The sequence below is a fragment of the Eleutherodactylus coqui genome, chromosome 8, assembly GCF_035609145.1.
Source record: "Eleutherodactylus coqui strain aEleCoq1 chromosome 8, aEleCoq1.hap1, whole genome shotgun sequence".
Taxonomy (NCBI): Eukaryota; Metazoa; Chordata; class Amphibia; order Anura; family Eleutherodactylidae; genus Eleutherodactylus; species Eleutherodactylus coqui.
In genome coordinates, this window is record NC_089844.1 from 160,106,050 (window position 1) to 160,166,997 (window position 60,948).

Consider the following 60,948-nt stretch of genomic DNA (forward strand, 5'->3'; position numbering starts at 1 on the left):
GTCCAATTGAGAGTTTAATCCAAGAGAGAGAGACATCCAACAGATAACTGAGACTGTGGATGTAATACCTTGGGAAACCCGAACTGTACAAGTGAGAGGAAACAGGTGAGGAATGTAAGCCTACTTCTACTAATAATTCAATGCGTACAAGTTACTCTTCTGTTGATTTACAAAATGTGGGAGTAAAGGAACAGGACAGAACGTTCCCGATTCTTGATTGAAAAGTACTCTGTGTGTGTGGACTACTTTATTCCAGTTGGGTGATCTGCCGTAGAAGAAGGAACATTGGCGTCATGGAGACAAAAACAGGACTTAAGGCTTCTACCCACTTACATTTTTTAACGCTGTGATATCGCTGCGATTTTTTTTTAATGCAAATGTCAATGGGACTTTCTAATTTTAAAATTGCATCGCACAAAAAAATTGCAAGTTTGTGCTTTGCGATTTTTGTGCAATGTGATTTTAACATTAGAAAGTCCCATTGAAAAAAATGCAGTGATATCGCAGCGTTAAAAAAACCGCTAGTGGGTAGAAGCCCTTAGGGCTCCTACCCCCTTGCGTTATTTTAACACTGAAATATTGCTGCGTTTTTTTAACGCAATTGTCAATGGGACTTTCTAATGTTAAAAACGCATCGCACAAAAATCGCAAAGCACAAACTTGCAATGCGTCTTTAACATTAGAACGTCCCATTGACAAATCGCATAGAAAAAACGCAAGTGGGTGTTCACGCTTAATGTAAGCTATGTTACTATACATGATTTCCCCTGGTTGGTAACAATGTTAGGATCTTAGCCACCCTTAGGGAGGAGATGGTATAGCCCCATGACAAAGTTATTTTTCTACCCCACTGTCTCCTCGGACGAGGGTCAGCTCCTCAAATGGTGCATAACCACCCTCTGCTTTCTATAACTGACCAGTTACTTACCCACTTACATACATTCTCACCCGGACCAAGCATTCTCATTTTATATACCAACCTTTTATGCGGCACAGTAGCAAACGCTTTGTAAAAGTCCAGATACACAAGATCCCATGACTCTCTCAGGTCCAGTCTAAAACTTACCTCCTCGTAGAAGCTGATCAGGTTGGTTTGACAGGAGTGACCCCTCATAAACGCATGCTGATACAGAGTATTTTAGGATAGCATCTCCTAGAAACCCTTCAACCATTTTACCCACAGTAGAAGTAAGACTTACTGGCCGGTAGTTTCCAGGTTCTCTTTTTGACCTATTTTTGAATATCAGCACCACATTTTCCTTGCGCCTATAGACCCTGCCACTATAGCGTCTTTAAATTTAAAAAAATATGGGTTGTCGAGGGTGTATGCCAGCAGGACCAGACGATTTGTCTATTTTAATCTTTTTAAGGTGGATCAGCACTTCTTTCTGGGTTAGACTGGTGACATTTCATGGAGAGTTTACTTTATTTAATAATGGAGGACACTATGCTGGTGCTAATTAGCAATGGGGAACACTTGGCTGGTAATCTGTCTTCTCGTTATGAGGCACAATTGCCCCTCTGACCCATCGGATATCTAACTTTATGCCTAAAAATGAGCGCTTTCTCTTACCACAGAGGAAAGTGCAAATTGGTTGCCAGCTCCTTACACCCAGATATAACCTGTAGTACCGTCCATGTACCCCAATATATTTAGTATTGGCCTATAAATTTTTGGATAGCATTCTCCTATCTAGCAAACTCATACCACTGCTCATCGTACCAAGGAAATGTGTGGGATGGCTTCCTTTATATCTTATTATATTTATGTGTCATAAATGGTGACTGAGAACGCCTCGATGATTTCAGATGACTTGTGCGATCACTTTCACATTCCTTCTCAGTCTTTTTACAGGTTTCCTCGGCTTCAAAATGCCTCACATAGGCATAATTCCTCGATTATCTGGCCCTTAATTTCCTGAGTGCTTCCTGATATCTGCCCAGTTTTCCCACCCTCCGTATACAGCAGCTCCCAAATTTATAGTTTATTTTTCACTCAATCTCATAATCGGTGTACCCCCTCCTGGCCTGAACAAGATGGATCGATTGCATCCTCACTATTACTGATGATTGGGATCACATGCTATTCTCCTGTCTGCAGGTCTCCCTGGGGGTCACTAACAGGTTAACTTTACATCAGTCAGCAGATGTATCTCCCCCCTATTCTGTGTTGGTGTATTGTTCCCTGTATGCCAAAAATGTATGTCTGATGGGGCTGACTTTAAGCCCCTTGTTTGGCTTTGCCCCCCCCCCCCCCCAGTCTTGGCTATGCACTTGGTCCTCCTACCCTTCCAGCCCATGCTTTGTTTGGCTCTATTGATAGTGATGAAATTTTATCTCATTGTCAAATGATCTTCCTTTGAGAGTCCCTTTTCATGGCCCATAATGCTATTGCCCAGCGTTGTATGGTGTCCTCCGCCAAGACCTTTTGGGTTAAACTTATTAATGCTATGCTTACTTACATTGAATAGTCTATTACCACTACAAGTATACACATGTGCCTCGGCAGCCTGAGAATTAGTCTTTAGCCATTTTTTGTTTTCACCCCCCTTGTTATTATTGTACCTCATTGCCGCCTCCAGTCTTGCTGGCTGCCTGCTGATGGTCACTTCAAATGCTTGTCTAACCTCCACTATATCCATATTCATGCCTCTCACTTGAACTGGATCATATTTTCCTCCAGCAGGTTTCAGGGTATTCTGTAGCTTCCTAATTGTATAGTGTGCACACATAATGAAAGAAACCAATCAGACACAAGTCATCAGCCTTGAATCTCAACAAGCTCTTCTGAGTTATAATCCTCAGAGCCCTAATTTATTGAAACACATAATACCTGCCCTTTATGGGCGTGCAACAGATTACATCAGTAACATATACATATTCTTATTCGCTGGGTCATATAGAATTCTCTGCCTTCCTCCCCACCTTCTCTCAAGTCCAGTGTACATGTGGACTTTGTCCTCTTAGCATGCAGTCAATCTAAAGGAATTCCTGTGTACGTGGCAGTCTTTGTTTAAAAAGTTTCAGTGTTGTTTAAGAAGTTTCAGTGTGGGGGCAGGGCTGGTGAAACATCCAAGATGAATACAAGCAATACATATAGTATTGTGATTTAACTCTTTCCTTATGCAGTAGAGCTTTATATTAGGCTGAAGTTATAAAACACACATCTTTCACCATGCCATTGTCCAGCAATTACCATAATGAAATTATGCAGCCATTAGCCTCTATAGAATTAAATCACTACAGCTGCGTAATACTTCTAGTTTATTACAAATCAATACACATTTTACGCTAACTAATCATCATGTCTACTACAATCCCCCCTTAAAATGTCTATCCTCTAACCCTTCCCGTCAAATTTTCCCAGTTCTCTGCACGTGAGCCTATAACCGGAGCGCATTGAAGGTTCGATTTAGGGTCTTTAAGGGGGTTTAGGACTTGTCCACTCCTTCTGGGGATGCATCCAGCAAACTCATTGTGGGAGCAGCTTATCCAGCATCAGTTTCACAGGTCTCTCTGACACGGGATAACACAGCAGACTAGAACGGAAAAGATAATCAGTGCACATACAACAGCGACGCCCATCTGAGCCAGGATCCTTTGCCACCGCTCATCCATGGAAAGTACTGGTCCCAAACGTTAGCTCTTTTTAGTTAGTGCGGTCAGCTTCTTAATGGCAACTGTGTCTTGGGATGTAGGTACAAGTCTCCCCTATCATCTTACAGACACCCCCCTTTTTAGCTAAAATCGTATCTAAGGCCATTCTATTTTGAAAAGTCATAGTCGAGGTAGGTCCTATTGGTCGACTAGTCCCTCTAAGGCATCTCTAGTATAATTTATAAACCGCTGCTAATTATAATAAACATAATTAATCCAGTCAACATTTTATTTACCATAATGATCAGAAAAATGGACTCGAATCTAGCTTTAACTTGGTCCCTAATTTTTAAAACTCGTCAGGTACCCCCCTTGGCTGTCCTATGACGTCAATGTACACGTGTAGGTCAAAACTACCACCAGGAGTCTCTCTTCTCACTCTAGTGTAATGTTACAATACTAGTAGTGTGCACAGGTATGCACGGCGTGGGACTCCCTGATCTTCACCCACACCAATATCCCTCCTGGGGATAGCCCTGAAGGTGGACAGGTCCAGGCCGCCAACTCTGACCCTACACTACCTAGTGACAAGACTGGAAGGAACCGCCGTACCTGTGCAGAAAACAAGGATAGACCAACATGACAAGAAAACCACAGAACACAGCAGAGTTGGATCGAGATAAAGTAACTATTGGTGGTAACCTCATTATCCTCAATGCTGTCTGACAGGATGTGGAGGAGCATAAGGGCTTTACTAAGGCACACTCCCCTGTCCAATTACCTTCCATGCGGGTCCTCCACCTCATGTCTCTACAAAGCCAGTAAACGTCTCCTAAGGACTAGACCTGATTCTGCATCTATTCCCCTCCTATCGTACCGTAGGAGGAGAAATACCCGTTAGTGAGTTCCCCAAAAATCTCCCTCCACCCTGCCCGTTTGCATGGCAGGTGTAGTTTCCAGGGTAGTCAGTAATACTCTCTCCGGTGCAAAACACTTAAGTAGTTATAGAGTACTCCTTTTTCCACTTCTCACAAGCAGTGTAATTAGCGGAAATGTTCACGAAGAAACTAAGGAAACACTCTTCAGCATCTACAGGGAGATTTAAGTGGACCATCCCCGAGTGTGGCCGGGCACTACCGCACACACAACAGTTAGACTTGTTGCTCTTATTATCATTGTAGCTCATCAACTCCAACCAGAGATTCTGGTCAGAGTTGCCAGTCTCTAATGTCAAGTGGTCCTCAAAGGTAGGGTCGGCTATGATCATCATGTTTGTCAAGGTCTTTATCTTACGGCGGAGGGGGTTAATTATGGGCACAGGACTAAGTGAAGGCCTCCATTCGGGAGCATCTACCATATTCCTTTTTTTAAACTTCCCTAAGGGATCTGTCCTCCCGTACCGGTATGTCCCCAAACTGTAAGTCCCCCCGTTCCCCGGGCTTGGATTTTCCATGGTTAGTGTAAGAACCATATTAAAACCAAGCAACATACTAAGTTCAGCCTTCCTATACCTGCTGTCCTTATTATTCTCAAGGAGGGTTATACGACTAATTAGGGATTTCCCGCTCTTATCTTTCTTATTTAAGGCACTTTGCGGTTTATAGGACCAGTCTGTTCCTGCGTTCCATCCCACTAATCCCCAATAACGGCAGTCTTCTCCCCAGACATTATCAGTGGCGCAAACATATTGTATTCCCCGGATATATAAGTCATATAACCAGCTGGACTGAGCTAAATCTGGTCCGTGGTGGGATTTTACGCCTAGACACGGGACCACAGTACAATAGTCGAAGGAATATGCAGCTACTTGAGTGTTGGACGAGTTATACCAGAAGGTAACCATACCCTCATATTCTTCCGACTAAGGATTCCAGTTGCCATCCTCCTGTCTCACTAGCCCTAACCAGAGTAATGTCCACAGCATAACTAAGACTGGTCTCCCGGATCTGAGGCTTTCTTACAGTATGAAGCGTGGATCCATGTAAGTCTTTCGGCTAGTTTCACAGCTGTGGCAGTAGTCAGAAGCACCTGGTAGGGACCATCAAATCGGGGCTCAAGAGGGTGCTTCCTCAGGAAAATCTTGACACACACCCAATCCCCAGGCTGCAAGATATGTGTCCCAGTGTCTGCCTCTGAGTCTGGAAGAGAACACCTGTGCATAGGCTTTGGTTAGTGCTTTAACAACGGAAATCACATACTTAGTCAACACATCAGATTGTAATTGTAACTACTGAGGATAGTAGCAACCTAGCCTTGGGGCTAGCCCAAACAATCTTGTAGGGAGATAATGCATGATCCCCCCTGGGTTCATATCTAACACTGAATAGGGCTATTGGAAGACAGTCTTTTCAAAGTAGCCCCATTTTTGGCGTCATTTTAAATATCTTACTTTTTAGCGTGCCACTAAGTCTCTCCACCTTTCCACTACTCTAAAGGTGGTAGAGTGTGTAAAAGGCCTGGGATACACCCAGAGCAGACATGACATGTTACATTCACCTGCAAAGTTTGTACCTCTGTCTGACTCTGAATCATTTCTGGTACTCCATATTCACAGTTTATCTCGTTCATGAGCTTCTTTGCGGTTACCTACTTGTTTGGCTTGGTAACAGGGTAGGCCTCCAACCTGCGAAGACATCATCATCAACAAGCACATATTCATACTTCCCAACAAGTGGGAGCTGAATGTAGTCAATTTGCAATCCCTGAAATGGGTAGAATGGTCCCGGCAAGTGTGATGTGGCAAATTTACTTCTGCCCTGTCTCACCTATGGCATAGATCATGCTAAACTGGACAAATGATGAAGCAGCTACAGAAAAATCAAAATCAAATCATTGTATTTGTATAGCGCCAACTTATTCCACAGCACTTTCAGGTAATTATTACTTATTACCCCCCACCAAGCTGGGATCTGATTTTATCGACCTCAGAAGGATGGAAGGCCGCTGCCTTTTCAGCCTTGAGCCAGCTACCTGAATCACACGGGGATCGAACTTGCAACCTTCAGGTCGTAGGCAAGGGCTTACACTCTGCGCCACACGAGGCTCATAGAACCCAGGAGTCGCCCGTCCTCTTTCAAGCGTCAACGTCATTGCTGCTTTACTAGGTGGGTCTTTCCGTGCATCAGCTGGGCCATCATGGGATACAGGAACTGTGGTAGGCAAGTGCTGTTGACTGTTCGCCATACGCTGTCCTGTTTCTGCTGCTCCCATATTAGTCCATTTATCCTTTCCTTCCTTGCTGGCTTGTAACTGTAACGTCTTTAGCATATCAAAGTCCAAATTTTGTCAATGTCCAAAGTTTTTGCCTCTGACTCATGCTGTCAGTATCTTTCTTCTTTCTTCCATGGCTTGAGGGCCGCTGCCTTTGCTGTGCTGTCGGCGAGGGTGTCATCTCTCCCTTCACCAGTGTAGGAATCGGTGTGAGCACTCAACTTTGTCAGGTAGAAGTCGGGCCTCCATGAGACTCTGCACGGCTGCACCATTCTCAATTGGTTGTCCTGCTAAGGTAAAAAACTGTCTGGCCTTCCATATTGGGCCGTAATCATGAGCTATGCCAAATGCATACCAGGAGTCAGTGTAAATGGTTGCCGTCTTACCTTTCGCCACTCTACACGCCTTAGTGAGGGCCTTCAGTTCCACTTCTTGTGCTGAGACATGCGGAGGCAGAGCTTCTGCTTCTAGGACATCTTGTTGTGTGACCACTGCATATCCGATGTGCAGTCGTCAATCCTCACCCTGGTACCATCTGCAAAAAGCTCAACATATGCATTATCAACAGGGGTTCCAGTAACTGTTTGCATACCTGCAGTTTCTTACTGTATCAGTACTAAATAATCATGTTGATGTTCTATTTCACATGGATCAGAATCTTATAGCAAAAAATCATTTACTTCCTTTTTATTTTATTTCATTTATTTATTTTTTTTTAAAAACCCAATAGCTGATCTACAGCACCTAGATCACCTATGCCTCCCCCCTTTTGAACCGGAATACTCAATGGAAAAAAGAGTAGTCACGTTCAAACTAGTACAACGTTGAAAAAGGAAACCAAGAGGCACAAAAACAAACACTTTGTAGGTCAAGGTGACATTGTATGCAGCAAAATCTGAGCGAAAATATCCTTTTAGATTTTTTTTTTCTCTTTTTTTTAGGTCGCAGTTAGCATTTCTAACACAAGGGGGCACAACACAAGCAAAATTTACAGTCACCCAGTGAAATAGCATTCAGGGAATTTCACCGTTTAACTTTCACTCTCCTGTCGGAATATAATTATAGCTTCAGTGTAGACTGACACTAGAATATGCAAGGACATAAGGAAAAAAACTAAAGAATGCGGATGAATTGACATCCTACTCTGAGCAATTCAGTCCCTCTTTCTCACATAAAAACCAAAATTACTTCATCAAATTGCGTGAAAAAGTTTGCTGGGTGACTGTAGGGAAATTATTCCATTTGTAGGAGCCTTCCTTAACATCATCTGTCTGAACATCCATTGGAGAAGCAGGCAGTGGAAAACAGTCCCTGGGAACACACCATGAGAGGGCGTCCCCTGCTCATGGGTCCCTGGCCTCTGTCCCCCATGCATCAACTCCAATCTTCCATACACTATAAACCAGCTTAGTCATCTACTATGTCCTAAGCTGCATCTTCATTAAGAACAAAGGTTTTTTTCCCTGAACTTATCTCACATCCAAGGTGACCACATTTTGGAGTGTAACAAAGTCTGGTCAAACAAGATCTTACATCAGACAATCATGATGTTAGCACTGGATACAGTGGCATTGGGGAATGCAGGCCTCCCAAATGCAGCAAGATGGCTGCCAGAGGCAGAAGGGGTGGGGCTACAAATCTCCCAGGTGAGGCAAGATGGCTGCTGGAGGAGGAAGGGTCGGGGCTTAGTCCTGTCCCGGATTGGAATGGCCGGAAGTAACGTCACACACCCTGAAAGTGAGCACATGGGGGAAGTAATTTCAGGATGGGGGCAGGGCTCACCACACTTGCTGCAGAGTCACACTATGTCGGGTTTTAAACATTGCATGTGCGGCCGCCATTATAGGGATGGGCTATAGTCAACACAAAGGCATTACATTGTTCATGATACAGGCAATACACATCCCCCACTACACTCTCTTCTCTTGAATCCCTTTCCTACATTATACCACCTCCTAGCAATCTAAAGCACCTTTTCTGTCTGCTGGGCCTCCTGCTTATCTTCTGAAAACTTTCTGCAGTTTGTCTACAACATTCCTTTCTTTCAACAACTTTCCTGATCCTTTTCTTTGTAAAACGTTTCTACATGTTTTGCATATTCCAAAACATCCTGCACTGATCCCGTCCTAAGGGTAACCATGTACCTCATTATATAACCTCCTGTTTCCTTCTTTACTCCACTTACAAACACATTATTTAATGACTGATTATATGCAGCGCTAGGATCATCTCTCTCTCCCTGATTATCCTATGGAAGGGGTCTACCATCTCCTCCCTTCCCATTCTAATTTCCTTCTACAGAACTCCAATCTGGCCCTAGAATTTTTCTATCTGCCTTCTTCAAATCACAATGCACATTAACACTATAAACACAAAACAAAGGGAACAGATGGGTTAACTGGGAAATGCTCTCAGTGGCTTAACATCAGCCCACTTTCTTCTCAGTTAACCCCCCCAATAACAAACACTGCACATTCTTTAAACAAGACCTTTGACTATACACAAAGACTGACGATTATATTTAGTGATAAAGACCTCAACAATATTTGGAGTATCCAGCCGACACACAATACGGCTATAATTCCCTGCGTATCCCTTTTCACATATGAGAACATAACATGCTCGATCATACAGGTAAAGACGCCTATTTTAAACCCTGCGTATCCCTCCTTACGTATGAGAGCATATACCACGCTCGATCATACAAGTGCATACGCCTATTTTAAATTTACCTGGCCTCTCTCTCCAAGTGTAGTAGCGCAAACCGTGCACTATTACATAGAAGAGTGCGCCCCGGGCGCGCTCCCTCAGGCTTAAACAGCCAAGTCCGCCCTTCTTACACATTAACCCTCACAGAATCTGTCTCTTGGTCTTGAATACACAATCTTAAACCGTCTCAGACACAACATACACAACATACCGAATACCCCTAGACAGGTTACACGGTGATATTTTCGAGTAGACAGAACTATATTACCTGCCTTTCAGTGATTTATCACTCTGGATTAGATATGGGCAGATTAACAGTTAGAAGTCAGCTCACATCGGTAGATTAACATAAAGCAATCTTACCGTGTTCTGTAGATTTTTCGGGCCCCTGAGTTCTGCATGTTATCTGCCGATCTCTGTATCGTTCCAGAATGAAGAAATCACAATCTACTCGGCTCACGCAGGAACGCCAATTGAACTGGATCATATTTTCCTCCAGCAGGTTTCAGGGTATTCTGTAGCTTCCTAATTGTATAGTGTGCACACATAATGAAAGAAACCAATCGGACACAAGTCATCAGCCTTGAATCTCAACAAGCTCTTCTGAGTTATAATCCTCAGAGCCCTAATTTATTGAAACACATAATACCTGCCCTTTATGGGCGTGCAACAGATTACATTAGTAACATATACATATTCTTATTCGCTGGGTCCTATAGAATTCCCCGCCTTCCTCCCCACCTTCTCTCAAGTCCAGTGTACGTGTGGACTTTGTCCTCTTAGCATGCAGTCAAGCTAAAGGAATTCCTGTGTACGTGGCAGTCTTTGTTTAAAAAGTTTCAGTGTTGTTTAAGAAGTTTCAGTGTGGGGGCAGGGTTGGGGAAACATCCAAGATGAATACAAGCAATACATATAGTATTGTGATTTAACTCTTTCCTTATGCAGTAGAGCTTTATATTAGGCTGAAGTTATAAAACACACATCTTTCACCGTGCCATTGTCCAGCAATTACCATAATGAAATTATGCACCCATTAGCCTCTATAGAGTTAAATCACTACAGCTGCGTAATACTTCTAGTTTATTACAAATCAATAGACATTTTACGCTAACTAATCATCATGTCTACTACACACTATGTGTAAGCACTGCTTCTATGTCACCTGTGATGTAGTATGCACAGTCTTCTGTAGAGCAATTGTTTCTTCTTTATTATTATTATGTACATTCTTGCATGTATAAAAACCTTTTGAAATAAACCAAATTACAAAAAAAAGATATTGGCCCATGTCTAGCACTGAAAAACTGTCCTGTAATGAGAAAGATGAGGCTACTGTCACACAGGAGCTTTTTTAAAGTGTTTAATGGGCGTTTGAAACTTCCACTCAAAATGCTGTAGTGATTTTTAATGGGGCTTCTCAAATGAATGTTTTAGCATAGTTTTTCTAACATGCGCTAAATCGAACGCTGTATGTTCTATTTTTCGGCAAATGTATGTTCTATGTGAGAGTGGCCTAAATCTACTAGTAATGAAGTGGTTAATTGGCTTACTGCTTGTTCAATATTGTATTGTTTAGTGGCTTAGTTTCATCATCATCTTCTTCTTCAGATAGCTGATTGGCTACGCACAAACCATCACTACTCTTTATCTCCATCTCATGAGGAGAACGCTCCCTCAGTCCAGCTCTACGTTTCTCCTCATTGCTCAGCAGTGAAGTCTCTTCATTGTCTTCCTGCGGTGATTCCCCGGCCGGACATAAACCTCCACTATTCTCTCTCCTAACCTCCTCAGAGGTTTCTTTTTGTTCAGCTAGTTTTTCATTCAATGGTTTATTGATGACTTGTGAAGTTTCTTCATTCTCTTCTTCCTTCTCATTAATTTCTTCCCCGGTAGAAGTTTCCTTTGATTCATCAGTCTCTTGTTCAATAAGTGTGTTATTAATGACTTGTGAAGTTTCTTTGTTCTCTTTCTTCTCCTCCTTCAGTTCTTCATCTTCCCTGGTAGAACTTTCCTCTAAGTGATCAGTCTCTTCTTCATCACATGGTTTATTGGTGGGTAATGGACGTTCTTCATCCCATTCTTCCCCAGACAGTTCCTTAGCCGGACACAATCCTTTGCTCTTTCCATTCTTCGGCACTGGTGTACAGTCCTGGTTATCATGTTCTCCCAGTAGATCGGTTTCTAGTTCAGCAGATGTTTTCTGCTTCTCTTCATGAATTGATTCATTTACCAGTAATGGACGTTCGCCGCCCTCTGTCCTCCGCTCTTCTGTAGTTCTTTTTTTTGGAGTCTCTGGTAATAGTAATAGTTAGATTTTAATATTGAAGATGTGATGAAACAATGACAAACATCAGGCTATAAGGGCTTATGTAAGAGATCTATGGCCAGTGTCACGTATATGATATCTGGTATATATAGACATGTGTTCTTTATTTCAGGACAGTTACCTGCATATAATTATGTTTCTCATTTTTAACAAGTTGGAAATAGCAGGATCAGGCAAAGACTAAGGGCTCCTGCACACTTGCGTTTTTCTTGCGCGTTTTTTTTTCACGCGATATTGCTGCTTTTGTTCTATGCGATTGTCAATGGGACTTTCTAATGTTGAAAAAGTATCGCGCAAAAATTGCAAAGCACCAACCTTCGATGCGTTTTTAACATTAGAAAGTCCCATTTGCAATTGCATGAATAAAATGCAGCGATATCGCGTAAAAAAACGTGCAAGAAAAACGCCAGTATGCAGGAGCCCTTAAGGTGAGGGCTTCACTTAGACTTTTGTGAAATGAAACAGTATCGGTAAATGGCAAAATTACATGTAAATAGTAGTATTCTTGTCTATGCCTAGATTGGGAGGATGACTTAGCCACCACCCATGCAGTCCGCTTTATGCATTCAGCGGCCAGTTTGAGCGCTGATACCAGGGGAACAGCTGGAAAGCTAAGTATGAAACATCTCCCGGACTCAGCAGGTCAGCTACTCTTTAAAGAAGGCACCAGTATAGTAGCATGCGTCTGGGGATGGGTTTGACTAGAGGGTCCTTTGTTAGGCCTTAGTCAGACGGACGTTTTTTCGCGCGATTTGCGGATCGCATGACGGATGCGCATCCGCAAATCGCGTGACCGGTGCGCGCAAATCGCCCGAAAATCTGCTCCTAGCCGCGTTTCATTAGAAACGGGCCGGAGCTGTCCAGCGCATTGCATTCAATGGAGACGGCAATAGAGCCGCCTCCATTTAAAGCAATGCGCTGTGGGCGAGCCCGGATGAATTGTCGGTAAGGGCTTAAATATATAAGCCCTTCCCTGCAATTCATCCTAAAATGTGTTAAAATAAAAAAAAATTGTATACTCACCTTCTTCCGGCAGCCGGAGCTCCGTGCGGCCGTCCTGCAGTGGGTGTGAAGGGGGTGTGAGTCAGACCTGCCCCCTGATTGGCTCAGCGCTGAGCCAATCAGAGGCATGCTTCACTCACACCCATTCATGAATTCATGAATGGATGTGAGTCAGACCTGCCCCTGATTGGCTCAGCGCTGAGAGGCAGCAGTCACTCACCCATTCATGAATTCATGAATGGGTGTGTGAGTGAAACCGGCCTCTAATTGGTCAGGGCTGTGACCAATCAGAGGCAGATCATTCAGCAGGCGGGGATTTTAAAGCCCCGCCGGCTGAATAGTGCCGAGAAGCAGTTCAGGAGAACTGACAGCGGCCGCGGCTGGACTCCGGCTGCAGCGGAAAGGTGAGTATACAATTTTTTTTTATTTTAACACATTTTAGGATGAATTGCAGGGAAGGGCTTATATATTTAACCCCTTCCCGACAATTCACCCCGCAAACGCCGGCAGCCCATTGCTTTCAATGGAGCGGCTGTATTGCCGCTCCATTGAATTCAATGGGCAAACATCGTTCTTCTCTGCCACAGCTGTTACAGCTGTGGCAGAGAAGAATGATTTGTCTTCTATATGTTCTCAATGGGGTCGGCGCTGCTGCCGCCGGCCCCATTGAGCGCATATACAGAAGAGAACAGGAATCGCAGATCGCAGATAGGTGCGATCTGCGATTTTTTGTTCTATAATTTATCGGACGAGCGCATAAAAAGCGCTCATGTGTCCGATACCATTGCAAAGCAATGGTTTTATAAAATCGCCGGACACATGCGCATGTGCAAATCGCGGCTAAAAATGCCCGTCTGACTAAGGCCTAAGGCTCAAGGCGGGCGTGGAGGGGTCTGAATAAGACAGCAGAGAGGAAGAAAGGTGTAAAAGAGGGCAGGGATCCTATACATAAAAAGAATAACCCAGATAGGGGAGGCTGAGGTACCTTTATATGCAGCAACTATTGTTCAGGTAAACACTCAGAAAAGTTGCTGAAGAGTACGAATGACAGTCGTTCATTTGCTTTTACACAAAGCGATGATTGTTTATTAGCTGTTTGCCAAGATATCATTCATAGAGGGATCTCCATGCAAACTCATTTGCAAGTCATTCAAATATGAATAACTAACTTTACACCAGATGACATTCGACCAGCCAGCGACTATTTTTTTGGTAAGCTAAAACAAAATGGCTAGTGACCTATCAGTTGTCACCCTGATGGTGGCCATGTTTACACTGAGCGACTATCATTTGATTTTGCGATTATTTGGCTGATATTTGCCCCGTCAAAAGATATCTTTAGTCAGACTCTTGTTGTACATATTCTCAGTAACCCAGTCCCACTGCCCGGATCCTCTTGTACGCGGGCGGCAGAGTGATTCCTGAAATTGTGCAGCCAGATAATAAGACTCAATGCACTACAAGCGTCTTCTTCTCATCATCACTGGACACATTAGATGGACGCTCGGAGAAGGAATAAAAAGATCAGCAGGGAGTGCGTTAACATATATGTGACAGCAGAGGGCCCTGTAACATGTATGTAGCAGCAGAGGGCCCTGCAACATGTATGTGACAGCAGAGAGCCCTGTAACATGTATGTGATAGCAGAGGGCCCTGTAACATGTATGTGACAGCAGAGGGCCCCGTAACATGTATGTGACAGCAGAGGGCCCCGTAACATGTATGTGACAGCAAAGGCAGTGTAACATGTATGTAACAGCAGAGGGCCCTGTAACATGTACATAACAGCAGAGGGCCCTGTAACATGTATGTAACAGCAGAGGCAGTGTAACATGTAAGGAACAGCAGGATCTACGCTTGGAGAATTGTTAAATGTAATATTTCGCAGTAGAGCCCATTCAACCTCTTAATGCTGCAGGGCACACAGTCACATCCTGCAGCTCCGAGGTATGTATAAAGGGAGATCATGGGCGATCTCACTCCAGACAACATGGATGCCGGCTGTTTCTTACAGCTGACGGCTGCCTGCAGCAGCTCCGATAAGCCGATACCCTCATCGGAGTTGTTAACTCTTTAAATGCCGCCATCGATTCTGAAAACGACATTTAAGTGTCCCGACCGATGCTTGATTTTTTTCCATTTCACTCCACTCCAAGTTTTTCAGTACATTATATGGTACATTAAATAATCCATAGGGGGTTAAATGAACTGAGTCTGGTAGTGATTGTTTTGCTTTTCTAGCATTATACCAGCTGTATGAGTGATATCATAAGTAAATAGCGTCATATTGGTTCTATCCTGTAATTTCCATTACTACTCACCCTTCACATGTAGCCGCTCTGTTCTTTTCTCTATTGTTTTCTGAGCGTTGGAAGTTTTCACCCTGCAGATATATGTTATTTCATTATCCGCCCTTGTTACTGGGGTGAGAGTTAGGTTGGCTCTGTAGATGCGCTCGTCCTCTGATTGTTCATCTATGGTTCTGAGTCTTCGTGAATCATTTACAGCTCTCTGTTCACCTCTTTCCGGACCCTCTTCAAACCACTCCACAGTGTGTACGCCCAATATATAATTATATAGTCTACACGTCAGCGTGGCCGTCTTATCCTTGATCAGCTCTGGTACATTTATTTCTCCAATCTCCAGATCAGGCAGCGTTCCTATATAATACAGTATACGAATACAGAGACAGTCAGCGAATATGACACAATATAACTACAACTCACACTTATATATTGTGTACCTGCATCTTATAGAGACTCGGTCACCTCTGACCACCCAAGAAAAATAAAAAAAACTACTCTGCACCCACAAACCACATCTTCTCAGCATGACAATACATGAGAGGACTACTCTCCATTATGTGTGCACAGTGGTGTAGCTATAGGGGGTTGCAATGGTCATAATCATAACCAGGATTCTTAGCCTAGTGAACCCAAAGGCTCCCCTCACCACAATTATTAGGCCCTCAAAGCCAGGAGTTGAAGCTACAGCAGCAATACTCATGTAGCTTCCACAGCCAGTCATGGTGGCATGCCTAAATCTATCAATCATTATACATAGCCAATCACAATGCCAGCACTGCCACTCATACATCAGTCACATAGCTTATCACAGCTGCGCAGAGCATAGCCCAGCTTGACTTCCCACTCCAGCGCGTGTGTAGGGGGCTACCTTGCTTGAATGTGTGAAATTGTACAAATAATAGTTGTAGTTGGCAACTTGATCTTACAGTGGTCTCTATTGGCCAGTTTTGGAGTGTTTTAGTCTGGAAGACTTACTGATTGGTAGTTTTCTCGAGCTCTGAAAGAACTAGTGAGCAGTTTGTTTTAGAGTAGCTCAGGAGCAGCGAGCGCGGGTCCTCCTAGTCTACCCTGCTGGTAGTAGGAGAAGCTACCTGAACTGACAGGAAGCTGCTGAGAGCGGGAAAGAAACACTCAGTACGAGAGCTGAGAGCAGCAGGTGATCAGTGTTTTTGCAGAGGATGGATTGGTGCTGATGGGAAGAAAAGAAGCAGCGATGCCATACATCACTCACAGGGGCCTGCAAACACTACAGAGAAAGCTTGTGGTGATTATGTGGTGGCTGAACTTACACAACAAGTGTTAGTAGAGACCGGTCTCTAGGGTAGGACTATTGTGTACACACCTAAGAACTAAAAAAAACTATGATGGAACTTAACTTTCAAGAGGTCGACTATCGCCATTTTGAGGTTGGAACCGCTATTGCATTTGTTCTGATGCATTGTAGAGGGGTAATGGGGATGTTATTGTATAGTTCCTGTTTATGTACACTGTTTGTGACTCATTTATGATAGTACTTACCATTTGTAATTTTATGGATTTTTTGGAATAATAGAAGTGTTTTTAAGGTGCCAGCTTTTCTTCTTTGTTGTAGTAATGCTCGGACACCATCTAGTGGTTATGATAATTGCTGCATTTTGTTCTATTATGCTTAATTACCTGTTTAGCAGTGAGGGTCACATGGTACGCTGGAGCACTAAGGAGGAAGTGATGATGTAGAGAATTAGGGCCGTGGAAAGGGCCTGACTGGATGCATTAGGTGACTGACCAGTACCTGTATCAGGGCCTCCAGATGGGCCTTCGGGCAGCACATGGCCGATGGAGTGTCCTGACCCTGGATAATGCTTCTGGCACAGAAAGTACCCAGAGTAACTGTGGACTCAGAAAAGATACTGGGATGCAGCGCCATTGCAAAAGGAAGACATATTACTATTCTCAGAGCTGGACTTGCCATGTGCCCTTTACTGCTGCAGGGATACAGCTTTAGGCTAATAGAGTGGCTTTGCGTGGCATTGCTTGCTGATGAATCCTGGATACTTATGTGAAGGAGTCTGGTACTTCTCTCTATTGAACACTCACCTATGTGAAGGGGTCCGGTCCTTCTCTCTATCAGACAATCACCTATGTGTAGGAGTCCGGTACCTCTCTCTACGAGACACTCACTTATGTGGAGGGGTCCGGAACTTCTCTCTTTATGGGACACTCACCTATGTGGAGGGGTCCGGAACTTCTCTCTATGGGACACTCACCTATGTGGAGGGGTCCGGAACTTCTCTCTATGGGACACTCACCTATTTGGAGGGGTCCAGTACTTCTCTCTATTGGACATTCACTTGTGTGGAGGGGTCTGGTTCTTCTCTCTATGGGACACTCACCTATGTGGAGGGATCTGGAACTCCTCTCTATTGGACAACAGATAATTCCATGCAGGAAAAAGTGTAATCCACGCTTGCTTGCAGAATAAAATTTGTAATCTTCCTTTATTTAGACATATTTAAAATTGCCAGGTGTACACATCTGTAACCAGACACGTATCGGCTGCACAGAGCCTTCGTCAGTGGTACCTTCTCTCCATAGGACACTCACCTATGTGAAGGGGTCTGATACTTTTCTCTGCGGGACACTCACCTATGTGAATGGGTCGGTACCTCTCTCTATTGGATGCTCACATATGTGCAGGGGTGCGGTACTACTTTCTATATGACACTCACCTATGTGAAGGGGTCTGGTGCTTCTCCCTATTGGATGATCACCTATGTGGAGGGGTCCGATCCTTTTCTCCATAGGACACTCACCTATGTGAAGGGGTCTGATACTTTTTCTCTGCGGGACACTCACCTATGTGAATGGGTCGGTACCTCTCTCTATTGGATGTTCACCTATGTGGAGGGGTCCAATCCTTCTCTCTATAGGACACTCACCTATGTGGAGGGGTCTGCTACTTGTCTCTATGGGACACTCACCTATGTGAAAGTTCACCGTCCTCTCTGTGGAACACTCAGTTTTGTGTATGGATGTGGTCCTTCACTCTATTGGGCACTCATCTATGTACAGGGTTCAGTACCTCTCTCTATGCAAAGGAGTCTGGAGCTTCTTCCTATGGGACGATCACCTATGTGGAGGGGTCTGATCCTATTTTCAATTGGACACTCACCTATGTGGAGGGGTCCAGTACTTCTCTCTATGGGACACTCACCTATGTGGAGGGTTCTGGTACTTCTCTCTATTGGACATTCACCTATGGGGAGGGGTCTTGTTCTTCTCTCTATTGGACACTGACTGATGTGAAGCAGTTTGGTGCTTCTCTTTATGGGATGAACATCGGTGTGGAGGGCTCTATTGGACACTTACCTATGTGTAAGGTAAGGTCCTTCTCTTTATTGAAAACTCACCTATGGGGTGTGGTCTGGTGCTTTCCTCTATGGGAGGATCACCTATGTGGAGGGGTCTTGTGCTTCTCCCTATAGGACACTCACCTACGTAAAGGGGTCGGATACTTCTCTCTATAGGACACTCACCTATGTGGAGGGTCCAGTACTTCTCTCTATGAGACATTCACCTATGTGGATGGTCCGGTACTTCTCTCTATAGGACACTCACCTATGTGAAAGGGTCCAGTCTTCTCTGTGCAACACTCACTTTTCAGTGATCAGTACGTGCAGCTGTACCCACAAATAACAGAGCAGAGGAGAAAGGGGTACAGCAAGAAATGACTCGACCCACAAAGAACAGAGCAGATGAGAAAGAGGTACAGCAAGAAATAACTCTACCCACACAGAACAGAGCAGAGGAGAAAGAGGTACAGCAAGAAATGACTCTACCCACAAAGAACAGAGCAGAGGAGAAAGAGGTAAATATTCAGAAGGCAAGTAGAGGAGCAAGAGTCAACGATCACAAACTAAAATGTTTCTACACAAATGCCCAGAGCACGGGAAACAAGGAGAATTGGAGCTCCTAACACAAAAAGAGAAATATAATGTCATAGGCATCACGGAAACTTAGTGGAATGATAAACATGATTGGAATACAAGGCTTGAAGGATACACCTTGTTTATAAGTAACGGAGCTAAAAAAGGGGAGGAGATATTGTATTGCATGTTAGGAAAACATTAATCTCCACAGAGATTCAAGCTTCAGATCAGGTAGTTCTATAGAAACTGTTTGGGTAAGAATACAAGGAGAGAACAACAGAAAGGGCAGTATTGTAGGCATTTACTATAGGCCGCCTGGACAAGCAGAAGATATGGACGAACTCTTTCTACACTAGATAGCCAAGGACTCAAAGAAGCATGACATAGTGATTATGGGAGATTTTTACTGTCAAGACATTTGTTGGGTATCTCTCTCAGGTGAAAGTAATGGATCAAACAAATTCTTATCTGCTCTTGCTGACAACTTCCAAAAGGTAGAAGAGAAAACAAGGGGATCTGCTATCTTGGACGTACTTCTTACCAACAGGGAGCAAAAGGTTGAGGAGGTAAGGGTATCGGGGACCTTAGGAGGCAGGGATCATGGATAAAAAGGGGAGGAAGACCTGAGAAAACTCAGACCTCAAGGTTGGATTTCAGAAAGGCAGATTTCAATGAACTCAGAGGGTAGTAAGAATCCAATGGCTGGATGTACTTAAGGACAGGAATATCCAAGAAGGTTGAGAAATATTGCAAAATGAGATTCTCAAAGCACAATCGTTAACAATCCATAAAGAAGAAAGAATGGAAAGCATTTAAAGAGACCAGGATGGATGAACACAGAACTTGCACACATGTTAAAAACAAAGAAAAATATGTTTATCAAATGGAAAGAGGGGAGAACATATAAAGAAGAATATAATGTGGTTTGCAGAAACTGTAAGGCAAGTGTCAGAAAAGCTAAAGCTAATAATTAATTAAGGCTTGCAACAGAGGCCAAAAGCAATCAAAAAGAATTTTGGGGTTATATCAAAAGCAAAAGGAAAGTCAAATATGCTATTGGATGCTTACAAGATGAAAATGGTGAATTGGTTAAGAATGATGTTAAGAAGGCCAAACTTTTAAATTCCTATTTTGTATCTGTTTTCTCTCAGAAAGTAGATGGAAAATCAATTGATCTTTCCTGTGCTATTGGGGGAATAAAAGAATGCAAGCTATCTATAAGCTGAGAGATGGTGAGGGTACACTTAGCTAACTTAAATGAATTTAAGTCTCAAGGTCCAGATGAATTACATCCTAGGATACTTAAGGAAGCAGCAGAGGTAATTGCAGAGCCACTCGCTGTAATCTTTGAAAATTCCTGGAGAACAGGAGAAGTCCCAGAAGATTGGAAAAGGGCAAATGTTATCCCTATCTTCAAAAAAGGGAAGAAGGACGATCCAGGAAACTACAGGCCTGTGAGCCTAACTTCTATACCGGAAAAGATCTTTGAACAAATTATTAAACAGCATGTATGCAAGTACTTGGGTTAAAATGGAGTAATTAACCAGAGCCAGCATGGGTTTGTAACAAACAAGTCATGCCAGACAAATCTAATTTCCTTCTATGACAGAATCTCCGACTGGGTTGATCAGAGAAATGCGGTAGATATAGTATATCTTGACTTTAGTAAAGCATTTGACAAATATCTCATACCATACTTATTGAAAAAATGACCACATATGGAATTGACAAGGCAACTGTTAGGTGGATTCACAACTGGCTGAGTGATCGTACTCAAAGAGTGGTCATAAATGGCTGTCCATCCAAATGTAAGAATGTATCAAGTGGGGTACCACAAGGCTCTGTCCTAGGAGCAGTGTTGTTCAACATTTTTATAAATGATCTGAAGGAGGGAATTGATGGTAAACGGATCAAATTTGCTGATGACACAAAGCTAGGAGGATTAGCTAACACTAAGGAAGAGAGAGAGAGTATTCAAAAAGATCTAGAATAACTTGAACAGTGGGCGGCGACTAACAGAATGATATTTAACAAGGAGAAATGCAAAGTCCTACATCTGGGCAAGAAAATGATAAAAGCACATACAGAATGGGAGGAATTGGGCTAAGCAGCAGCGCTTGTGAGAAAGACTTGGGTAAACTAATAGATCATAGACTGAACATGAGTGAACAATGTGATGTAGCAGCCAAAAAGGCAAACACAATTCTGAGTTGTATTAAGAGACGCATAGAGTCTAGATCACATGAGGTAATAATTCCCCTCTACTCTTCCTTAGTCAGACTTCATCTGTAATACTCTGCCCAGTTCTGGGCATGCCACTTTAACCCCTTCCCGCTCCAGGACGTATATTTATGTCCTGGAGCGTCGTGCTGTGTATGAAGAGAGGTCACGGGGCAACCTCTCTGCACACAGCGTGGCCGTCAGCTGTTTACTACAGCTGACACCCACGGGCAACTTGCAGCTCTCCAAAGACCAGTGATCCCAGCTTCAGAATGTCATGCTCCCCTTCATTTCCACCTTCACATGACAACCAGGGAGGACCCACTGGATCGTTCACCATGTGAACACTGGGGACCACTCCCTATCATGCAGCTCACCCACCGAGTTTCCCTGGAGGTGCAGATGAATATGAAGCAGGAAATTGAAGAGATGTTGCATCTGGGCATTATCCAGAAGTCCCAGAGTGCATGGGTCTCCCCTGTAGTCCTGGTACCAGGGAACAACTGGACAACCCGGTTCTGTGTGGAGTACAGGAGGTTGAATACCATGACAGTGCCTGATGCTTATCCGATGCCCTGCATCGATGAGCTATTGGACCGGCTGACCAAGACCCAGTACATAACTATTATAGATCTGATTCGGGGGTATTGACAGATTCCCAAAACCCTAGAAGCATAGGAGAGGTCTGTCTTCCTAACCCTATTTGGACTATGAGTGTAAAGTGATGCTGTTTGGCATAGAGAATGCTCCGGTCACTTTGCAATGTTTGGTCACTCATCTGCTTGAGGGACTTGAAGAGTGTGTGGTTGCATACTTGGATGATATTGCTGTCTTCAGCCCCACTTGGGCAGAACACCTACCGTGGGTGCTCAGGCACATCCAGGACACAGGCTTGACCATCAAGCCTGGTAAGTGCCAGATCGTCATGGTGGAGGTGCAGTACTTAGAGAACACTAAAGCCAGAGCCTGGGAAGGTGGATGCCATCCTGGCCTGGCCCACCCCCAAAACCAAGAAATAGGTTATGTCCTTCTTGGGTACTGCTGGGTACTACCACAAGTTCGTTCACCACTACAGTGCCCTGGCCTAGCCTCTGACTGCCCTGATCAAGAAGAAACTGTCTCAGGTAGTCAGCCGGACCACTGATTATGAACATTTCTTTGCAGCCCTGAAGACTGCTCTGTCCAGCACTCTGGTTCTGCAGGCACCAGACTTTACCAGGAGGTTTGTAGTGCAAACCGACGTGAGTGCATATGGCCTGGCTGCTGTCCTAAGTCAAGTAAACTCTGGTGAGGAAGAGCACCAGGTGTTATATCTAAGTCGCAAACTTCTGCCCAGGGAGGTGGCATACGCCACCATAGAAAAAGAGTGCTTAGCCATCGTGTGGCACTGCAGAAGCTGCAACTGTATCTCCATGGGTGGAATTTCACCATAGTGATGGATCACAACCCGTTCAGTTGGCTGCATAGTGCTGCAGGCACCAATGGTAAACTGCTTTGCTTGAGCTTGGCACTGCAGCAGTATAATTTCACAATCCAGCACAAAATCGGACAGTGCCGCCCTTTTTGTGCTGGATAACACCGATGGGTTATCCCATCAAGAGGGAGCAGCTGAGATGGGCTTGGTAGGTGATCTGGGGGATCAACCTACTAGACCCACTCTAAAAGGGAGAGGTGTGGTATAAGGGTTGATGCAGTATCAACCAACTGCCCATGAGCTGCCGTTCAGGATATTGGGAAAGTTGAATTGATATCCTCTCCCCTTGTCTCCCCCCTTCCTCACAACTGCAAGGCCTTTGATGACCATGTGGCCTGAGGAAGTGTTTTGTTTGGATGGCAATAAAGTTAAGGCAGTGACAAGGGGATGTTACTGACCCCCCTGACAGTGGGTTGTGACACCTTGGATGGTTCCCAGAGACATCCTGGCTCCAAAATGTTTAATTAAGGCAAAATCTCTTAATAAGGGTTATTAGTCATTTGGAGGTCCTAGCCCGATATGAATTATATTGTTGAAATCGGGTTGGTCAGCTGAATGAAACGCATCTATATACATTAAGGTACAGGCTCCAGAACACCCCCAAATGGCATATCCACACACTTGGTTATAATTTACGTGTCATGCTTGATATCACTAAATAGATAAAATCATGACCAGAAATATGCCGGGCATATATTCCTGATCGGAGTACCTCCTGCAGACACATTGCCAAAATGGAGAATTATGTTTTTTTCAGAGATCATCCGCATCTAACCACCCCTCTCCAAATGACCTCAGAGAGGGCGGGGGAGAGGGGAATCCTTTATAACTCGGGGCTCAAAAACCCCCTATCGTTGGACTTCGGAGTTACGCTACGGCGTAAGGCTTTCCCGTTTAGTCCAGTGACTCCACACAAATCAGAACCTTGGTGAATATCCCAAATTTGGTACCTTTCTTATTACCTGTCTTATTTTAAATTACTGTCTGTGTGCATGCCTGTAAACCTTATCTCCATTGTAACATCTTTTTCTGTATAATTTTGTAAACTTATAAATATTTAGCACTGCTAGTCTTTTTTAGAATTAATTTATAATTTATTAATCAAGACTTGTACGTGTTAAAACAAACTGTTAGGTTCCATCGCAGTGCAGTCCCCCACAGGTGGTGGTTGCTTGAGCTAGCTGGGTTTGGATTTCTCCAGCCAGCCAGTCCCCCGGGTCTCAGACCCTAAGTGTTGGGTGCCTGTGTCTCCGGAGGCCCCTCTTTAACAGGGATTTAATGTTAGGGTGTGCTGCTAGGATCTCTTGTTCTACATGCGTTGTCAGCAATGCAGCCCCACAGGTCAGGTTTGATTGAGCTGGCTGGGTGTGGATTTCTCCAGCCAACCAATCACCACCCGTCTGCTGATCTTATATACCAGCTCCTCTGCTAGAGGCTGCTGGGCTTTCCTTTGTTTGTTTAATGTGTTCAGTGGAACACTGTCATGTTCTTGTATGTCTGTGCAGGGTGCCGGATATGTGGTTTGAATATTCCTGTTCAAGGTATATAGTGTCCTGTGTTGTATGCAAATCCCTGGCGTGTTGGTGTCAGCTGTTTGCCATCTAGGTCTATGTAGGTCCCTAGGTTGTAGCAGGTTTCATGTGGAAGTTGTCTCATTAGAGTAGGGACCCACGAGACAACGAGGACCCTTGAAGTGGGCTCGTGGGCTTAAGTATCTTGGCCAAAATATGAGCCAATACCTCGCATTGTACCTATTTTCGCGTACAAGTATGCTTGGTCGTGTTTCGGGCATTTGTCAGTCAGTTTTTTATGTCTGTTCGTTAGTTATGTCTGCTGTTTCCGAGTTCTGCCAGAGTTTCGCCAGTTCGTGAGTGTGAATCATAACTCGTATTCATAATATATAGTCCAGGTTCCAGCTTACCGGTGGAACAAGCTGGTCATGGCAGTGAGTGTGTGTGGGTATTATAGAATGCTGGATACTTTAGTGCAACAAGGGGGTGATTTGAGCTTCTGTTCTGCATGCATGCAGGAGCCTGGAAAAGCTGGGTACAAATGCATCTGTATTCTAACGACTCTGCGCTTACAACCCCGCTAGAGTGATCAATCGAGGTTCTGCCGTGACTAGCGGTCATAGTGGCCTTGAATGCCTCTCCAATACGCATCAACACTGTTGAGTCCAAGGTAAGTGTCCCCCAGGCAGGTAGTTATTCTTTGTTTGGCCCTATATTAATAAAAATGGCCCAAAAGTCAGACTGCAGGATGATTGTATCCTGTAACAGAGAAACAGGCAGGTGAAAGAAAAGAGAAAAAGTGGGGACCACAATTTGGAACATGCCGGGCCTGGGGTCAGAAAAATGTATAATGGCTTACGTCGCTAATACATTAATAAATGTGGATGACTATACCGTCTAAAACAGTCAGAACACCATCTGCCGAGCTTTTGACATGATGTTCGGATATCCTGGCAGTATCCACTACTGTGAGTGACCTGATTCTAAAGGAATGGGTGCTGAATTCCTTTAGGTATATAATTAGCGCTCTGCAAGTATTAATTTAACATGGAATTAAACTAGAAATGTGTTAAAGGGGAATCATCTATATAACATAGAAGAAACACAATGCATATTACTGAATAATCCTTAAAGGGGTTGTCCCGCGAAAGCAAGTGGGGTTAAGCACTTCTGTATGGCCATATAAATGCACTTTGTAATATACATCTTGCATTAAATATTGGCCATACAGAAGTTATATACTTACCCCTCCGGTGTTGGCATCCCCATCTCCATGGCGCCGACCAAAGCCTTCTTCTGCCTGGATTAGACGCGCTTGCGCTGTCTGCTTCTTCTGTCCCGCTGAAGGGGCTGCTCCGGCGTGCTCGCGCCGCACAGGTCTTCTGCGCATGCGCAGAAGACCTCTGCGGCGCGAGCACGCCGGAGCGGGACAGAAGAGGGCAGACAGCGCCAGCACGTCTAATCCAGGCAGAAGAAGGCTTTGGTCGGCGCCATGGAGACGGGGGCGCCAACACCGGAGGGGGTAAGTATATAACTTCTGTATGGCCAATATTTAATGCACGATGTATATTACAAAGTGCATTTATATGGCCATACAGAAGTGCTTAACCCCACTTGCTTTCGCGGGACAACCCCTTTAACTATCTGGACCGGACAAAAGCTGGCAGCCATCGAACACATCAACAATAAGAGGTCAATAAACTAATGAAACATTTTAATAATAAAAGAAAATACGGCGTCTGCTACCCAACGAGGGGCCTTCTTTTCTCCACCCTTTAAGGATCTGTGTTCTTATAAAAGCTTTTGTCACTTCATTCACTCTCTCAATGCTAGCATTAAGGACAGCGGGTTACTGGGTCTCCTGGTTTATCCTCAGCCACCAGATCTCTGAAATACTGCATCCTGCAACGGAACATGTTCAAACGATGCAGGCATGTGGCGGACCCCGATGGACCTACGGATAGGAAGTTGTCCGGTATCGCTGGGTTGCCAGATACTACTTTAACTGTCCATTCCAAAAAATGAAGAGAACATCTCAAACCAGCGACAAGAGATCAAGCAACCCATCAGCAGGCACATAACTAAGTAAATTACACCATTCAGCTGGCAAACTAAATAATGAAAACAATCCAGATGTATGGGGAGGGGGCGGAAGGCTGATTCAGTATCAGATTTGGCAAGCAAGGTACTTTGCCTGGCCTTATACAAGATGTGGATTGCTTTGTTTAAAAAGATATAAGTGACCATCGCCTCCCCTTTGGATACACCGTCATTATCAGATGCACCTGGAGGGAATGACAAATGATGTATGATTCTAAAGTTTCCCAGCTCCTTTTTGAGTATCAGGCCTAGCAGAGAATTTTTTTTTAATTTAGAAGAGTAGGTCCTTTGAAGGGGTCCGCCATGAGGCCTATGGCTACTTCCTTTCAAGTCTATTTTAGTTCCATACACAGAGACATGATAACTCACCCTGCAATGCTTGCGTCTGTGGAGTTCTGACGTTTGCATGTAAAGTCAATGTGGAAGTAGGTGTCACTCTTGCAGCAGTGGTTGATGATGCTTGCTCTGCACCCATATCATGATCGTCCCGGCTTTGCTCATCTGCCGGATGTTGATTACAAATTCTCTTCTCTGAGGAGGAAGCAGACAAAATAGAACTAGACCTTCAGCTATGGCAGGACTAAGGGGGGTTTCAGACCTGTGTCTGGGATTTTGCTTTTCTGCTCCGTTCAGGAAGTAGGAAAGGGGAATTCCTGTGGCCGAATGGTTCCTTCTCTGGATATAGGCAATGTGGTCTGCCCTCTTTCCGCCCTGCTGCCCAGCTTTCGGACGGAAGAAAAAGCACTGCATGCAGTGCTTTTTCTTCCAGTTTTTACAACCGGATCTGCAATGGAATCTCCGGTAGGAGATTCTGTCATAGATGTAACACCGCCCCTTTTGCTTTTTCCTGTGACTATGGGACCTATGGAATCTCTGACAGTGGATGAACACCAGCTTTGAAGTGTATGATGCCTGAACCTATATTTATCAACTTAGGAGTCAGCAGAGTTGGAAGGGGAGTATGCCTTTCACTCTTCATGGTGAACAAGCTATGGGATCTAACTGATGAGGCACGTGAAGTGGCAGGCTTTATAAACTGCTGAGGAGTCAGAGGGATCCCGGGGGTAAAATCAACATAAAAAAATTCAGCCTCAGATCCACTGTCATCAGAAGGTGGCAAGTCAACTGAGCTCTGAGGCAGGCATGCGTGGCTTGAGGGGTAGGGAAGGCAGATGCCTGTATCTCTTCTAAAGGAAAAAGGGGTGCTTTCCTACCAAGCCACCAGGTCAGCTGTCTGGGTGTTTATAAGAAGGGGGTGGTGGCATCGCTAGCACTGCTACAGCCGCTGCTGAAGAGCTGTATGCTGGAGATATGTGGGAAACAATAACAGCCACTGAGAAGGCCATGGGCTGCTCTGTGCCGCCGGCCACTGTAGCCCCACCACCCACTGCTTGTTTCGGTCTAGAGGAAGCAAAGCAAGCTTTTTCATTGTGAGCAACAGCGGTCCAGAGAGTGATCCTCCCTTGTTGCCGCTCTGTTTCTTCTTCTAGGAAACGGAGAGGGGCTAATTCTACTAGGAGATACAAGATCCACTGTGGGTGGGACAGGAGTTGTGGGGCAATTCTTTTAAGAGGGGGAATGCCAGGATGTGCCCTCTTTGAGCACTTTCTCCTTTAACAAAGCAAGGAGTGCTGCATTTTCTGACATTAGGATTCAAGGATCTATTAAAGGAAATACCTCGCCTCGGGCTGGGAGTATTACAGATTTCTTAAATTCTGCCCTGGGAAACTTTGCTGACCAATGAAAAGGGAAAATAGGGGAGGAGGATATAAGCCAACATAATGCTGATGCATGTCAACTTACTCATGCTTAAACTCCTTAAAGTTGATCAGCAGTCAAGTGCCCACTAGCTTATACACACAGGATGAACACATCTGTACATGGCATATCACACAGAGATCTAAGACTATGGCATTAGTGCAATACTCAGCTGCAGTGTATCACTATGAAGGCTGGTCTATGAAGTTCTTTACTGCATTTGTACCTAAAAATATGCTTTAACTTCAAGACATCTTCTGTCAGCTACAATGAGTAGTGAGGATTTTCTTTGTTGGACAATCACTTATAGAAGATTCTGATGACTTACGGCTTTTTTTACTAAAGTTTGCACATGTGAGAAATAAAGATCTGCAATACGAAGACAGAAGAGGTACTCACGTTTATTGCAATATAAGGCTGTTGCCAGTATAATGACCAGAATCCCCACAGCTGCAGCGGTAATACCACTAACAACAGCAATAAGAAGGCTCTGATAATCCAGCATCACATTATCTGTAAAAATACGAAACTATAGATTAATTAGAACAATATTAATTACACAACATGTTTGGTAAAACTGCAGTGAAAATAATTAGGTAATCCATCGTTGCACCCCATACAGAGGGACTGGGGGGGGGGGGGGGGGGGGATAAAATGTATTCTTCTGTAGAAGACCACAAGGGTGTAGGGAATCTTATAGGTCATGCAATGCTCCCTGGGAAAAAGCTATGCAACTAAGGAATGGAATAATCCTCCATTTTGCACTGATGAGAAGCAAGAAACAGCTGTACATACATGAGTACTTTGGTTTGGATTACATCCAAAGTCATAATGCAAGGCTTGTAAAAATATCAGATATTGACTCATAAGGTACCGGCCTTCCAATAGGTGGTGCTGTAGAGGAGTATTACAACACTTATTAGCACATTGTTTTTTCGCAGGGAGCATTGCATGGTGTTTGAGACTCAACGCATCCTCACAATGATCTCCATAAGGGGGAGCATTAGCCCCCTGAACTTTAATATACAGGGTGATAGAAAAGTCAATGACTTTAATTGCAGGTGATTGAACCTTTTTTGTTAAGGGCATAATCACCTCTGTATACTCTGTATAGTAGCTGGAAGTCTTCCTGGAGAGGCTTCTTTAGAGACTCATGTTGGACCCTACATGAGAAGTTCTGCTCTCTGTCCTCCTCGGTGGGGGTTATGGTCGCGGTGCTGTTCACACTGTAGCTTCCATCCGAGTTCCTCCGGGGTTCATCCACAGTGACATCTCCCAGCATCTCTCTGCCCCTGAACCATTTAATACCAATGTCCATGGGGTAGAATCCAGTGACGGAGCAGCGCAGGACGCTCTCTTCATTCAGCACAACTGTCTTATTTGTGATGGTCACCTGCGGGGGAGCTGATAATTTAAAAAAAAGTTAGTTAAATATATTGTGTTATTCTTATGCTTATATGGAGATGATGGCTGATGGCAAAAACGACAGAAACCGCTATCTTTTGTTAATGGTGGATTTACAATTTATGGCATGAAATGTTAAATCTACAGCACTTTGCCGTATAATACATGTGGATGGGATTTTCTAAATGTTTTGGGGAAAGTTAGGGAATTGTGAGCTGAATCTGAGCATACAGATGTCACCCTTCAATGTACAATATAGGGCAGAATCTGCTGCACAATCTGTATGTAATGCATTTGTAGGGGCCCAGTACATCATCCTAGTCCCCTCCTTAAATGTTATACATGTTTGTCCTTTGTTGATGCACTGTGCAAAGCCTGTCTTGTCATTTCTAGTTTGTGTGTTGCACAGCTGCAGTACTGGAAGGGTTAAATGTTCAATAAAATCCAAGCCTCAATGTAAATATATCAAGTCTGTTATTTATTCGCAAAATTAGATGGAAGAAGTTTTTCGCCGTGCAAAATAGGGGAAAATTGAAAGAATTGGGTTTGGACTCTGATGACTTACCTGGTCTGGAAGCTCTTGAAGCCCTTGAGAGAGAAAATACTAGAAAAGAAGGGGATGGCCCGTTCACCGAGCTTAAAAATAAGAGCTCAAAAAATCCACCAGCTAACACCTCCACGCACATTGACATTTTTGAGAAAATTGTCTTCAATGAGATAAGGGACATTGAAGTTCCACAGAGAATCAAAAACAATCTTACACCTGATGAATTAAGAGCTCTGGAACTAATTGAAAAAAATGAAACCCTCATAATCAAACCATCAGACAAAGGGGGTAACATCGTTGCTTTAGACAGATCCCAATATATCACAATGTGCAAACGAATTCTGGAAGACCGGGATACTTACCGTAAATTAACATCGGATCCAACCGATACATTTCTAATAGAGATGAGCGAACACCAAAATGTTCGGGTGTTCGTTATTCGTAACGAACTTCCCGTGATGCTCGAGGGTTCGTTTCGAACAACGAACCCCATTGAAGTCAATGGGCGACCAGAACATTTTTGTATTTCGCCGATGCTCGCTAAGGTTTTCATGTGTGAAAATCTGGGCAATTCAGGAAAGTGATGGGAATGACACAGTGACGGATAGGGCAGGCGAGGGGCTACATGTTGGGCTGCATCTCAAGTTCACAGGTCCCACTATTAAGCCACAATAGCGGCAAGAGTGGGCCCCCCCCCCCCCAACAACTTTTACTTCTGAAAAGCCCTCATTAGCATGGCATACCTTTGCTAAGCACCACACTACCTCCAACAAAGCACAATCACTGCCTGCATGACACTCCACTGCCACTTCTCCTGTGTTACATGCTGCCCAACCGCACCCCCTCCCCCCCACAGCGCACACCAAACTGTCCCTGCGCAGCCTTCAGCTGCCCTCATGCCACACCACCCTCATGTCTATTTAGAAGTGCGTCTGCCACGACGAGGGACCGCAGGCACACACTGCACAGGGTTGGCACGGCTAGGTAGCGACCCTCTTTAATAGGGGCGGGGCGATAGCCCACAATGCTGTACAGAAGCAATGAGAAATATAATCCTGTGCCACCGCCATCAGGAGCTGCACACGTGGGCATAGCAATGGGGAACCTATGTGCCACACACTATTCATTCTGTCAAGGTGTCTGCATGCCCCAGTCAGACTGGTTATATGCACCTTAACAGTAACCGCGTTGGTGGTAATGTGGTGGTGACTGCGGACCTAGTACCACGGTTGTATTTTGTTGGTTTTCGGAATGTGGCCAGGATTAAGTGGGCCGTGGCGGGGGGATGGTGGGGGGGCTCTCTTGTAGTGTCGGTAAAGGTGAAATTCTTGGACTGCCACCAGACGAACCAATGCAAAGGCATTTGCCAACAATGTTTTCCCTGTTGGAGGAGGAGGGGGATGTTTTTGAGGCACTACGTGTCCTCTCCACGTGTCCGTGGTTATATGCACCTTAACAGTAACCGCGTTGGTGGTAATGTGGTGGTGACTGCGGACCTAGTACCACGGTTGTATTTTGTTGGTTTTCGGAATGTGGCCAGGATTAAGTGGGCCGTGGCGGGGGGATGGTGGGGGGGCTCTCTTGTAGTGTCGGTAAAGGTGAAATTCTTGGACTGCCACCAGACGAACCAATGCAAAGGCATTTGCCAACAATGTTTTCCCTGTTGGAGGAGGAGGGGGATGTTTTTGAGGCACTACGTGTCCTCTCCACGTGTCCGTGGTTATATGCACCTTAACAGTAACCGCGTTGGTGGTAATGTGGTGGTGACTGCGGACCTAGTACCACGGTTGTATTTTGTTGGTTTTCGGAATGTGGCCAGGATTAAGTGGGCCGTGGCGGGGGGATGGTGGGGGGGCTCTCTTGTAGTGTCGGTAAAGGTGAAATTCTTGGACTGCCACCAGACGAACCAATGCAAAGGCATTTGCCAACAATGTTTTCCCTGTTGGAGGAGGAGGGGGATGTTTTTGAGGCACTACGTGTCCTCTCCACGTGTCCGTTCCATGTCAGCAATAGTAGCACTCAAGACAGGCCCCAGTAACAATTCTGAAGCAGCAGTATAGCGGGAGCGCAGTCTTCGTTCCATGTCAGCAATAGTAGCACTCAAGACAGGCCCCAGTAACAATTCTGAAGCAGCAGTATAGCGGGAGCGCAGTCTTCGTTCCATGTAAGCAATAGTAGCACTCAAGACAGGCCCCAGTAACAATTCTGAAGCAGCAGTATAGCGGGAGCGCAGTCTTCGTTCCATGTAAGCAATAGTAGCACTCAAGACAGGCCCCAGTAACAATTCTGAAGCAGCAGTATAGCGGGAGCGCAGTCTTCGTTCCATGTAAGCAATAGTAGCACTCAAGACAGGCCCCAGTAACAATTCTGAAGCAGCAGTATAGCGGGAGCGCAGTCTTCGTTCCATGTAAGCAATAGTAGCACTCAAGACAGGCCCCAGTAACAATTCTGAAGCAGCAGTATAGCGGGAGCGCAGTCTTCGTTCCATGTAAGCAATGGTTAATGTGGCTTAAGTGGTAACTAGGCCTGTAGGCAGCCCAGTGTAACGAAAAATTGGTTCAAGTTAAAGTTCCAACGCTTTTAAGCGCATTGAAACTTATAAAAATTGTTAAGAAAAATTATTTGAGTGAGCCTTGTGGCCCTAAGAAAAATTGCCCGTTCAGCGTGATTACGTGAGGTTTCAGGAGGAGGAGCAGGAGGAGGAGGAGGAATATTAGACACAGATTGATGAAGCAGAAATGTCCCCGTTTTGGATGGTGAGAGAGAACGTAGCTTCCATCCGCGGGTGCAGCCTACGTATTGCTTACGTATCGCTGCTGTCCGCTGGTGGAGAACAGAAGTCTGGGGAAATCCAGCCTTTGTTCATCTTGATGAGTGTTAGCCTGTCGGCACTGTCGGTTGACAAGCGGCTACGCTTATCTGTGATGATTCCCCCAGCCGCACTAAACACCCTTTCCGACAAGACGCTAGCCGCAGGACAAGCAAGCACCTCCAGGGCATACAGCGCGAGTTCAGGCCACGTGTCCAGCTTCGACACCCAGTAGTTGTAGGGGGCAGAGGCGTCACCAAGGATGGTCGTGCGATCCGCTACGTACTCCCTCACCATCCTTTTACAGTGCTCCCGCCGACTCAGGCGTGACTGGGCAGCGGTGACATAGTCTTGGTGGGGAGCCGTAAAGCTGGCCAGGCCCTTAAAGACTGTTGCACTGCCTGGGATGTACATGCTGCTAGATCTCCGCACCTCCCCTGCTACCTTGCCCTCGGTACTGCGCCTTCTGCCACTAGCGCTGTCGGCTGGGAATTTTACCATCAGCTTGTCCGCAAGGGTCCTGTGGTATAGCAACACTCTCGAACCCCTTTCCTCTTCGGGAATCAGAGTGGGCAGGTTCTCCTTATACCGTGGATCGAGCAGTGTGTACACCCAGTAATCCGTCGTGGCCAGAATGCGTGCAACGCGAGGGTCACGAGAAAGGCATCCTAACATGAAGTCAGCCATGTGTGCCAGGGTACCTGTACGCAACACATGGCTGTCTTCACTAGGAAGATCACTTTCAGGATCCTCCTCCTCCTCCTCCTCCTCAGGCCATACACGCTGAAAGGATGACAGGCAATCAGCCGGTGTACCGTCAGCAGCGGCCCAAGCTGTCTCTTCCCCCTCCTCCTCATCCTCCTCATGCTCCTCCTCCTCCTCCTGTACGCGCTGAGAAATAGACAGGAGGGTGCCCTGACTATCCAGCGGCATACTGTCTTCCCCCGCCCCCGTTTCCGAGCGCAAAGCAGCTGCCTTTATGGTTTGCAGGGAATTTCTCAAGATGCATAGCAGAGGAATGGTGACGCTAATGATTGTAGCATCGCCGCTCACCACCTGGGTAGACTCCTCAAAATTACCAAGGACATGGCAGATGTCTGCCAACCAGGCCCACTCTTCTGAAAGGAATTGAGGAGGCTGACTCCCACTGCGCCGCCCATGTTGGAGTTGGTATTCGACTATAGCTCTACGCTGTTCATAGAGCCTGGCCAACATGTGGAGCGTAGAGTTCCACCGTGTGGGCACGTCGCACAGCAGTCGGTGCACTGGCAGCTTAAAGTGATGTTGCAGGGTGCGCAGGGTGGCAGCGTCCGTGTGGGACTTGCGGAAATGTGCGCAGAGCCGGCGCGCCTTTACGAGCAGGTCTGACAAGCGTGGGTAGCTTTTCAGAAAGCGCTGAACCACCAAATTAAAGACGTGGGCCAGGCATGGCACGTGCGTGAGGCTGCCGAGCTGCAGAGCCGCCACCAGGTTACGGCCGTTGTCACACACGACCATGCCCGGTTGGAGGCTCAGCGGCGCAAGCCAGCGGTCGGTCTGCTGTGTCAGACCCTGCAGCAGTTCGTGGGCCGTGTGCCTCTTATCGCCTAAGCTGAGTAGTTTCAGCACGGCCTGCTGACGCTTGCCCACCGCTGTGCTGCCACACCGCGCGACACCGACTGCTGGCGACATGCTGCTGCTAACACATCTTGATTGTGAGACAGAGGAGGAGGAGGAGGAGGAGGGTGCTTTAGTGGAGGAAGCATACACCTCCGCAGATACCACCACCGAGCTGGGGCCCGCAATTCTGGGGGTGGGTAGGACGTGAGCGGTCCCAGGCTCTGACTCTGTCCCAGCCTCCACTAAATTCACCCAATGTGCCGTCAGGGAGATGTAGTGGCCCTGCCCGCCTGTGCTTGTCCACGTGTCCGTAGTTAAGTGGACCGTGGCAGTAACCGCGTTGGTGAGGGCGCGCACAATGTTGCGGGAGACGTGGTCGTGCAGGGCTGGGACGGCACATCGGGAAAAGTAGTGGCGACTGGGAACTGAGTAGCGCGGGGCCGCCGCCTCCATGATACTTTTGAAGGACTCCGTTTCCACAACCCTATACGGCAGCATCTCAAGGCTGATGAATTTTGCGATGCGGACGGTTAACGTTTGAGCGTGCGGGTGCGTGGCGGCGTACTTGCGCTTGCGCTCGAACACTTGCGCAAGCGACGGCTGAACGGTGCGCTGAACTACACTGCTGGATGGGGCCGAGGACAGCGGAGATGAGGGTGTGGGTGCAGGCCATGAGGCGGTAGTGCCTGTGTCCTGAGAGGGGGGTTGCATCTCAGTGGCAGGTTGGGGCACAGGGGGAGAGGCAGGGGTGCAAACCGGAGGCGGTGAACGGCCTTTGTCCCACCTTGCGGGGTGCTTGGCCATCATATGTCTGCGCATGGTGGTGGTGGTGAGGCTGTTGGTGTTGGCTCCCCGGCTGAGCTTTGCGCGACAAAGGTTGCACACCACTGTTCGTCGGTCGTCAGGCGTCTCTGTGAAAAACTGCCAGACCTTAGAGCACCTCGGCCTCCGCAGGGTGGCATGGCGCGAGGGGGCGCTTTGGGAAACACTTGGTGGATTATTCGGTCTGGCCCTGCCTCTACCCCTGGCCCTGGCCACCGCACTGCCTCTTGCAACCTGCCCTGCTGATGCCCTTGACTCCCCCTCTGAAGACCTGTCCTCCTGAGTAAGCGTTGCACACCAGGTGGGGTCAGTCACCTCATCGTCCTGCTGCTCTTCCTCCGAATCCTCTGTGCGCTGCTCCCTCGGACTTACTGCCCTTACTACTACCTCACTGCAAGACAACTGTGTATGATCGTCATCGTCCTCCTCACCCACAGAAAGTTGTTGAGACAGTTGGCGGAAGTCCCCAGCCTCATCCCCCGGACCCCGGGAACTTTCGAATGGTTGGGCATCAGTGACTATAAACTCCTCTGGTGGGAGAGGAACCGCTGCTGCCCAATCTGAGCAGGGGCCCGAGAACAGTTCCTGGGAGTGTTCCCGCTCCTGAGCAGGTGTCATTGTAGTGGAGTGAGGAGGCTGGGAGGAAGGAGGAGCAGCAGACAGAGGATTCGGATTGGCAGCAGTGGACGGCGCAGAACTGCGGGTAGACGATAGGTTGCTCGAAGCACTTTCTGCCATCCAGGACAGGACCTGCTCACACTGCTCATTTTCTAATAACCGTCTCCCGCGTGGACCCATTAATTGGGCGATGAATGTGGGGACGCCAGAAACGTGCCTCTCTCCTAATCGCGCAGCAGACAGCTGCGACACACCTGGATCAGGAGCTTGGCCTGTGCCCACACCCTCACTTGGCCCTCCGCGTCCTCGGCCACGTCCACGTCCTCTAGGCTTACCCCTACCCCTCAGCATGCTGTATTACCAGTGATTAGATTTCCCAGGCAGGAAATAAATTGGCGCAAGACTGCAGGCCAAATATAATTTTTGCCCTTTTTGGAAAACGAAAGGCCCCACTGCCTCTAGTGAATGAATTATCTAAGTTTAATAACTGTGCTGTGTCCCTGCTTATGTGTCACAGAACGTGAGGGTAGCAGAGTTATTATAACTCTTGGAGAGCAGGTATTTTTTTTCCCAATTAAGGAAAGCAAATGGCGAAGCCAGCAGTAAAGCGTAGCTGGGTGCGTATGATTTAGCAATGTATTTCACGCAGCTCACACGTCTCCACAGGCGTTAGTACGGACAGAGGCTGGACAAATAGATTTCTTTTCAGTTTTTTCCCACCAACAGGCAGCACTGCGTATATTCAATGAACCTGCGAAGTTTAATAACTGTGCTGTGTCCCTGCTTATGTGTCACAGAACGTGAGGGTAGCAGAGTTATTATAACTCTTGGAGAGCAGGTATTTTTTTTCCCAATTAAGGAAAGCAAATGGCGAAGCCAGCAGTAAAGCGTAGCTGGGTGCGTATGATTTAGCAATGTATTTCACGCAGCTCACACGTCTCCACAGGCGTTAGTACGGACAGAGGCTGGACAAATAGATTTCTTTTCAGTTTTTTCCCACCAACAGGCAGCACTGCGTATATTCAATGAACCTGCGAAGTTTAATAACTGTGCTGTGTCCCTGCTTATGTGTCACAGAACGTGAGGGTAGCAGAGTTATTATAACTCTTGGAGAGCAGGTATTTTTTTTCCCAATTAAGGAAAGCAAATGGCGAAGCCAGCAGTAAAGCGTAGCTGGGTGCGTATGATTTAGCAATGTATTTCACGCAGCTCACACGTCTCCACAGGCGTTAGTACGGACAGAGGCTGGACAAATAGATTTCTTTTCAGTTTTTTCCCACCAACAGGCAGCACTGCGTATATTCAATGAACCTGCGAAGTTTAATAACTGTGCTGTGTCCCTGCTTATGTGTCACAGAACGTGAGGGTAGCAGAGTTATTATAACTCTTGGAGAGCAGGTATTTTTTTTCCCAATTAAGGAAAGCAAATGGCGAAGCCAGCAGTAAAGCGTAGCTGGGTGCGTATGATTTAGCAATGTATTTCACGCAGCTCACACGTCTCCACAGGCGTTAGTACGGACAGAGGCTGGACAAATAGATTTCTTTTCAGTTTTTTCCCACCAACAGGCAGCACTGCGTATATTCAATGAACCTGCGAAGTTTAATAACTGTGCTGTGTCCCTGCTTATGTGTCACAGAACGTGAGGGTAGCAGAGTTATTATAACTCTTGGAGAGCAGGTATTTTTTTTCCCAATTAAGGAAAGCAAATGGCGAAGCCAGCAGTAAAGCGTAGCTGGGTGCGTATGATTTAGCAATGTATTTCACGCAGCTCACACGTCTCCACAGGCGTTAGTACGGACAGAGGCTGGACAAATAGATTTCTTTTCAGTTTTTTCCCACCAACAGGCAGCACTGCGTATATTCTATGAATAATAACTGTGTTGTGGCCCTGCCTATACAATTCTTTCCCTGCAGTATCAATGGAGGGTGGAATGCTCTGCAGAGGCGATTTTGAGAAGCCCAAAAAAAATGCAGCACAGCCAACAGCAGCCTGGACAGTACTGCACACGGATAAATATGGCCCTAGAAAGGACCGTTGAGGTTCTTGAAGGCTACACTCACTCCTAACACTCTCCCTGCCTATGCAGCACTTCTGTCCCTAATGCCAGGTGCAACGGTCTGCAGAGGCGATTTTGAGAAAAAAAAAATCCCACTGCTAACAGCAGCCAACACACAGCTATCAGTGGCCCTAATAAGGACCTTTGGGGGGTCTTGAAGCCTACACTAACTACCAATTCTTTCCCTACAGCAGCTCCGGTACAAACAGCACTGTCCCTCATCTAACTCACACCGCATCTGAGGCGAGCCGCGGGAGGGGCCGACTTTTATATTAGGCGAACACCTGATCTTCCCAGCCACTCACAGCAGGGGGGTGGTATAGGGCTTGAACGTCACAGGGGGAAGTTGTAATGCCTTCCCTGTCTTTCAATTGGCCAGAAAAGCGCGCAAACGTCTCAGGGAAGTAAGTGAAAGTAACCAGAACACCGCATGGTGTTCGTTACGAATAACGAACATCCCGAACACCCTAATATTCGCACGAATATCAAGCTCGGACGAACGCGTTCGCTCATCTCTAATTTCTAACTGATCTCAGAAAAATCTTGCAACAGGCCAAGGCTTGGGGTTGTATTAATTCCTCTGAACATGATTTTCTCCTGCCAGCTCATCCCAGGATCTCCACCTTTTACAGTCTGCCCAAGGTCCATAAGGGCCTGGACCCCCTAAAGGGCAGACCCATAGTTTCTGGGGTAGAGAATCTCACACAAAATGCAGGAATCTACATAGACCGTATATTGCGTCCATTTGTCACGGCGCTTCCATCATACGTCCGTGACACTACGGACGTATTACGGTTGATAGATGGAATTCATGTTGAACCCGGTACCCTATTGGCAAGTTTAGATGTAGAAGGATTGTATAGTTCTATCCCCCATGATATAGGGATTAAAGCGGTTGGACACTTCCTGAAGCAGAGAGGAACGGCATACATACATCACAACCAGTTCGTTGAAAATCTCCTGATCTTCGTGCTCACTAAAAATTACTTCCTGTTCGAAGGCCATCTGTTCCACCAGCTCAGGGGCACCGCGATGGGGAGTCCCTGTGCCCCTTCGTACGCAAATCTGTTCCTGGGCTGGTGGGAGACACAGATGGTCTTCACAGAAGAGCACACCAAGTGGACAGATAACATCCCACTTTGGTTGAGATTTATTGATGACATCCTGATCCTATACACTGGAACCAAGGAGTCATTCATGGAGTTTGTTGATGTTTTGAATGACAACTCAATCAACCTCAAACTTACCATGGAGATCCAAGAGAACTCTATTTCTTTCTTGGATGTTTGTATCAGCAAAACTAACGATGGCTACCTACAATCCTCTCTCTTCAGGAAACCAACCGCTTCCAATAGCCTGCTTGCCTGGGATAGTGCCCACCCCTATTCCCTGAAAAATGGGATACCTAAAGGGCAGTTTTTGCGCCTTAGGAGAAACTGCTCAGATTCTAAGGACTTTGAAGATAAAAGCACGGAGTTGAAAAACAGATTCTCAGACAGAGGTTATCCCACTAAATCCATAGAGAAAGCATATCATTTCTCTAAACAACAAAGCAGACCAGAACTGCTAGTCCCTAAAATTAAGAACCCAGATAGTCAATTACGTATCATATCCACTTTTGACAATGGAGTTCCCTATATGCGCAACATCCTTTCCAAATATTGGGGGATTCTCCAAGAAGACCCGGACCTTAAAACTATATTACCTCCAAATCCGCTCCTAACCTTCAGACGGGGTCGTAACATCAAGGATAGAGTAGTCAAGAGCCACTTGAAGACACCACAATCTGGTAACTGGCTGACTATATCGAGACCCATGGGTACTTTCCCGTGTTCTGACTGCTTAGCGTGTCGAAATATCCTTAAGGGAGACACTATCAAGAGTATACTGGTAAGATGTACACGCTAAGAGAGTTTCAACTGTCGCTCTTCCCATTTAGTGTATATGGCAACATGCCCCTGTAAGAAGAACTATATAGGGAAGACGAGGCAAGAATTCAGGCGACGAATTCTTGCCCACCTTGGGAATATACGACGAGGCGACAAAACACCTGTAGCAAACCACATGCGAGAACACCATGGAGGTAACCCTGACCTACTAATGTTTCAGGGGTTAGAATCCATCAGGAGCTATGGGAGGAGAGGTGACCTTGACAAGAGGCTCCTTCAAAAGGAGTCACAATGGACCTATCGTATGGACTGCATACAACCAAAGGGCCTGAATGAAACCCTTTCTTTTGCATGCTTTATATGAACTGGGACTAAACTCTGTCATATTTCTTTCCTGAGTTGAGCAATACATTCTAGTAATCTAGCCCACTTTGTTCTCTTTTCGGATATTTATTAAGAGGATATGAGGTGTTATCAATACACCCTCCTCCTATAAGCGTCATATGAATACAGCCTTAATAGAGTATGCCTAATATTGCACCAGATGTTAACATCATAAATTGACTTTATCTGCCTATATGTATCTAATAAACCCTGGACATTTATTCCGACCACAAGCGTATTAGATTTGATGGTGGAACATGATTCTATGTCCATCATCATGTTGATATCAATAAAAAATCCAACCCTGTTACCTGTATACTTAAAAACATACAGGGGTGGATATAGTCTTCCACTATTTCGGCACCCGGACTAGCTGGCAATACATTATATGATAGCTGTTTATCTACAAGCTTGCCCAACTTTGAAGTCTTATGATCATATACTATTAAAGATATACTTACCTATGTGTACCGTTGGGGACACTCTGGTACCAAATTACCAATAGGGGCACTGAGTGGACGATCCACCTCGGCGCTGTCTATTTGGCACTACACAACAGCATTGTAGGACACCACCAGTCATATCCTCGGCCATGATCATGTGACCATTAGGGGAGGTTACAGACACGGCTCATTCATCATTTTCACCAACAGGACCGGTCTTTTGATCGGAGTATAAGCACAACATAAGCCATGTTGATGTAAGGGGTTGATATTTACACCTCCCTCTGATTTACTGTCCTACCAGGTTCGGTCCTGTAGTCAGAGAAGAAACGTGATCGCGCGCACAGGGAAACTATAACTTTTCAAAGTTCTCCCAGTACATTCTTCTAGCACTCCACGTCATCGCGCTTGATCACGTGGGCGCGCGCACGGTGAGGGGATGACAATTCTCCCTATGCACCCTTTCAGCGTCCTACGTCACCACGTTTGATAACATGGGACCGTGGCAGCGCTGCACGCGGAGCCGAGCCCCCATAACAACGGCACGCTTACAACAGGATCACAACAAGGAGGTGCATCATAAACAAGTCCCTGGACAGTCTGTGGAATACTTCCAAAACTGACCAGCTACCCCACAGCATTAATATGGATCAGTACAACAACCAGTTAAATGTGACAGGTGAATTCAATAAAGATAGGAGATAGAAAAGGGAAAAAAAAAAAAAAGTGACAGGTGAATGATGTCAGATTAGGTGGAGCTACAAGGCACTCTATTTTAATAGGCTATATGACGACACACCCCTGAATTAAGGGAGGAGTTATCCACTACTTAAACCCTGTTGAGACACACTATGGGTCATTAGCCGCCAGCCTACCACAGAGGCTGGTGCTGCTACCTTCTCTCGTTCTTATTGCTTTCTAGGGGGGAATCTCTGGGGGATATTTAACCCTTTGAATGCTAGCATCGTCTACCTCTCCTTTACCTTTACAACTTCCGCTACAATCTAATTTTTGTCGAGCAGTTTAAGGACGTTGTTTACTGACTTTTTGACGTCCAGATATGGAATTTGGTTCCTGATGACGCTACTCTAACTGTAGCAGAAACGCGTCGAACCGCGTAATTTTTCTTAAGAAGTGACGTCCTAAGACTATTCCATATAATTGATGGATTATCTTTCCTCTCCTTATTTTGGATTGGAAGTAATCAATTTTGGAATTTTTTCTAAGTTATCAATGGTCTATTCTCCATCAGATATAGCCACATGGGAAGTTATCTATATATAGTGGACTAGATCTGGGAGGAGTGGATCTTCTCTTTTCTGCTGAGATTACCCTGAAGTCTCTATTGGAGTGCAATTTAGAGGGATTTAAGTATACCTCTGTGCACTAAACTAGGCTGGGGTAACGTGTGAAGTTCCAAAAATTCTGAACCCAATCACCGAGGTAACCCCTCGTTTAGAGGGCTACGGAGACTTCTCGAGGTTGTTGGTGTTCTGAGAAACTTCTGAACGTACTAGCTAGTTTGACCCTTTGAGTAAAAGGTTATAGCTACACTACATAATTCTGTAGCAAATCACTGATTGTTTTGAACCTTCTGTGGTCTACTCCTTTTAAAGCTGTATAGCTTTAAATTCTCTATCCCGAAATACGGCCATTCCGTCATCTCTGGGAATTTTGTTTAAGGAGTACTCTCTTTTAGCTATATGTGTGTCCTATTTGAGACTTGTTCATCAAGTTCTTTTTTATAAAGATTTAATAAAAGTTATATTTTAGTTCTGAACCCTACAGTGACAAATTCAGTTTGACCATCTGGTGTTCCTCCTGCTCCAGTGATTTCTTGAACTTTAATATACAGGGTGATGGAAAAGTCAATGACTTTAATTGCAGGTGATTTAACCTTTTTTGTTAAGGGCATAATCACCTCTGTATACTCTGTATAGTAGCTGGAAGTCTTCCTGGAGAGGCTTCTTTAGAGACTCATGTTGGACCCTACATGAGAAGTTCTGCTCCCTGTCCTCCTCGGTGGGGGTTATGGTCGCGGTGCTGTTCACACTGTAGCTTCCATCCGAGTTCCTCCGGGGTTCATCCACAGTGACATCTCCCAGCATCTCTCTGCCCCTGAACCATTTAATACCAATGTCCATGGGGTAGAATCCAGTGACGGAGCAGCGCAGGACGCTCTCTTCATTCAGCACAACTGTCTTATTTGTGATGGTCACCTGCGGGGGAGCTGATAATTTTAAAAAAAGTTAGTTAAATATATTGTGTTATTCTTATGCTTATATGGAGATGATGGCTGATGGCAAAAACGACAGAAACCGCTATCTTTTGTTAATGGTGGATTTACAATTTATGGCATGAAATGTTAAATCTACAGCACTTTGCCATATAATACATGTGGATGGGATTTTCTAAATGTTTTGGGGAAAGTTAAGGAATTGTGAGCTGAATCTGAGCATACAGATGTCACCCTTCAATGTACAATATAGGGCAGAATCTGCTGCACAATCTGTATGTAATGCATTTGTAGGGGCCCAGTACATCATCCTAGTCCCCTCCTTAAATGTTATACATGTTTGTCCTTTGTTGATGCACTGTGCAAAGCCTGTCTTGTCATTTCTAGTTTGTGTGTTGCACAGCTGCAGTACTGGAAGGGTTAAATGTTCAATAAAATCCAAGCCTCCATGTAAATATATCAAGTCTGTCAGGTCATGTGGTATGAGAGAGGGTATAAATGTGAGTGATTGAGAGTGGGAAAGGGGTTACATCTTCTGGAGTTGAAAGAGTCTAAAACACAGAGCCACATGAAGGCACCTTCAGCCTCCTTGTGGTGAAGATAGAAGAGGAGGAGAGATTTTTCTGTGTTGCTTGTGTTCTGGATATGAGTGGAGTAAGCCTCCAAGAATAAGAGGGAACATTTTTAAGTAACTACTTCTTCTCAAAGCCAGTGCAGAGGTACTAATCAACTCTCAGATTTTCTACATGGCCATAGAGGTACACCCTTTAATTGTCACACTCATGTGTCTCCAAGGCTAGGTGGAGGTATTTCGATCTAATAATTGCGGTCATAGTGTCTGTGGAGTGACCCTACCCCTTTCCTCCTCCAGAGTGTTCCCCTTCCAAGGGCAGTTCCTGGCAGATAATGTAGACTATAGGACTGGTGTCATCCTGAGTTTCCTCCCTGACCTCTGATCTTTTGTCTTGCCTGCACTGTAAAGACTTTAAGTGAACTGCCTTGTATAACCTGTTTGAAGTTTTCTAAAGTAAAGTTTATGCTGGGTTCTAACTATTCCTAGAGACCCGTGGTACTCAAGAACTGTCTGTGGCTATATTTATTTCTCTGCCGAGGGTCATACCGTTGCGTGAGAGAATGGTGGCGTCACCCGTGACAACTACAACTCCCATTATCGTGTTTTGTGGGCATCTCCCTATCCTTGGGGTTTCCCAGGTGGCCGGCAGTGATACTCTGGCTGTGTGTGTGTTCCCTCCAGGAAAGAGTTTGGTAAGTGCCACCATGACAGGCCAGTACTATACTCTCCCAGCTCCCCACGTATCCCAGGTGTCCTGGGTCACCCTATGGGAGGCTGCACATCTGGATTTTGCGGTGGGATTCCCACGGTTTTGCTGAAGACTTACAGCGAGTTCTGCTGAGGAAATATTACTCTAGATGTGAACTTTGCCTTGCAGAGAGTTATTGAAGACATAATGTACAACATACATGGACAAGGCCTGACTTACCTGTAACATACACAGTGATCTCCTTCGTCTTCTCCATCGGGCTGTAGCGCACTGAACAGGCATAGACCCCGGCATCTGAAAAGGCTGTTTTAGATATAGAAAGGTCCACTCTTCCATTTAACGCTTTCTCTATGTCCAATGAATATCTGGGATCGGTTGTTATTACTTCATCATCGTAGCTCAGAATTTGTTTTCCCTCCAAGCACCAAAATGCTGCAAAAAATTTGGGATCGACAGGAGGCTTTTGTACTGTATAGCTACAAGTAATCAGAGCAGGCGAGCCGACTGTAGCCTGATGTTTGTTGGGAGCAGAGATCTCCAAAGCTACACCTACAGGTAGACACAGAATAATACATATGGTATATACAGTATGAATTCTAAAGTCAGACTATGGCTCAGTATTGTGCATCACTGAATGATTATGTATATTGTGTGGAAGGTGGAACAACATCAGCTGGACACAAGACGACAGAACTGGACTTCACCTATAACAGCCGCCTTTCCTGAGTACTAACGGTGAATCCCAGTATACCTCCAGGACTGAAAGTAGGGCCAAATTGTGTGCAGACAGACAATCGAATGAGCAATAATATGAAGCATGTATCAGCACTAGAAGATAACAAGGATGCTACAACAGGAACTTATAAAGAGATTATAGGAAGAGAACGATGATTGGAATCAGATGATGGCATGAATGGCTGATGATGGTGGTCAGACAGATATGGTGATGATAGTAAGACAATGGAGCAGATGAATGATGGTAAACAGATAATAAACTGACAATAACTGATCCTAACACTAGCTGTTCCTATGTATTCCCCTTATCCACCCCATGCTGACCCTTACACCAGACACCACTGTCCCTGAGTACTCCAAGTACTTCCCTAATGGAAACTATCTGAAACACTGCCCCTGACAAACAATGAAAGGTCACTAAGACCCAGAGACAAGTTAACGAAATTGAATGTGGCTGAATTAAGGGAACTTTTACATAGAACGATTATCCTTCAAATAATCGTTGAATCATGTGAAAATAATCGTTAGGTGTAAACATGGCCAATGATTGAATGATGAACGATAATTCATTCCCTTCTCATTCATCTTATACAGGCATAAAAATCACCCTTCATCGTTTGACAGTTGTTCTGTCTACAAGGCGATCGCTCAGTGTCAGATAGCTCAATCGACACCGCAAGGGGAAAGCCATCTGCACTCTGCCCCCTACCCAAGTCAGTCAGTGTCTTTGTGCCAGACAGGTCAAACACCGCGATGGGAAGTCTGTGTGCACCAACAGCATAGGTGGGTCCAACGCAACCCCAGACATGAACAATAAAGAAATCAGAGTGGCCAAACATGGCAGACTTACACTGCGCCGACGACATAAGCCTCGGGCCACAGCTTCAGCAATCGTAGGCATGAAGCGGACTTCAATGCTAGTACACCAGTGAAGGTCTCATTAAATCACTTACGCTTTCTTACACTGCTCCAAAGACTGCATTAGCCAGGAAAAGGTTCCACAGGCCCAACCTGGTGCCGTTGCAGTTCCCCCGGTACATAGGCCTCGGCCAACAGCTTCAGCAAACGTAGGCAGGAAGCGGACTTCGATGCTAGTACACCTGTGAAGGTCTGTCTCAGTAAATCCGTTACGTTTTCTTTCACCGCTCCAAAGACTGGATTAGCCAGGAAATAGTTCCACAGGCCCAACCTGGCGCCATTGCAGTTACCCCGGGAAATAGGCCTCGGCCAACAGCTTCAGCAATCGTAGGCAGGAAGCGGACTTCGATGCTAGTACACCTGTGAAGGTCTCAGTAAATCCGTTACGTTTTCTTTCACCACTTCAAAGACTGGATTAGCCAGGAAAAAGTTTCACAGGCCCAACCTGGCGCCGTTGCAGTTCCCCCGGGATATAGGCCTCAGCCAACAGCTTCAGTAATTGTAAGCAGGAAGCAGACTTCGATGCTAGTACACCTGTGAAGGTCTTATTAATGCAGTTATGCTCCTCTCCTGTGGCCCAAACGAGTTTCTCAGATAACTGTGGTAACACGAGAGAAAATACATGATGCGCAATGTCAGCGCGCGCAGCTCCGGCGTCCGGGAGCTCTGACGTCGGGGCTCTCCCGGCGACGTGGATCGGCTGGTGTGCGGCAGCGTGGGCGTGTCCGCCCGTAGGGCGCCGCCCGCACTCCTCCACCTCTCTTGTGCAGTAGTGGGGGAGCTGGCTCCTCCCACTCTCCACCCCCGGGCGGAGTCTTATACTTATAAGGCTGGCAGTGTCCTGAGCTCACTGCCAGTTATTGGTTCTGTCAGCGTCTAGTAGGTCCTGTCTGTAGCTAGCCTTAGTTCAGCCTCTAGTTTGTTTGTCAGCTCCTTGTCTCCACCTTTGCTTTTGCTCTGCATTTTCTGTCGGTCATTTCCATCTGCCTTCTCTGTCGGCACTCTGTCCCCCCATCAGTTAATCACATCTTGTTAGTCGCCAGGTCCCTAGCCAATGCAGGGACCGCCGTCCAGTTGTCCTCCTGCGGTTAGCCAGGGCAGAGGCAAGTAGGCAGGGACAGTGGGGTGCGGGAAGTTCAGGGTACCCCACCTGGCACTCGGGGGGTCAGAGTGCCGTAACATTTTGATTTCCTTGGCTTAGCCTATGCTGTAAGTGCACAAAGATGGTATTACACAGGAAGAAATCGGAGTGCCCAACCATAGGAGGCGTTCGCTCCACCAAGCAACTTGGCCTCGGACAGCAATTCTGGCCTAGTCAGTCACTGTATTATTTGAGCCACATAGGTAAAACACCGCGATGGAAAGACTTAGTGCACCCATAGTATAGACAGACCGCTGTAACATTCCTGTAGCAAAGGTATAAACAGACCCCAGGAACATTTCTGTAGCAGCAGCATAGGCAGACCCCCATAACATTTTTGTAGCTGCAGTATAGGCAGACCCCAGTACCATTTCTGTAGTGGAAGTATAGGCAGACCCCAGTAACATTTCTCTAGCAGCAGTATATGCAGACCCCTGTAACATTTCTGTATCAGCAGTATCAGCAGACCCCTGTAACATTTATGTAGCAGAAGCATATGCAGACCCCAGTACCATTTTTGTAGCAGCAGTATAGGCTGTGAGGAAGGAGGAGCAGCAACCAGAGGATTCAGAGTTTCAGCAGTAGACTGCGTAGAAGACTGGGTGCCTGATACATTGCTGGATGCATTTTCTGGCATCCACGACAGGACCTGCTCACACTGCTCTGTTTGCAATAAAGGTCTACCACGTGGACCCATAAATTATGATATGAAGCTGGGGACCCCAAAAACTTGCCTCTCTCCTAATCCCACAGCAGCCGGCTGGGATACACCTGGACCAGGAACTCGGCCTGTGCCCACACCCTCACTTGGAACTCCGCATCCTCGCCCCCGTCCACATCCTCGACCCCTACCCCTCAGCATGGTGGATTACGAATAGAGCAGACACAGACCGCTGTAAATAATTATGGAATTATATGCGTACACTTTCACGCAGAGAGCGGAATCATAACGCTAACTCCAGGCAGAAAAAAAATGGAAGGAAGGCCGCAAACAGGCCTAGCAATGCAATAGTGATGCACCAAAACTCCCATCAGGCACCCAGTAAAATGCAGACGGTAGCCCAACCAAGGAGCTTTTTGGTTTGTTTTTTTTTTAAAGAAGACAGGCTATATACTGTGTATATCACATTCCCTCTATAAGTACCTGTGTTGGCCTACGCTGAGCGTCAAACTCACTGCAGACACAGGCCGGTGTAAATAATCTTGGAATTATGTGCGTAGACTTTGTCGCTGAGAGCGTTATAGTAAGGCAAACTCTAGGCAAAAAAAAAATAGTCAGGAAGGCCGCAAACAGGCCTAAATGTGCTATAGTGATGGACTACAACTCCCATCAGACAACCTGTAAAATTTAAACGGTCAAAGGTAGCCCAACCAAGGAGCTTTTTGTTTAAAAAAAAAAAAAGAATACAGGCTGTATAGTGTGTATATCACTTTCCCTCTATAAGTACCTGTGTTGGCCGTACGCTGTGCATCTCTAATTCACTGCAGACACAGGCCGGTGTAAATAATCTTGGAATTATGTGTGTAGACTTTGTCGCTGAGAGCAGTATAGTAAGGCAAACTCCAGGCAGAAAAAAATACTCAGGAAGGCCGCAAACAGGCCTAAGTGCAATAGTGATGGCATACAACTCCCATCAGACACCCAGTGAAATATCAACAGTCAAAGGTAGCCTAACTGAGGAGCTTTTTTTTTTTTTTGGTAAAAGAATACAGGCTATATACTGTGTATATCACTTTCCCTCTATCATTCGCTGTGGCCGTATGCTGTGCGTCTCTAATTCACTGCAGACACAGGCCGGTGTAAATAATCTTGGAATTATGTGCGTAGACTTTGTCGCTGAGAGCGGTATAGTAAGGCAAACTCCAGGCAGAAAAAAATAGTCAGGAAGGCCGCAAACAGGCCTAAGTGCAATAGTGATGGACTACAACTCCGATCAGACAACCTGTAAAATGCACACGGTCACAGGTAGCCGTAAGAAGGAGCCTTTATTTAAAAAAATTTTTAAAAAAAGAATACCGGCTACATAGCGTGTATATGACTTTCCCTCTATCAGGGGCTGTCGCCGTACGCTGTGCGGGAAGTTGACGACAGACACAGAGCGGTGTAAAAAATTTGGGAATTATTGGCATACAGTTGGAGGCTGACAGCAGTATTGTAACGCTAACTGCAACCAGAAAAAAATTATACGGAAGGCTGCAAACAGGCCTAGCTGTGCAATAGTGATGGACTACAACTCCCATCAGACAACCTGTAAAATGCACACGGTCACAGGTAGCCCTAAGAAGGACCGTTGGGGTTCTTGTACACAGTATCCTACACTACCACTGTCCCTATCTCAGCAACTCTGTCCCTATACTATGTAGTACAGACTGCAGCCTGAGAACGCTATAGCTGTAATGGGGCTGCATGCCCGATATACAAAAAAAAAAAAATTGCAAAACTGCTACCAGCAGCCACAACACTAATGCACACAGTCAGATGTGGCCCTAAGAAGGACCGTTGGGGTTCTTGTACACAGGATCCTACACTAACACTTTCCCTATAGCAGCACCAGCACTGTCCCTGATCTTTCCCAGTGTGTGACTGTGGCGAACCGCGGGTGGCCCCACTTTAAATACTTGGGGGTCACTTGATCTCGCCAGCCACTCACTGCAGGGGGTGGGATAGGGCTGGAACATCACAGGAGGAAGTTGTAATGCCTTCCCTGTGTTTCTATTCGCCAGAAAATGGCGCAAAACTTTCAGGGAAGGAAATGGAATTGACTCGAACATCGCGTGGTGCTCGCCTCGAGTAACGAGCATCTCGAGTACCCTAATACTCGAACGAGCATCAAGCTCGGACGAGTACGCTCGCTCATCTCTAATTATAATATATATTGTTTGTATCTTGCACTGCCCTGCCTTATATTCACAGAACCTTGCATAGCTCAGGCTATGCAGAGATATAAGAGTTAAACTGTACAGATGAGATGTGATTTTGGTTATCAAGCAGAACCTCAGCAGATGTTGCAGAGTTCCACATCCCCAAGAATGTGGGAGGGACCCGACAGCAAAGGGAGCAGTTGTCACTTGGAGGGGGAAGGGGGTAGAGTAACATGTGTGCCAGTCCACGCTGTGAAGGTGATTATTGTGTGATGAACTCTGAGGAAGAGAGACAGATCTGGAGCGAAAGACAGAGAGGATAAGTTGTACAAGGACCTCCCTGCATTTGTTGTTTCTAACTTTTGGTGGAGAACAGTATTGGTCAGCTAGCACACTGATGAATTGTCCCCGCATGCGTGCTTTCAGGTACCACGTGACGGAACGGAATTGTTAGTACCAAGTGAATATTGTAATGCAATTTAAATGGAGCCCCACAGCAGAGGTTAATCTAAATTGGACTGTGTATGTCAAGAATTGAATCTAACTGTTAGCAAAGATAGTCCTGCTGCAAGCTAAGTAAGAGACATTTCCAAGAGCATCATAGGCTATATCGTCAATAACGCTGCTGAAGGAGCCACCTTTAAAGTCACGATAACCAAATGATCATCCATCTACTGCTTATTTGTAATACCTCACGTTATGCTTTGATTGACTCATAACCTGGAATGTACATAAGCAACTGCAGTAAAGCTAAAGCTGTTTCACGAAATCTCAATGTCAGAAGTCTATCCTGCAGTCGTATAACTGAAGCAGCTCCCTTGACAAAAGGGTATGGTGGGGAGCCCGGGACCATCAGGTTAGTGAAGGCACCCTGCCACGTGACATGGGCACTATAGCCCCTGCTAGCCTGTTGTATTAACCCCCGGTGCACCACAACTTTCCCCTTTTTTTGGCGTCACGAACAGGATCATTTGAAACTGTGTGCTTATTGTGCAAAATCCAAAGTATAGCTCCCCTTTGTGGCCATATCGGTAATTTCTACAACAGTGTCTGTGTTAAAGAGAAGGAGCCCTTTAACTTAACGTGCAGCTATAAAGAGACTGAACATCATTTCACTGCTGCTGCACAAAATCATCAATTGCCTTAAAGAGACAGTATACTAAAAATTGCCAGCATGTCTAATCCAAGCAAAAGTGAGCAATCAGGCACCGGCACCACACTGCCATCTACTGACTGTGCGATTCTTACTTCGGCAACAAGCGCAAACCCACCAACCATTCCAGCTGCTACCACGACGGGAATGCCAGTTTTCTTTGGGACTCCAATGTTGCCAACCTATCGTGGGGACCCAACACTCTCAGGGAATTCCGCGAGAAACTCTTTGGCGTGTTCCAGTTTGTCTCTCTTTCTCTTTCTCCCATTCAACAGGTGCAGTTGCTGCTGAGACAACTTCAGGGACCTGCTCTGGAAGAAGTCTGTACCTGGCCAACTTCTGAAAAGACCAGCGTTGAGCAGATATTGGAAAATCTCAGGAAGGAGTTTGAGATCCAGTCACCAACAGAGGTCAGACTACGTTTCTTTGTAAGGCGTCATAGACCAGGTGAGACTATTCGTGCCTACACAGTGGCCCTGCAAACTGCATTTTTGGCTGTTCAAGAAATAGACACTATTGCTCCAGTGGCAGTTGATAAAATATTGATGGACAGATTCATTGAGGGCATAGACTCTAAGCTGACCCAGACGCAGCTGCGCATGTTGGCTGTCCAGCACCTGGGCATATTCTTCTCAGCTTTTAAGTCCCTGGTGCAACAGGTGTTAAGAACTGACACCCCTCCCGAGAGTGCCACTACCTGTGCATTTCCATCACAAGTCATGGGAGAGACTTTTGTTGCCCCTGAAAAGACATTACATAGTGTTCCGCAGATTACACAAGCTGCACAATTTTCTACCCCTGCTCCTGAAGAACTAACCCCAAAACAGGTGGACTTAATGACTGAGATGATGATAGAAATGACTAAAACCTTGCAAGGGCTCTTTGCCCGGTCCACATCCTCAGCTAGTGAACCACCACTTTGCATAACCTTTCCACCAGAGCATCACTCATGCCATCCACATCCTGTGCAACCCCCTCCCGCTAGAAATGTTCGGGGCGAGAGGCCAATCTGTTTCCATTGTAACAAGCTGGGTCACACTAAATCTCAATGTTGGCAGTTAAACAGGGCTGCCCCTGAGGTTGCGGACCGCTCCTCTGGGATAACAAAAGAAGACCGACCCAAAGAGCCTCCAAAGCAGGAGCCTCACACTATGTCTCGTCCTGCTATGTAGCTATTCGTATTGATGGTGTACCACTGGAAGCATTAGTGGACACAGGATCACAAGTGTCTACTATACATAAGAAAACATTTTTAAAACATTAAGACTGTAATGAGTTGCGAACGCCTGATATTAATGATTTGATATTGCAAGCATATGCAAGCAGTGGTCAAGTTATACCATTAGTGGGTTACTGGGAACCTAATGTGCAAGTGGGTGATATGAGATTGCCTGATCAGGGTGTAGTAGTCACAGACGTAGAAGATGAAGGAGCTGCTGAGTTTATTTTAGGTATGAATATAATGCGTCATTGTTTTGTTGAAATGTTGGATGCCTTGCGTGCTTCTCTCCCTACAGCTTTTTTCATATCAGAAAATTCTATAGCATCATATTAAAGCTCTTACTGCTCACCAGAGGTTTGTGAACAAGAAAGGTGAGATCTACCGCGTCAGAGTTCAAGATGCTAGACAAGTCACACTACCACCTAATGCAGAAACTATGATCTGGTGTCGTGCCCGACCGGGTATTGCAAACAAAGACTATCCAGCTTTGCTAGAAGCTATCCAGACAGATGGACAACCGCTCGTGAAAGCCAAAAGAAGTCTTGTTACCGTTCTCAAACGGTAGAGTACCAGTACGGCTAGTGAATTTAAGTGACGCACTAGTAGTTCTACACAAATTTCACCCAGTGACTCAGTTGTATCAATTTCATCCTGAGGACGTGGTGAAGAATAGCCCCATTGCCACTCAACAGTCGATAGAAGCCACTAGAGATAAAGGCGAATCAACTTCAAGTCCTTGGTGGACAGAACTCCATGTGGGAGACACCAGTACTCCTGCTGATAGAGTAAATGAAGCTCTGAACTTGCCAAGCGGTATCATCAGGCTTTCAGCAAACACCCCTTGGATTATGGAAAGACTACTTTTATCCAACATCGCATAGCCACCGGTGATCATCCTACTGTTAAAGAAAGGCATCGACCAATTCCTCCAGCAATCTACCAGGATGTGAAGAAAATGCTGAGAGAGATGAAGCAAGCTGATGTAATCTCTGAAAGTCAAAGCCCCTGGGCTACGCCATCGGTTCTTGTTAAGAAGAAGGATGGATCAATCCGCTTCTGTGTGGACTATGGGAAACTTAACAATATTACGCACAAGGATGCGTAACCGTTGCCACATATCAAAGAGTCACTCACTGCCCTTGGCTCAGCTGCCTATTTTTTCCACCCTGGACTTGACCAATGGCTATTGGCGAGTATCTATGGCACCTGAAGACAGGAAGAAAACTGCATTTACCACTCCCATGGGACTTTTCGAATTTAATGGTATGCCATTCGGACTCTGTAATGCTCCTCCAACATTCCAGCGATTCATGGAGAGGTGCTTAGGTCATGTGAATTTCCAGAGCGTTTTGCTATACCTCGATGACGTCATTGTCTACTCCCGGACATATTAAGAACACTTGCATCACTAGGCTGAAGTTTTCGGAGTGCTTATCCAACATGGATTAACGATTAAACCTTCCAAATGTCATCTGCTAAAACCAAAAGTCAGCTACCTTGGACATGTAGTCAGTGCGGAAGGAATACAACCAGACCCAGAGAAGATTGCTGCTGTGAAAAACTGGCCAACACCAACCATTAAGGAAGTACGAAGTTTCTTGGGATTCGCTGGTTATTACCAACGCTTTATTCCACACTTTGCGCAAGTGGCTGAACCACTAAATGAACTATTACGTGGATGTCCAAAAGAAAGTTACAATCGTAAGCTTCCAGTCGATTGGTCAGAACGACAATCCGCTTTTCAGATGCTGAAAACCCTCTTGACCCAGCCTCCGATACTGGCATATTCAGACTATAGCCAACCATTCTGTCTCTATACTGATGCCAGCTATCAAGGTATTGGAGCGGTGTTGTCTTAAGTTCAAGATAACAAAGAGAGAGTCATCGCACATGGAAGCCGTAGTTTACAAGGTGCTGAAAGGAATGATGGAAATTACAGTTCCTTCAAGTTAGAGCTGCTAGCTGTTATGTGGGCCGTCACTGAAAAATTCAAAGATTACCTTGCAGCTACGCCATTTACCATGTATACTAATAACAACCCCCTGGCGCATTTTGATACTGCGAAGCTAGTCGCCTTGGAGAAACGATAGGCTTCCAGATTGGCAAACTACTCATTCACTGTTAAATACAGAAGTGGCAAGTCCAAAGTCAATGCAGGCGCTTTGTCCCGTCTACAAGTCGGAGAAGAACCCCAAGATGATAACTGTGAAGAGGTGGAAATGCCTCCCCTCTACAACAGGTTTGCCCTACAGAATGCTATCACTGCACCCGCAGATAGTGACCAACTGCATGACAAAGCATCTGAACCCTTACCAGATCCTTCTATGTGTAAGTCAATCCAGAGTGAAAGTTGTGTTCTTGGAGAGATTTGTGACTACAACACGACTACCAACACGACTACGTCGTGGTCATCCAGATATTGATCTTGTCCGCCTGTGGAGACAGAGAAACGTCTATTCCTTCAAAAAGGTGTGATCATGCGCAACTCGCTTGATCCAGTCTCTGGTGAGAGGCTACATCAGATCCTTATCCCAAGAAGAGATGCTAACATAGTTTTAGATGCATTCCCCGACCAGTCGGGATATTTTGGCATACACAAGACAGAGGCTACCATACGTAAACGCTTCTATTGGATCGGAATGAGAGGAGACATTGAGAAATGGTGTAATGAATGTTCTGCATGCCAAATCACTAAAAATGGACATAAAGATGCTAGAGCACCACTTCACCCCATCCAGACTCACAGGCTAAACCAGTTAGTAGCCCTTGATCTCGTGAAGCTTGCCCCAACACGTTCCGGTTACTCATATGCCTTAACTATGGTGGATTATTATTCTAAATGGGTCATTGTGGTACCTGTTAGAGACCATACAGCAATAACCACTGCCGTCATGTTCTATGACAAGTATGTAAGCTGTTATGGATGTCCAGATGCTGTGTTAACCGATCGAGGATCAGCATTTGAATTGCAACTGTTCAAAGAATTGTGCCAATTCCTCGAATGCAGAAAGCTGAGGACAACAGCTTATCATCCTCAAGGTAACGGCCTTTGCGAAAGAGTGAATCAAGTCTTCATCAATATGCTCAGGACCGTTTCAGTAAAGTAACAAGCGGAATGGCCTGAACTACTTTGGGAACTCCTTGAGATCTACAACAATATGACACATTGTTCAACTGGGTATTCTCCTTACTATCTCATGTTCGGAACACAAGGACAACTTCCAAGAGACCGAGCCTTAGGAATTCAAGTAGCGGACACCATCAACCCTGTAAAAGAAAAATTTAGTTTGGTTCATAGAAGTTTGGTTCAGTCTGATGATGACTTTAAGGCCTTCAGAAAAGAACACAATGCTCTGTACATGAACCATGTACAGACTCCAGAACTTACGTACTTTCTCAAAAGTGTTGAAATAATTGTTGGACGAAATATCTTGAAAATGGTATCAGGATGTGCAATAAGTCAAAGGCCTGTGGAGGAGTTATTCCTTTATTGTGCTGTTTCTGTGACATTTATTCCACATCTGTGAATTCCAATGTGTTTACGCCAAAAATTGATTTTTAGAGCCTGGGAAAATCATCTTGTAGCCAGAAATGTATCTTGCATATGTGACTTTTGTATAATCCTTCCCATATCTATATGATAGTTACGCCTTTTCTTTCCTCTCAATAAAAGTACGGTGTTGGGTGGCTGGACTTGCAGAACTCCATTACCATCAACTGAATTCAGATCTCTTGTGCTGAGTTTTTGGGTTAACGACTACGTCACTTGTGACTATTATATCAATTTTACCTGATTTAGGTGTATTTCTTTAAAAATTCTTTAATGCAGAAAGCTGAGGACAACAGCTTATCATCCTCAAGGTAACGGCCTTTGCGAAAGAGTGAATCAAGTCTTCATCAATATGCTCAGGACCGTTTCAGTAAAGAAACAAGCAGAATGGCCTGAACTACATCATGAACTCCTTGAGATCTACAACAATATGACACATTGTTCAACTGGGTATTCTCCTTACTATCTCATGTTCGGAAGACAAGGACAACTTCCAAGAGACCGAGCCTTAGGAATTCAAGTAGCAGACACCATCAACCCCTTTCCAAAAACTAATTGGGTTGCAGAACACCAAAGAATAATAATTGAAGCTCAAGAAATAGTAGGTCAGCGCATGGATGAAGTTTGTCAGAGACAACAGGATGATTATAATCTTCATGCACGAGCCAAACCTCTTCAAACTGGAGACAAAGTATGGCTTAAAAAGTTCCAGCGTTCAGGAAAACTTTATCCTTTATGGGAACTAGAACCCTATACCATCACAGCTATACCCTATCCAGATACAGATGTATATGAAGTCCAGAAAACCGACAGGGTTCCCCAAGTTGTGCACCGTAACCGCATGGAATTATGTGCTAAAGAAGACATCCCAACTTTTTACACACCGCAGGAGATTACCAGTTTCTACCCTTTTTTACCAGATCCTGTGGAAAGACTAACTGTTACTGAGGAACCGATGTTTGCTACACCAGTATTTGAACCAGGACTATACCAATGGGTACCTGCTGCGATTCCAACACCTTCACCAGTAATGCCTACTGTTGAATATAAATCCGATACCAACAGATATCAGAGATGGTATGATCCCTGCTACAGCAGAAGGTCCATTCTTACGAAGATCCGAATGAGTCACCAGAGTTCCACTAGCACACTATAGAGAGTAAATAACTCATAACCTTTTCCTTACGATACCTTAAATTTTTAAATGTACATATGTTCGTCTGCATCTAAGTTCATAGCAACTGCAAAATCCAGTACGAGTCTTAGTACTTGGCTATGTAGACTATTGCCTTTGTGTTGTTTCATAAACTGTGATACTTATTACCTGTAAATGAAAAATATTTGCAAATATTTGCATTTTTGAATCTATGGACCGCCCTCCAACAATATCGCCGAGGACGGCTTATCTTAAGAGGAGGAGTTTGTAGTGTCCCAGAACCAGAGTCCTTGTTACACCCCAGTGTCAAGTTGTCGTGTGGTTTCATAAAGCATATTTTTCACAATGCATAATAATATATATTGTTTGTATTTTGCACTGCGCTGTCTTATATTTGCAGAACCTTGCATAGCTCAGGCTATGTAGAGATGTAAAGGTTAAATTGTACAGATGAGATGTGATTTTGGTTATCAAGCAGACCCTCAGCAGATGTTGCAGAGTTCCACATCCCCAAGAATGTGGGAGGGACCCGACAGCAAAGGGAGTCAGTTGTCTCTTGGAGGGGGAAGGGGGTAGAGTAACATGTGAGCCAAGAACAAAGGGCAGACAGAGAAAGAGCTCCTGGGATCTTAACCCACTCTGCCATTTATTTTGTCCCAGTCCACGCTGTGAAGGGGATTACTTTGTGATGAGCTCTGAGGAAGCGAGACAGATCTGGAGCTAAAGACAGAGAGGATAAGTTGTACAAGGACCTCTCTGCGTTTGCTGTTTCTAACTTTTGGTGAAGAACAGTATTGGTCAGCTAGCACGCTGATGAATTGTCCCCGCATGCGTCCTTCCAGGTACCGCGTGACGGAACGGAATTGTGAGTACCAAGTGAAAATTGGAATGCAATGTGAATGGAGCCCCACAGCAGAGGTTAATCTAAACTGGTCTGTGTATATCGAGAATTGAATCTAACTGTTAGCAAAGATATTCCTGCTACAAGCGAAGTAAGAGACATTTCCAAGAGCATCATAGGCTATATCGTCAATAACTCTGCTGAAGGAGCCACCTTTAAAGTCACGATAACCAAATGATCATCCATCTACTGCTTATTTGTAATACCTCACATTATAATTTGATTGACTGGAATGTACATAAGCAACTGCAGTAAAGTTAAAGCTGTTTCATGAAATCTCAGTGTCAGAAGTCCATCCTGCACTCTGTATAACTGAAGCAGCTCCCTTGACAAAAGGTCATGGTGTGGAGCCCGGGACCATCAGGTTAGTGAAGGCACCCTGCCACGTGACATGAGAATTACAGCCCCTGCTAGACTGTTGTATTAACCCCCCGTTGCACCACACGTGCAGCATTCTAAAGAGTAATTGCAGTCCAGAGGTCAGGGGCATTGTAGAAGTACAGATATCCGGGAACACACAGAACTGTAGAAGCTCATAAAAAAACCTAAGGATATTTCTGTCATCGGCAGTAAGGAACACTAGACCTGCAAGTACAAATAAAGGAGCAGCAGTCTGCAGGATTTTCTACAGCTCTTGACAAAGACTTGTAGCCAAGGAGTTGGATATTTTGGCTTAAACTAAGCAGCAGCACTCAATGTCAAGCAGCAGCTGTAAAAGCAAGTACGATTTAGGGATGTATGAAAACAGAGATAAAGACCCATGATCCTATAATATCACCCCTCTATAGGTTCCCTGTAAGACCACATCTCCAGTATAGAATTCAGTTTTATGGAGCAGCTGGAGAGGATTCAAAGGCAGCAACTACAGTAGGTTATTATTAACCCTTTCATGAACGTGGGTCATTAATGCTCCTGTGTGCAGGTCATATTCTACAGTTCTAGTGTATACACTTTCAAAAAAATCATAACTTTTTATTTCTCTTATGACCTATCTATCGGAGGGCTTGTTTTTTGTGGGACGAGTTGTAATTTTCAACAGCACCATTGAACATGCCATAGTTCTCTTCCCAAGTTCTCTTCTACACTTCTTGCACTGCTTACTTTCCCTCCCAGCACCCGCACCCCTCTGTATCAGCTGAGCCCCCTGATATCTGTCTCCTCAGCCCTGCACTCATACACATTACCATCACTACAAGGAATATCACCGACCTGTGTGCTGCAGGAGGAGGAGGACGACACATGTCTCTCGGAAGCCCATTTCTCGCCCGGATCCTTCATTGGATTAACTCAGATTTCTTATTTCTTGTGGACGAAGCTGCAAATCCTAAATCAAACCTGTACGTTACTGTTCGCTTCTACTTATTCCACTCCTCCCAGGACTAGTGAGAATTTTCACTTTCACTTTAGGAAAAAATGAACTCTTATCTCACTGAAAGAAGTAAACCATATGTTTATCTTGAGTGTTTTATATGACTGTATCTGTTCTGTGACTACATAATTATATGATTACTACATTTATCTAATCAGCAGCTTCCTTACAGCCATAATAGCTGTATGTACACTGGATGGCCACTTTATTAGAGACCCCCTTCACATTATTTTCCTTCAAACCACAGAAAACTGTTACAGCCATCCATGCTAAGGAACAATGAGTTGTGTATTGAAGCACCAGTGTTATTTTCGTTACTCTTCACTGCAGCACCTATTCATCAAAACAATTCTTGACATCCTCCTCTGACCCCTTTCGGTGAGTAGTGGTTTGCGTCCTCTGGATCCAGTTTCTTTGGATATTTTTCCTCAATCTCACCATTCTCGGTATATTCTCCACATCGTTACATGAGAGAACTCCGCAAGGTTGACAGCTGTTGCACAGATGTGAACATCATCCGGGAACATAGCCATTTTTTCTATCGAATCTAAGATGAATCAGACAGAAAAACAAGACTGTGCCAGACTTTGTTGGATGACATATGTACAAAGGAAACATTGATTTTAAAGTAAAATGTCAACATACATAGAACATTCAACAGAGCATGTGCGGCAGCAGAAGGGGTCTTTGTTACTTTCAAGTATCACGGAAAAATCCACCATGAACAACTGCACCCTAAGCCCCACATGTCTAATATGTGAACTTTAACACAGATTCTCTGTGGAATTGCTCTGGATTTTCGTCTTTACTAATCCGCAGTAGTTACACACAGTGGCGTATTTGTAGGGATTTCAGTAGTTACAACCAGGCCCTAAAGCTGGGGGACCTGTGGGCCCCACATAGCACACAATGCTTTCTGGTTGCCTACATGATGCATGGGTCACAGAGAGATTCAACGAGACATCATGCAACTGTAAAGTGAAGAGCGTGTTCCTGGTGGGGGGAGGGGGAGGACAAGGAATGGTAGTGCAGGTGGCTTCTAGCAAATCAGATTGTCTCCTGTGGCACTTACATTGCTTCCCCAGCAGCCAGACTCTCCTACCAGTCAGCTGATGAGTGTAGTTCCTATGAGACTATATCCCCTCTAAAGACACTCTAAAAATCATGTCACTGGCTATTAATCTCGCAGTCTGAAAATTACACTACAGGTCAAACGTTTTTCCAGTTTCTATTGATATTTACACAGTTTAATGTCTACATGCACTTTAAAATGAAAGCATAGAACAAATAAGTTAAGCTGAATAAAAATAATGGATTGTTTGTTTCCCCAAATTAAGGGCTCCCACCCACTAGCGTTTTTTTCTCCACTGTGCTGCGAGAGTAAGTGAAAACTCTCGCAGAGCAGTGCGAGAAAATCGCTGTGATATCACTGCGACAGTCTTTTTAATGGGGCCAGCAGCAGCAGCGCTAGCCCCATTGAAAAGATATGGAGAATGCCGCGGACTTCTGCCACAGCTGTGACAGCTGTCACAGCTATGGCAGGAGTTTCCTTCATCCCCGCGGGGACCGCGGGGATGAAAGAACCCTCTGTCACAGCTGTGACAGCTGTGACAGCTGTGGCAGAAGTCAGCGGCATGCTATCCCATTGCTTTCAATGGGATCGGCACTGCTGCCGATCCCATTGAAAGCAGTGGTTTCTAACAAGCCCTGCAGAATGATTATCGGAGA

At 45.4% G+C, this 60,948-nt stretch overlaps 1 protein-coding gene across 1 annotated transcript; it reads right to left on the reverse strand.

The window, feature by feature from the left end:
• Window positions 1-11,062: 11,062 nt before the first annotated feature.
• Window positions 11,063-59,209, reverse strand: LOC136577975 (uncharacterized). Its single transcript, XM_066577885.1, has 8 exons — window positions 59,061-59,209; window positions 44,433-44,762; window positions 42,616-42,924; window positions 29,217-29,525; window positions 28,521-28,634; window positions 26,733-26,894; window positions 15,166-15,504; window positions 11,063-11,808 (listed from the first exon to the last, which is right to left on the reverse strand). The coding sequence occupies exons 1-8, from the start codon at window positions 59,107-59,109 to the stop codon at window positions 11,063-11,065; spliced, it is 2,358 nt and encodes a 785-aa protein (XP_066433982.1). The 5' UTR covers window positions 59,110-59,209.
• Between the last annotated feature and the right edge of the window lie 1,739 nt (window positions 59,210-60,948).

Excerpts from the sequence above, each read along its gene's own strand:
- LOC136577975 (XM_066577885.1), bottom strand. The coding sequence starts at position 59,109 with ATGGGCTTCCGAGAGACATGTGTCGTCCTCCTCCTCCTGCAGCACACA. Across the intron at positions 26,895-28,520 it reads AGCCTTATATTGCAATAAAC|AGAAGAGAATTTGTAATCAA; the intron begins GTGAGTACCTCT and ends CTTCCTCCTCAG. Across the intron at positions 11,809-15,165 it reads AGAGCGGCTACATGTGAAGG|AGACTCCAAAAAAAAGAACT; the intron begins GTGAGTAGTAAT and ends TACTATTACCAG.